This window comes from Nannospalax galili, unplaced genomic scaffold (genome assembly GCF_000622305.1).
Source record: "Nannospalax galili isolate Female #2095 unplaced genomic scaffold, S.galili_v1.0 scaffold199, whole genome shotgun sequence".
NCBI lineage: Eukaryota > Metazoa > Chordata > Mammalia > Rodentia > Spalacidae > Nannospalax > Nannospalax galili.
In genome coordinates this window covers 861711-919554 of record NW_008343559.1, presented here as the reverse complement: position 1 = coordinate 919554, position 57844 = coordinate 861711, and the positions used below count along the sequence as shown (strand labels likewise).

Sequence of the window (57844 nt, the reverse complement as noted above, 5' to 3'; positions counted from 1 at the left end):
AAGCATCTTTGCTCTGGAAATTGTTATTGAATATGTTAATGCTGTAATGAAATGCTTCTAATCATGTGGTTATTAAATAATTTAAAAAAAAAGACAAAAAAATATTTTTTATGTATTATTTTTATTTTATGTATATGGGTATATTGCCTGCATGTATGTAAGTGCACTTTAGTTGTGCAATACCTGTGGAGGTCAGAAGAGGGAGTTGGACCCCCTGTGACTGGAGTTACAGATGGTAGTTAGCTGCCATGTGGGTGCTGGGACCTGAACCTTGGTCCTCTGCAAGAGCAGCCAGTGCTCCTAACCACTGATCTGTCTCTCTAGCCCTGGATCTTTGTGAGATTCAGGTAAGCTTGATCTACACAGCAAGCTCCAGGTCAGCTGGGGCTACAGAAAGACTCTGTCTCAAAAAGTAGAGTACATCTATTTAGTGTTGAGTATGTACACATGCCACATTGCATATGTGAAGGTTAGAGGACAACTTATGGAGTCCTTTCTCTCCTTCCACCATGTGGGGACCAGGGATCAAACTCAGGTCATCATGCTGAGCAGTTTTGCCATCTTTGCTGGCCTGAAAAATGCCCTTAAAGCTTACTTCAACTTCTGATGAATAGAAAAAACACACAAGAGAAATAGAGGTAGAACTTTATACATTAAGCTAGAGAAAGAAAGAAAGAAAGAAAGAAAGAAAGAAAGAAAGAAAGAAAGAAAGAAAGAAAGAAAAAGAAAAAAAAGCAGTTTTAAAGACTTCCATCTGGGCTTGGAGAGATGGCTCAGGGGTTAAGAGCACCGGCTGCTTTTGCAGAGAGCCTGGGTTTGATTCCCAGCACTACGTGGCAGCTAACAATTGTCCTTAATTCCAGTTCCCTCTTCTGACCTCTTTGGGTGCACTTACATACATGCAGTCAATACACTCATACACATTAAAAAAAAAAAGATTTCAATCAATTACAGAATACTGTTGGTGGAATTTACACTAGCTGTAATACCTATCATGCAACAGTCCTGTCAGTCAGCTGGCTGAGGGTTCTTTTGCTCTACCTAGATAGACTATGAATCAGCAAGGAGAAACTCTTCAGATATTGGTCTCGAGCAGTTTTGATTCCCTCCAGTGTTTGTGATACTGGCTTAGGAGGTGAGTTCTTTTTCTCCATCAGATAAAGAATTTAAAAACAGGTAAACTGCTCAAGGAAAAGTGAGAGTGAAGTTTACTGGGTATCATAACAGACTTCTTAGATCAAGAAGCGCCCTGCCCCCCGCCGGCTGGGGAGACCATTGGCGCTAAGGAAATTTGGGTTTTTATTTGGGTTTAGGGTGTTCTACCAGTGATTCTCCCTCCCTTCTTCTTCACTAGTCTAAAAATGTCTATCTGCCCCTTCTGTAATGGGGTCTGGGTCTTTGTCTACCAGCACAGAAATTTGTTCATTGACTGGAGTAAAGGTTGGTACCCCAATCTCCTCTGCTCTTTGTGGTGAAACAAGTTTAGAGACTCATCAGGTATGAGGGGACAAAAAGCCATAAGGAGATGGAAACTTACTGCCTATAGCTGGGAACAAAATGACTTTAATCCCAGGACTTGGGAGGCAGAGGGCAGGTGAATCTCTCTGGTCAACATGGTGAGTTCCAGGCCAGCTGGGGCTACAAGGAAACTCTGTCTCAAAAAGACCAAAAAAAAAAAAAATCTATTTAAAAAATCCTCAACCTCTGTTATTATGTCCCCTACTTCTCCCATTCCAAGGGCTCATGTCTTACTTGGCTCAGCAAGCCAAGGCAGCAGGCAGGCAGAAGCACCAGTGTTATAGTCCTCATTTAGGACTGGGGATATTGGGACTGTCTGCACTACAAGTGTCACAGTCTCTGTGCAAGCCTTGGAGCATCCAGTACCCTTAGAAGCATCCAGTACCACAGTACTTCACACATGAGACCCTTGACTTTGAAGACTCCACAAGTTGTCCTGTGATCTCCACATGCATAGCACACATGCACCTACACACATCATGTACACATACACATATGCACGCGTGTGCACACACACACACATTTTTAAAAAAGGATATGCAAGCCTGACATAGTGGTCCATGTCTTTAATCCCAGCACTTGGGAGGCAGAGGGAGGTGGATCTCTGTGAGTTCAAGGCCAGCCTGGTCTATATAGAGAGTTCCAGGCCAGCTGATACTACAGAGAGACCCTGTCTCAAAAAGACCAAAAACAAAAACAAGATAACAACAAAAAACCAAACATGGACTGGACATGGTTCATGCCTTTAATCCCAGCACTTGAGAGGCAGAGGTAGGTGGATCTCTCTGAGATTGAGGCCTGGTCTACAAAGTGAGTTCCAGGCTAGCAATGAGACCCTGTCTCAAAAAGATCCCGCCCCCAAACAAACAAACAAACAACAAAAAACCAAACACAAACAAACAAAAACAAGGCTGGTGAGATGGATCAGCAGGTAACAACACTTGTTGCCAAGCCTGACAACCTGAGTTCAATCCACTGGAACCCACATAGTGGAATGAGAAAACCAACTCCACAAGGTTGAACTCCACACCACGTTCTATGGCACACACGCGCGCGCGCGCGCGCGCACACACACACACACACACAAATAATAATAATAATAATAATAATAATAATAATAATAATGTAAAAAAAACCAGAGCCTGGAATGGTGGCATACACCTTTAATTCTAGTACTCAGGAGGCAGAGGCAGGTGGATCTCTGAGTTTGAGGCCAGCCTAGTCTACATAGTGAGTTCCAGACCAACAAGGTCTACATAGAGATACCGTGTCTCAAAAAATAAAGCAAACCAGCCAACCAAACAAAAAACAAAAACAGGGCCAGACATGGTGATACACACCTTTAATTCCAGCACTCATGAGCAGAGGGAGGCAGATCTCTGTGGGTTCCAGGCCAGCCTGGTCTTCAAAATAAGACCCTGATTGAAAAAAAAAGGCTGGCAATATAGTTGGTAGAGTCCTTGCATAGCATGCATGAAGCACTGGGTTCAGTCCCCATCATGGAATAAACCACGTGGTGGTTGACAGACTCTGTGAATTGCAGGAGTGCCATAACCTTCATTAGGGAAACCATATAACTATAAATCCCTTAAAGTGGCCTACTGGCCCTAAATTGGCAGGCCGGTCTTGCTCAAGCCTTATCAACTGGTTACTCCTAGGATTGAAAGAGACTGTTTATGGAGCCAACCTGTCTCCTTTAGGGCCCTAAATTACTTGCCTTCCCTGCCTGAGAAAATAATCTTGGGAGAAGGACCTTCAGTCACCCAAGGACAGCAGACCCTGGCACTGAGCAAATTCCTACAGCGATGCTTAGTAAAATTCCTGTATAAACTCAAACCTTCCCTTCCTTAGTTGCAGATGCCTTATTCCCCCAGGGAGGGCTTCTGTCCTCTGCTGTGTTACCTTGAATAAAGAAACACATTCCTTGCCTGTTGCAGGTCTGGCTCTGGCTCTTATTTCTAAACTCTAGACTCCTTTTTTCTGCTCTCCTAAATCTAACAGTAGTACATACCTTTTAGTTTAGCATTTGGGAGGAAGAGCCAGGAGGATCAGAAGTTCAAGGTCATCTTCAAGGCCAGCCTGGGCTACATAAGACTTTGTCTCAAAAAACCCCCAAACAAAACCAAAACAAAACCAAAACAAACCCAAAAAGCAAAAAGCAAAGTCAAATCAAAATGGAGAGCATGGTGGCTCATGCTTGTAATCCAGCACTCAGGAGGGTAAGGCAGGAGAATTGCCTTAAATTTGAGGCCAAAACTGGCCTACATAGTGAGTTCTAGGTCAGCCCAGGGAATCTTGTGAGACCCTTTCACAAAACAAATTAAAACAAAAGTTTGGTGTTGTAGAGGCAGAGATGGGATCATCTGGTATGGTAAAAAGGAGACTTAGCTAAATTTTGCCAACAAATAGGCAGGGATTTCTTGGAACTTTGAACTGAGTTGCCTAACTTTAGCTTGAGCTGAAGAGAGACGGCAGTGATTGAAAGAGACTAAGCTACTCTCTGAACAGACAAAGAGACGAGCTTTTTTATTGATTTGCTGGGCTGGGATAAAGTCTGGTAGTTTTTTCTTCTTCTCCTCCCCCCTTCCCACCTCACATACTCTTCCTCCCTCTCCTCTCCCTCCTTCTTCTCTCCCTCCCCCTCTTCCCTCTTCTCCTTTGCAGCATTTGGGATTGAACCTAGGGCCTCGCATATGCTAGGCAAATGCTTTACTGCTGAGTTGTAACCCTAACCCTCTTTTTTCCTTTTATTTTTGAGACAGGATCTCATTAAGTTGACCAGGCTGGCCTTGAATTTAGGATCCTCCGGCTTCAGCTTCCTAGCAGCTGGAATTATAGGCTTGTACCTCAAAGCCTGGCAAGTTTGGTAACTTTCCACTAACCATGGGCACGGTTTTGAAAGATATTTTCCTTCATGTGCAAGGTATGGGCCAATTGAGTGATCAACTTGTTCCAGAAACTGCTGAGTTCTTCTTGGAGCTGATCTCATTGTCCTGTACAAATATCTTGGTACTGTGGTTGATCTGGGCCTTACAACAGGCTAAAGGACTTCAGGTTCTTGGGTTGCTACAGTGTGGAGTGGAAGAAAATACATACCAACTCCATCAGGCAATCAGCATGTTTAGATGCAGAGCTGAATGGAACTTGACCCAAAGGTGAAGTCATTGAAAAGGAAGGCACAAAAAGAAGGCAGAAATGTTAAGCTCTCTCATCCCATTCCAGTGACCCATGGATACCTGTAGGTCCAAGTGAAGAGGCACTGTTTTCAGCAAAAGCAGGTTTCACAACAAGGTGTGGTGGCACATACCTGTAACCCCAGTACTCTGGAGGCTGAAGCGGGAGAGTGCCTTCAGTCTGAGGCCAGCCCAAGTTACAGAATGAGATTCTGCCTGAATAGCAACAACAACAACAAAAACAAGGGTGTGTGTGTATGTGTGTGTGTAAGAATCTTTGCATATAGTCTCCATTTTCCTTAGGGATTCCTGCCTCACCCTCCCGAGTGCTAGGGAGGACTTCCTGGAACAAAGAGTGTATATATTTTAATATTTTAAATATAGATTGCCAGATCATAATCTAAAAGGTTATATCAATTGCACTCCTACTAGGAGTGTGAATGTATTGACACTATTATAAAAAATGAAATTTGATGTCTATGCATAGAAAAAAGTCAGAAAAATTGATAGAAGAATCAGAACTTGTTTGACTCATGAGAGAAGTTTATTATTACCTTTTCCAAAAGATTATATTCATATATATATATTTTTTTTTTGAGACACGGTTTCACTGTGTATGTAGCCCATGCTGATCTCAAACTGTACATTCTCCTGCCTCAGCCTCATGAGTGTAGGTATGCACCACCATCAATCGAGCTGAGGAGTTCCGAGATCAGTCTGAGGAAGCACTCAAAAAAAAAATTAAAAATGAAATTTCTTTCTTGGGAGGCTGGAAAGGTGGCTCAGCGGTTAATAACACTGGTTGTTCTTGCAGAAGACCCGGATTCGAATCCCAGCACCCCCACATGGCAGCTAACAACTGTCCATAACTCCAGTCCCAGGGGATCTGACAGCCTCTTCTGACCTCCGCAGGCATTGCATGACATGGGTACACTTACCTACATTCAGGCAATACACACATACACAGAAAATAAAAAAATAAAATTTAATTAAAAAAAGTTAAAAAATTTTTAAAAAGTTAAAAAAAAAAAAGAAAAGAAAATTCTTTCTTGGTTGATTTGCTTTGTTTTGGTTGCAACAGGTCTCCCTGGAGCTGGCCGGGAACTCACTATGTAGAATAGGCTGGCCATGATCTCACAGAGATTTGCCTGCCTCTGCCTCCCTGAATGCTGGGATTAAAGACATGTGCCACCACCCCCAGCTTCCATCACATCCAGCAAAAATGTATTATTTGATGAAGGTGATATTTGAAATATCATCCTATGTGTGGTGACACATATCTGTCATCTCAGCCCCAGGGAGGCTGAGGCAGGATGATCATGATTTTCAAGCCAACCCCTGCTACATACTGACACCTTGTCTCAAAACAGTAAAAAAGTAACAAATCAACAAATACATCAAAAAATAAAATTATTTATTCACTGCATCTGATTCCTACTGTGTTCCTGGGAAGAGGGCGGGTCATTCATTCAGGAAAAGACAAACCCTGGAGATAACAGTCAGATAAAGAATTGGTTAAACTGTAACAATCTGAAAACCTGACCATTTTTAAACGATCTTAGTGTCTAAGCTTCACCATGAGGATGTAAACCTGCTGTAAAGCTGAAAACATAGTCATTTGGGACCTATCTTATTTAACTTGAAGTTGATGACTAAAGTTTTTAATATGTGTTTTGAGCTCTAGTAATTGCGTGGTGTAATGGCCATCCAGTTAGTTACAGTTGAGTTCTGGGTGACATCCCTTGGGATGTCAGTCCTTCCTAGTTTAAGAAGTCACTAGGTGTGGCTGCTTCTGAAAGAGTGACCGGAGGGGAGTCACCTCGCCTTGTTGCATCGAGCATCCTCATGTTTATATTCAGATACTATCCACAAGGAAGTGGCGGGAGGGGAGGGCGAAGAACCAGCCTCAGAGGGTCAGAATGAAGCCGCATTTCGGAAAGGTCCAGGACCGCTTGGCAGTGGCGCTGCCGGCACACAGAGAGCGGTAGAGAGGCTGGCTGCTCCGGGCCCTGGGCGCAACCTCCAGCTTGCGTCAGGGCTTGCGACACACTGCTTTACGGCTCTCCTCGCCTTCCGACTTGTTTTACAGGTCCTTCTGTTAGGCAGCGAGCGCCGACCTTCTTCCCAGCAGCCCTTGTGTTCTTTCTCAATCTTCCGCCTTTTTGCAGCCGGGTCCGAGCTCTTGTGTGAGCCGCGCTCCGAGGCGCGTGAGTGGGTACGATTCTGGCGGGGTCGTGGAACGTGGGGCCCTTCGGATTCGCAGCTCTCCCTTCTCCAGGCGGGGGGGGGGGTGAGCTTGCCGGGCGGGGTGTGTGTGTGTGTGTGTGTGTGTGTGTGTGACTCAGGTTGAATCCAGGAGTTCCACGGATGCGGGAGGAGGTGCGGGGTCCTGGATCCCTGACAGTGCAGATGGGGGCACGCCGGCGCCGGCTGCCCGGTAACTGTTAACGGGAGTTGGAAGGAGTGGGTGGAGTTGGAAAGAAATGGAGGATTGAAGGAATTTGACATTTAGGGTAGCCGCATATTCGACCTTTCTGTCTTTTAAACAATCGAGGCATACTTTAATGTTCAATCAAATTCACCCATTTAAGGTGTGCAATTCATTGGTTTCTAGTATGTTCACGATGTTGACTACTAGCGTTATCGAATTTTACATTTTCATCACCCTAAATAAATCCTGAAGCCCTAGTTAGCCCCATTCCCAGTTCCCTACTCCTAGCATTACTCTTGTACTTAGTATCTGTGAACTTGGCCATTTCTACTCCAGTGTTTGTTTTTATTTGTGTCTATGGTCTATTTCAGCTGAATAAAATTGCATTGTGTGTATGTGCCATCCCATCATTATCCATCAAGATGCTAAGTTGATGGCCATCTAGACTCATTCCATTTCTTTGTTACTGTAAATAGACGGAACAGCTGTAAAGTATCTCGGTAGTTGGATGGAGAACCCTTTGGGTTTGTGCCTAGGACAGGTATAACTAGGCCACGTGATTGTCCTATTTTTAGTTCAAAATTTATTTTTATTTTATGTGTATGAGTGTATTGTCTCCATGTATGTGAGTGCACCCTTGTCATGCAATGCTGAGGAGGTGAGAAGAGGGCTTCGGATTCCCCTGGAACTGGAGTTAAGGACGGTATTAGTTTTTTGAGAAACCTCAACACTGATTTACGTAGTGGTTGCACCAGTTTACATTCCCACCAACAGTAAATAATAGTTCTTTTCCTCACATCCTTGCCATCATTTTTTTCTTTCCTTCCTTCCTTCCTTCCTTCCTTCCTTCCTTCCTTCCTTCCTTCCTTCCTTCCTTCCCTCCCTCGATGCCCGGGTACGGTTGCTAGGTACGGTTCTTTAAAAAAGAAAAAAATTCGGGGTTGGTTGGGGATTTAGCTCAGTGGCCTCCCGACTTTTTGAGACAGGGTCTCCCTGTAGCCCCAGCTGGCCTGAAACTCACTATGTAGACCAGGGTGGCCTTGAATTCACAGAGATCCATCTGCCTCTTGTCTCCCGAGTGTGTCTCCCGAGTGCTGGGATTAAAGGTGTGCAGCATTCCGCCCAGATAATTTATTTTTATGTGTTTAAGTGTTATGCCTTCATGTATGTAGGTGCATGGTGTCACTGAGTTGCACATTGCCCACGGAAGATAGACAAGGGCGTTGGATCCCCAGAACTGGAGTTATAGACAGTTGTGAGTGCTGGGATTTGAACCCAGGTCTTCTAGCATCTAGTGCTCTTAACCATTGAGCCATCTCTCCAGCCCCAGTCCCAGGAATTGAACTCAGGTCATCAGGCTTGATGGCAAGTGCCTTTACTCAGCCTTTGCTCTGGGCCACAAATGAATTTTAAGATAGATTGAATCTTGATGAAGATTGCATTTAATCTGTAGATTGCTTTTGGTAGGATAATCGTTTGTTTTCACAGTATTCTTCTAATTCATGAGAATTGGAGGGCTTTCTGTTTTCTAGTGTCTTCTTCAATTTCTCTTGAGTGTTGTAAAGTTTTCATTGTTTTACATCCTTAGCTAGGTTTATTCCAAGATGTTTTATTTCTTTATTCTGTGGAAATCGTGAATGGGATTGTTTCCTTGATTTCTTCTTAGTATGTTTGTCACTGGTGTATAGGAAGCCTAATGATTTTTTTTGTGTATTAATTTTGTATCCTGTGATTTTGTTGAAAGTGGCTATCAGCTCAAAGAGTTTTCTGGTGGAGCCTTAAGGGCCTATTATGTATAGAATCATGTCATATACAAATAAGGATACTTTGGTTTCTTTTCCTATTCGTATCTTTTTATTTGCTTATTTTACCTTGCTGCTCTAGCTAAGACTTAAAGTTCTGAAGTGAGTAAGAGGCGACAAGGGGGCACCCTTGTCTTGTTCTTGATTTTAGTGTAGATGCTTTGACTTTGCCCCCACTTAGTATAATGTTGGCTATAGGTTTGTCATATATCTAGACTGGTCTTGAATTCAGTGCTGGGCCATAGCATTTTAATATCCAATATTCCTTTATGCAGTCTAGGGCACACACAAAATTTTTTTTTTTCCTGATTCTAGAAGACAGGAGTCTCATCTAGGCCAGGCTGGCCCTGAATATGTAATGTAGCTGGGGCACCTTCCAAGTGCTGGGATTACAGGTTCGTGGTCCCATTGTGTTTTTAAAAATTTAATTAAAATAAGCGAGGTGTGGTGGCACACGCCTTTAATCCCAGCACTTGGGAGACAGAAGTATGCAGATCTCTGTGAGTTCCAGGCCAGCTTGGTCAGTGTTCTTAACCGCTGAGCCATCTCTCTAGCCCCTAAAATGAAAAAAATTTAAAGACAAGGACTCACTATGTAACCCAGGGTAACTCAACACATAAACATTTTAAAACTAAGGTTTAGGGGCTGGAGAGATGGTTAAGTGGTTAAGAGCGTAGGCTGCTCTTTCAGAGGACCAGGGTTTAAATCCCAGCAACCACATGGCAGCTAACAACCGTTCATAACTCCAGTTCAAGGGGACCTGACTCCCTCCTCTGGCCTCTGTGGGCATTGCATGACACGGGGCGCATTTACATACATGCAGGCATACGACTCATATGCATAAAATAAATATAAATAATTAAATATTAAAAAAAATAAGCCGGGGATGGTGGCGGTAGTTCCAGTACTTGGGAGGCAGAGGCAGGTGGATCTCTGTGAGTTCAAGGCCAGCCTGGCCTACATAGTGAGTTCCAGAACAACTGGGGCCTACAGGGAGACCCTGCTTCAAAAAGACAAATAAATAAATAAATAAATAAATAAATAAGTAAATAAATAAACAAACTAGGGTTTAAGTTTCCCAGCCCTCAGCAGCTATTATTTAACTCTGATTGAATCAGGCATTTCAGCGACTCCAGGTCTGTGTCTTTTAGTGAAGTCTGTGCTTTTTCCATTTGTTTGTTTTGTTTTGAGAAAGGGTCTCACTATGTTGCCCTGGCTGGCCTGGAACTCAACTATGTAGACCAGGCTGACCTTGAACTCCCAGATCCACCTTTGCCTCCTGAGTTCTGGGATTAAAGGCATGCAACACCACATCCAGCCAGTTTTAATAAATAGTATCTCCTGTGTAACATATTTTCATACATAAATTATAAAATATGCTTTGATGAAGCTACAGGACAGAAGAGACCAGAAATACCCATTATTTTCAAGGATTTGTGTAAACAATGGTGAATAAAATCTATTTCAGCTATAAAATGGAGCTGACTTCATTTCAACTTGATATACGGGGTTTATAATGATGCTAATTTGAATCTGAGACAACAGTGCTGTCCTCATACTTACACCCCAACACTCTCCCAGAGAAACAACTTCTTACAGTTTTTCACCAAAAATATGTAAGACACATAACCAAAGTAATTAGTAAAGTCAAAAATTTCTGTTTACCTACTTACACAAAGTCCAAAACCTAAATAGTCTGCATTTGCTTCTTGGAAATTACCTTCATTTTGTGCACTTTTTGGTATATTCTGATAGTAAAATATTTTGAAATATGACAACTGAAGAGTTTAGGCCAAGAAGACCCATGGGGAAGCTGTAATTGTTTTGAATTAGAACTGTAGCACTAGACTAGTTCAAAATAGGAAACGGGCTGGAGAGATGGCTCAGTGGTTAAGAGCATTTGCTGCTTTTGCAGAGGAGGTCAGTTCCCAGCATGCACATCGGGTAGCCTGCATCTGCCGGTTAACTCCAGTTCCAAGGGTTCCAACACCCTCTTTAGCCTCTTTGTGCACCTGGTGCACATACACATAAAGAATTTAAAAAATTTGAAAAATGAAACAGTTCTAGAGACTCAATTTAAGATATATGAACTGTAGTTGAAAACAAGACATTAAAGCTACAAAATAACAAATGCAAAACTGCTGAACCTCTTTCCAGGGAGAGACCTTCCCTTTGGCCAGAGGGGCCAAACTCAGACCACAGTTCTGCCAGCTGGTACCTTCTTTTTCTCTCACAGGACACCCCTCAGGAATGACAGTGGAAAATAAGAGTTATTGAAATTTACCATGTAGACCAGCTCCTGATCAGTCACATCTGGGATGATTAGGCATGTAGAGTTTACTGGATGACTGTAGTTCCAGAAACCTTCAAAGCACTAAAGCTCACAGAGTCTAAACTTCGTGGGAGCTTTTTAAAGTTATTTTTGAGTAAGCAGATGAAAGATAATTTATTGCCCAGTGGAGTCAACCACAGCCAGCTTGTCCACAGTCATGTTCAACTGTAATGGATGATTGGACGATTCAACTGGAAGATCTATGCCTAGGTTTTTTTTTTTTTTCTTTTCTATTTTTTTTTTTTTTTTTTTTTTTGAAACAGGGTCTCACTGTGTAGCTCTTGCTGGCCTGGAACTTAGCTATGTAGACCAGGCTGGCCTTTGGTCTTGATCTCCCACTGCCTCTCAATTACTGGGATTACAGGTATGTGTCACCATTCCTAGGTCCTGTGTCCCTTTGACAGTATACTTAGTTTTATGTACATCACATTTTTATGCTTTTTATTGGTTTTGTTCTTGAAAATGGTTTCCAGGCATGGAGCTGAAGTGTTGTTTAGCATTGCTAGATGCAGGAAGGCTGTGATGTACCTTATAGGGAAAAGAAGTTCTTTCAGATAGGCTCTGTAAATGAATTAAGTCTGTATTAATTAAATAAAGCATCTTTAAACAGAAGTACACATAAAATAAAGTAATAAATTGACCTGTTGAACAACCCTTTCTTTTGTCTTGGTGCTGGTGTAGTATTTGCTATTTCGGTCTTCTTGGTGACTGTTTTGAACCTAACTAGCAGCCAGGCATGGTAACTGTAATCCTAGCATTTGGAAGGATGAGCAATAATGGGGTGCACAGTGAGTTCTAGGCCACATAGTGAGGCTATGGAGCAAGACCCTCTCTCCAACAAATGACCTCCCCAGCCATTTTTTCCCCCCTGGCTTCCAGGACCAAATATGGGTTCCCTTCTGTGGCGTGGGCCTTAAATCCAAAGAGAAAATAGTTGGTTGCATCCATAGCAATTGTGCCACTCTTACCTGGCATGCTCTTGGTATTAACATGGAGGAGCTATAGATGAACAGGATCACTGGTGACAATTCTCCCTCAGCAGTTTACACAGTGCCTTTTGGCACTGAGTCCTAGTCAGCAGGGAGGGAGTTCTCTAGCTCAGTCTGATTTCTCTGTGTCCTACAACCAAAGTGTGTAGTATCTTCAGCAATATCGTCTTACTATCTAGTTCTTGCACATTCTGCAGCAACGGCAATAGCTTGTGTTGTATGTGGGGCCTCCCCGGACAGCAACTCATAGAGATGTAACCCATGCCTGGTACTGGGATTTTAATTCAAGAACCTTTGTCTTGTAGGTGTGCCTTTTCTCACTAATGAACTCTGCTTTCTGCATTTGAGCTCTTTTTGTTTGTTTGTTTGTTTGTTTGTTTGGACAGGGTCTGGCTAGGTGGTCCAGTTGCCCAGGCTGGCTTCAAGCTGTGGCAATCCTCTTGCTTCAGTCTCCCAAGTACTGTGACAACAGGTGCCAGCCACTATACCTGGCTGAATTGAAGCTCTTTTTTTGGGGAGGGGAGGGTCTTTTTGAGACAGGGTCTCTCCATAGCCCCAGCTGTCCTGGAACTCACTATGTAGACCAGGCTGGCCTTGAACTCACAGAGATCTGCCTGCTTCTGCCTCCTGAGTGCTGGGATTAAAGGCGTGTGCTACTGTGCCTGGCCCTGAATTGAAGCTCTTTAACTTAACGTTTTCACATGTGCAGGCACAGTTGTTTATAGAATTTTCTGTCATCTTGTTGGGTATCATCTGTGCCTTCTTTAAACATAGTACTCCCCAAAATTTCCCAATTGTGCCTGCCCCTTGTACCTTGTATGAACTGATTTTCCATTCTCACATTTTTAGACACACTTGCACATCTTTCAGCTGTTTTCTAAACCTGTGAAACACTCAGAGGTTAGCATTATGTCATCTATGCAATGAAATCTGGGCAAGGTCCATGAAGGTCCATTGTTGCCCATTCCAAGCCACTGCCAGTTGGTTTGCGGGTTCACCAGCCCAAAGAATAATAACAATAAGACAAAGTTAGCAGGGCCAGTATAGCATGCCAAGATCCACTGCTTGTATCAGTTATTTCCTCAAAAGAGCAACATTGGCTACCGCAACATGCATAGGAGACACTGTTTTACTTAGCTGGCTATAATTCACAGACATTCTCTACGAGCTTACCTGCCCTCATCCTGGGGTGTGGGGCTGGCTTGTACCTGTCCACATGGCCAGGGAAGCAAGAGCGCACTCTTTCCGGCATGTGTTCTGGCTCCTTAGCTCTGACAGGCTTTTGGCTAGCACTGCTGCTGGCCATTGGCCACACTTAGTTGCTGAAAGGGCCTCAGGTTGAGCAAACAATCTTTATACCAAGTATACTTTCTCTCTCTCTCTCTCTCTCTCTCTCTCTCTCTCTCTCTCTCTCTCTCTCTCTCTCTGTGTGTGTGTGTGTGTGCTAATTGGCCACCCCTGTGACACGCTCACCTTTTCACCTGCACTACCCTATCTCCATATTCATTTACGGATGCCCAATGCCTCTGATGCTCCTTTGGATTGCCAGGTACCAAGGCCCATTGGCCCAAATATCCATCCAAACTCAAATATTCTGTACATTTATTAGGGGACCAATAAATCTGCAATTGAATGTGGAAATTCAGTTGCCCTGTAGGGTCTTTTCCTGAAGGCAACCTTGCCTACTGCATTAGAGGCTGGGGCAGTTCCCATTTTGCAAAGTCTGCTTCCTCCATAGCAGTGGATGCAATGAGGATCACCTGCATCTCCTCTACCCCTTCAGTGAGTTGTCATTCAGACTTTAAAGCCTTCTAGAGGCCCACAAGCATAGCATCTTGCCCTATATCAGCCTTTCACCAGGAACTGCAGCTCAACACAAATTCCTTTGAGTCACCCCAACAGCCCCCTTTGCCCATCTTGATTGCTTTAGCACGTTAAAGCTGCTTCACATGCTGGTCTGTCATCCTGATCTGCCAGAGCTTCTCCTACCTTGTGATAAGGCCCATCAAAGCCACTAAGTCCTAAGGTGCCTGCTGACTTAACTCTCCTGTGAGCAAGGCCTATCTAGACTGCAGAACTCTCTAAGGAAGCACTCCTGCTCCCAGTTCTCCCAGCAGTGCCTGTCTCTCATCTGATATTCATGGGGACCTCAGCCAGTGAATCAAGTGTCCCAAATGGCTTGTGTGCTGGTGTGAGTAAGAAATGTCCCCCATAGGTTCAGGTATTTGAACATTTGGTCCCCAGATGGGGATGCTGTCTGGGGAGGTTTTGGGGATGTGCAGCCTTGCTGAAGGAAGTACCTCACTGGGGGCAGGTGTTGAGTGTATAGTCTTGCCCCACTTCAGTTCTCTCTGCTTTGTGCTATGGTTGAGCATGTGGTCTCTCAGCTTCCTGCCCCTGCTACCACGTCTGCTGCTTGCTACCGTGCCTCCCCACCATGATGGACTCTCATCCCTCTGGAACCATAAGCCAAAATAAACACTTTGTCTATGAATCACTTTGGGTCATGGTATTTTATCACAGCAACAATAAAGTAACTAATACAGTTTGTCTGAGCTAGTCTGTCAGAGACTGGCTTTTTTTTTTTTTTTTTTCGTCTTTTTGAGTCAGGTTCTCCCTGTAGCCCCAGCTGTCCTGGAACTCACTATGTAGACCAGGCTGGCCTTGAACTCACAGATATCCGCCTGCCTCTGCCTCCTGAGTGCTGAAATTAAAGGCGTGCACCACCATGCCTGGCTTTTTTTTTTTTTTTTAATTTTTAAAAATTTTACTTACTGTCTTCCTTTGTATTGACTCAGATTACACAGCCTTAGTTTCAAGGAGGGATGGATAGTTGCATTACTCAGTTCTCTCCCTCCATAGCACCCTGACTGATTCCCACTGCCCTCATGCCTCACAGCCTTGGAAGCGAGGGTGTAAGACATTCTTTCGTGTCTTACTTAAAGGTATTTCCCAGTTCAGGCAGTTCAGGAGCAGAACATCCCTTTATTTTTTTATTTTTTTTAATTTTTAAAAAAATTTTTGGTCTTTTTGAGACAGGGTCTCCCAGTAGCCCCAGCTGTCCTGGAACTCACTATGTAGACCAGGCTGGCCTTGAACTCACAGAGATCTGCCACCACGCCCAGCTTGAATATCCCTTTATTAAGGCCCCCATTTACATGTTAAATCATGGATTTCCCCTTTATGTTAAAGATTGGGCTGAGGGGTGCCTTTTTTCACGTCTACCTTGTTCTCCCTCTTTCCTGATTGTTCCCATGAATTCCAAATTTTTGGGTCTCGGGGGGCTTTAGCCCAAATCTAATGTGAAGGTAGCATCTTCATGCCCTTTGCACATTGGAATGCCTCCGTATGGGGCAGGTTCTTTCTGGGCAGATATCTGAGCCTCAGTCACATGTTTTACTCAAGGCAAAGGCCACACAGCAGCCACAACCTGCTTACAATCCTGTCCCATAAATACTTTCAGGGATCACAATATAATTAGCCCATCTGCAGTTTTGTACTTACGTGGTACACTCCACTCATCCACCTCCTATCACCTAGAAGAAGACATCCATATTGGGGTTCCCCCCACTTCATCAGCAGAGCAGCCTTTTTGTCTGTCTTATCACCATAGCAGGGGCAATGCGGCCACTCCCACAGTAAGAAGAGGTGCTGTTCCATACCATGTAGAAGGATGGCCCTATCAGCATGCCCTGATGTATGCTGCACCCTTAGATGACCCAGCTTCAGCTGTCTTATCACCCGGAGCAGGGGCAGTGCACCTGCTCCTCCCAAACACGTCTTTCGTTCTGTTCTGGTGGCAAGTGTTGTGTGACTTTTCCTGGGGAGATGTGAACTAATGTGTGTCTGCCAAGGATAGGCCATCAGTGACAAACCAAAGAAACAGTTCCACTCCAGTCTAGCTTCCTGAGCCAGTGAGTTTGACTGTGGTTACTTAGAGAAACACAGTGAAGGGTTTATTTACATGTTTACACATGGATCGCATGTAACTTTGGCTACATAGCCTGGGTGTATGCTTAGCTGTGTTGTCACTGTTACTGGTTTTTGGAGACAGGATCTCACTGTGTAGCCCATTGTGGCTCCAAATTCACCATCCTGTCTAAACATTCCCAGTGCTGAGACTGCATCTGACATTTGAAAGGTTTGAAGTCTTCAGAAGTCATACAAGGAATGGCTGCATGTCCTTCACCCAGATCCAGTGACCTTTGCTTTAGTTTTCTCTTTTTCTCAGTATAAGTTGAATAAATTGACAATAACTTGAAGAAAACATGACTGTTTCACAACTGTATCGTATCCTTGGTTTTGCTTTCTGTGACTTCAGTTATTTGTGGCTCTCCACATCTTAAATATTATTAAATATAATGAAAAGATAGTTTGAGAAAGAGAGAAGGGATCACATAACTTGTCTCCTATGGCTATATTTTATTTCAGTTTTAATTGTCAGTATCTTAATGTGTCTAAGCTATAAATAAATTATATTATAGGTATGCATGTATATATAGGAAAAGCTAGAGTTCAGTATTCTGTGGCTCGAGACGTTCATGCCCCTTCTGGAGTGAAGGCTATTTGAGCACCATCACCTGCCAGTCAGTGCTGCTCCCAGTGGCATCAGTTGGTTGGCACTTGTAACTTGCCATGAACAGGTGCAAAATAGGTGCCATGGCCAAAGGAAGCTCCCAGGTCAATGCAGAAGTTAGCATCTGGAACCCGGGTCAGCGTACACTGCTGTGGTAAGAGCTAAAGGAACAGCACACAGAGGGCTGTAGGGAGTGCTGGGCTACCCCGAACCTGGAGCTTGAAGCACGAGTGTTGGTGTTCTCAATTCTCCAGGAAGTGCAATTTCAGGAAGCAGGAGTGAGAGAAAGGAGATTAAGTCAGCTCAGAAGTACATTTCCTGGTTGACCACTCCTCTTTAACAGCTATGGCTGACTGTGAAATCTCCTGAAAGTGTTTCCCAGGAGGATGTATAAAGTACTGTCACAGGGTATTCCATCCAGTGGAAGGAAGAACAAGAATTTACTCCTACCTTTAGCTTCTTTTATTGGAGAAAGGGTTGCCATGGTACATTAACTCCCCCAGACTTTGAGGTAGTCATGGCGAAGGTTTCATATGCTCTTATACTACAAAGGCAAGAGGGCACCCAAGGGTGGGAAGTGGAGGCATGCGGTGTGTGCAGGATGTGAAGGGCGGCAGGACTGTGCCATGCACTGCAATCAGACCACGACAGCTGCGATGGAGAAAATGGCAAGGCCAGAAGCATTTGAGGTGCTGCAAGAGACATGCCTGGTATATTCGGGCTCTGCCTTTAACAAATGTGCACCTCTTGCCCCCCTAAACAGTCACGTGGAGAAAAGTATTCTGCAGTCTCTTAGTGGTGGGATCCAGTCAAATTTCACTTTTTGGTAGCTTTTGTCTTTTCTTTTTTTGAAGTTTTTACTAATTTTTTAAGGTTAATGCTCTAGCTCATTTCTGTTTCTGTGACAAAATACCCTGATAAAAGCAGCTTAGGGGAGAAAGCTCCCAGTTCCAGGTTACAGTCCTTCATTGTGGGGAAGTCAAGGCAATGGGAACTTGAAGCAGCTGGTCACATGACATTGACAGTCAAGACCAGAGAGAAGTGAGTTCGTGCATACTAACGCTCAGCTGGCTTCCTCTACACTTACATAGTCCAGGGCCCCAAACCAGGGAATGGTGCCCCCATCTTCAGGTTGGGTCTTCCTACAGACACCCACAGGCAAACCTGATACAGACAATCCCTAATTGAGACTCTTCCCAGGTTGTGCCCAGTTGACAAATCTAACCAGTTATCACAGTAACTCCCATAGTATTTGACTTGTTTAAAGTTTTATACAATGAAGATACTTATTTTGAGAGAAGTCTTAATATGTAACCCTCAATCTTACAGCAGTCTTCCAACATCTGTCTCTAAAGTACTGGGATTATGTAGGTGTGTGCCTTGTCTAGATAAAGTACTTTAATTTGGAGGAGGGATAGTGGTTGGTGGTCAAGGTAGCTTTCACCAAATTTTCAGATGCTCTTTTACATTTTCCAGCCTTCACTGCAATTAAGTTGGGGCTGTGTACAAGACAGGTTCATTCCAGTAATGCTGTGAATAGAAGTGAGCTGTACTCCTCTGGGCTGGAGCAGCTGTGCCCTTGAGGCCACATGTATGTTAGTTGACACAGTGATAGGATAGACAAGGCCACTACCCTGCATCAGACCTAGCATGACTAACATACAACTCGTATTTATTATTTTTAATTTTTTAATTTTATGTGTATGTGTGTATTGCCTGCATGTAGGTAAGTGTACCCGTGTTGTGCAGTGCCCGCGGAGGTCAGAAGAGGCTGTCAGATCCCCTGGGACTGGAGTTATGGACAGCTGTTAGCTGCCATGTGGGTGCTGGGATTTGAACCTGGGTCTTCTGCAAGAACAACCAGTGTTCTTAACCGCTGAGCCATTTCTCCAGCCCCCTAACATACAACTCTTATTGTGTTAAGCTGGCCTCCCTCTCTTTCCTTTATTATAGTGAATGTTCGTGCGTGTGTGTGTGTGTGTGTGTGTGTGTGTGTATTTACCATCTTACATCTTAACCGTTTGTAACCGTTCACTGGCATTAATTAATTTACAAAATTTGTGACTTTATCTGTAACATGACCTCATGGGTGCTCATTTTAGGCTTTGTGAGTACACTGTCCAACAACCTTTTTTAAAACAAGGTTTATTTATTTTATGTTGTATGCATGTAAGTGCACTATGTGTGTGTAATGCCTATGGAGGCCAGAGGAGGGCAACAGATCCTCTAGAACTGGAGTTATAGATGGTTGTAAGCTGCCATGTGGGTGCTAGGAAATGAACTTGGGTCCTCTGCAAGAGTAGCCAGTGCTCTTAACTGCTGATCCATGTCCTGGAGCTTGCCATGTAGACCAGGTTTGCCTCAACCTCACAATGATCCACCAGCCTCTGTTTCCCCAGTGCTGGGATTAAAGGTGTGTGCCATCATGTCTGGTCCTCCCCACCGCCCCCACCCCCTTTTAAACATGGGGACTCACTATGTAGCCCTGGCTAGTCTAGAGCCCAATATGTAGGCCAGGCTGCCCCTGAACTCAGAGATCCACCAGCCTCTATCTCTGAGTGCCAGGACTAAAGGTGGCATAAGCCTGCAATCCCAGTACTTGGGAGGCAGAGGCCAGAGTATCACCATAAGTTTAAGGCTGGCCTGATGTACATAGTGAATTTTAGGCCATCCAGGGCTAGAGTGAGACCCTGCCTCAAACAAACAGACAGACAAACAAACAAACAGCCTCTTAATCCCTTCAGCTTTATTAGGTGTATAGTGATGATTTTGTTGTTTTGAGATGTCTCTGTATTGCCTCTGCTGGACTCTTAGCTCCTGGGCCCCAGTGATCCTTCTGACCCAGCCTCCTAAGCAGTCAAGACTATAGGCATTTGCTGTATCACTACAGTGTAATGACTTGATATACATACACATTCTGAGACAGCGCAGGTCAGCTGTCATCTCTCACCTAATATAGCTACTCATGTAGGTGGTAGTAAGTGACTTTTCCCATAGCAGGAATTTTGTGGTACTGATATTTCTCAGTTATACATGTAACATGCTCAGTGTAAAAATTCACCTTTGCTAGCACCTCCACAGTAGCACAGATGTTAACTGGAAGCTGGAAACAGTCCTGGGTTGTCAGTGTCTTGGCAGACCACAGCTAACCACAGAGGGACTTTGTCCTTTATAGATAAGTGCTTGATCTGATTTATCACAGACGCTTACCTTGTACCTTTAGCATTATTTGAGATTTTTAAAAAAACGTTTGTTTTAAACAGAGTCAACATGTCTGGGGCTGAAGAAGCAATCCATGGAGGCTGTGACAGCCACCCTTCGGCTGGCGGCAAGTCTGTGCTGTGCTTTGGACAGGTAACTGGTCCCTTCATCCCCACAGCGTGAGGTTAAGTGCAGAAGGTTAGCATGGATACATACTGTTGTACGTGTGTGAGCTTCCCATTGTGCATCATTTCAGGGGCAGTACTGAGGACTGAACCCAGGGCTTCGTGCCTGCCAGGCAAGCACTCTGTCCCTAAGCTACATCCCTAGCATGGTGTAGTATTTTGTCTTTTTGTTTTGCTTCAAGGTCTTTATTAACTAAGTGTATTTGGAGACTTTGGCACCAAATAAAAACAAATGGTATGAACCAGCAAGTTGGCTCAGCAGGTAAAGGTGCCTGCCACCAAGCTGATGACCTGATGTGGTGAAGGGAGAGAACAGTTCTACAGGTTATCCTCTGATGTCCACATGTACATCGTGACATGTATGTGCTTGCACACAGATGCAAAATAAATAAATAAATTTGCAACACCTGTCGCAGTAATCATTTTAAAAAGAAAAGGGATTATATCTAGATGTAAATTTATGTATCCATGTGGAATGTTATCATATTCATCTGATGTATAGTTCAAAGTGAAATAGAGTGCATTTGAAAAGTCTGCTGCTTTCCCTGTCGATCCTGTGCTGCTGCCATGTCTGTTTTTGGAGACACTGGAGTTGCTGGGGTCACTGCCTCTGTAGAGATAGTCTGTGCATAGAAAGAAAAATATTGCTTTGTTGACCCCAAGTCAGTTAGAGCTTTGTTAGGCTTTACCTTATTAAAGCACGGCAAGGGCACAAATCCCAAGAGAACCATGTTTTCATTCCTGTGGGATGGAGTTGCTCAGCTGGAGAAGGTGCTGGATCTCTGGAGAACACAGAAGCAGACAAAACTTCTGGTCTCCTTACCTTTCCCCTATTCCCTTCCCTGCGTGAGTGTGATATACTCTGAGGTAGGAAGCATCGTTTTGAACTTAGCTCGAGAGGGCTGGAGCTACTGCTCAGGTGTAGAGCGTGCCTGGCCAGTGTGAGGCCTTGGCCCTAGCAGGTCAAAACCAAAACCTAATTTAGCTTGAGAAAAAAAAATTTTTTTTTTTGGTCTTTTTGAGACAGGGTCTCCTTGTAGCCCCAGCTGACCTAGAACTCACTATGTAGACCAGGCTGGCCTTGAACTCACAGAGGTCGGCCTGCCTCTGCCTTCTGAGTGCTGGGATTAAAGGCGTGCACCACCATGCCAGGCTAAGAAGAGAAAAATTTTTTAAAATTGGCAGCAACTGCTAATTCAGTGGTTCTGGAACTGGCTCTAGGACCCTTTCAGAGACCTTTTCAGAGTTCAGTAGGCCAAAAAGATTTCTACACTAAGGTATTGTTAGGTGCTTTTACTCATTCTCTTGTGACTGGTTGGTTTTCTCCCCAGGCTCAACATCAGATGGTACCATGCTCTTACAAGTGAAATATGCACCTCCAACATTTATTGTTTGAGGGTTTTTTTTTTTTTTTGAGACAGGGTCTCTTTGTAGCCCCAGCTGGCCTGGAACTCACTATGTAGACCAGGCTGGCTTCCACCTCACAGAGATCTGATGACCTCTTGTGGGCTGGGATTAAAGGCTATGCCACCATGCCCAGGAATTCTTTGATATGTTTGGATCAAATCCACTTTCTATTCCCTCCTCTCCAACTTTTCCCTTATCCTCCACCACTTTTCCCTCCCAACTTCATGGGCTCTCTCTCTTTTTAAAAAAATATTCTATTATTTTGATTTTTTATTTTATGTGTATGTGTGTATTGCTTGCATGTAGGTAAGTGCACCTATGTCGTGCAATGCCCGCGGAGGTCAGAAGAGGCTGTCAGATCCTCTGGGACTGGAATTACAGACAGTTGTTAGCTGCCATGTGGGTGCTGGGATTCGAACCCAGGTCTTCTGCAAGAATAGTCAATGTTCTTAACCACTGAGCCATCTCTCCAGCACCTCTCTCTCTTTTTTTTAAGCCCACCAAATCCACTTAGTGCTGCCAGTATGTGTAGGGCCTTCATTGTGTGTTGTTAACTTCTAATATTGGCAAGTTGACCCCACCTCAACTAAAAAGTTCTATGGTCTTCAGTATTTTTTTTTTTTAATTTTTATTTGTGTGTGTGTGTGTGTGTGCCCATGGAGGCCAAAAGAGGCCTGGAGCTGGAGTTATAGGCATTTGTGAGCCTCTTTGGGTACTGGCAAACAAACTCAGGTCCTCTGAAAGAACAGCAAGCACACTTAAATCCACTGAACCACCTTTCTAGTCTCTGTCCTCAATACTTTTTAACACAGTTAAAAAAATTTTTTTATTATAATTTTTTATTTTATGTGTATGAGTGTATTGTCTGAATATGTGTAAGTAAACTCATGTCATGCAGTGCCCGCAGAGGTCAGAAGAGGGTGTCGGATCCCATGGAACTGGAGTTATGGACAGTTTTTAGCTGCCATGTGGACACTGGGAATCGAACCTGGGTCCTCTACAAGAGCACTTAGAGCTGAACCAACTCTCCAACGCCTTTAATGCAGTTTGTAATGAGCATATAAAGATTATACTCATTTATGTGGTACCATGTGATGCTTTGATACACGTACCCTCGGTGTACTAATTTTTGCCCTGTGCTAAGGATAGAGCCTAGAGCCTCATGCTTGCTAGGTGAGTGCGCCACTGCTGCCCATCTACACTCCAGCCTACTTCATAAGAGTGGAAAGAGGTACTGAGTCTCAAAGTCAGAGGCAGACTCACTGATGGGGGACAGCATAAATGCTAATTTCATTTTCCCTTTTGGATTGTAGAACCAGTACACGGCAGAAGAGTACCAGGCTATCCAGAAGGCACTGAGGCAGAGGCTGGGCCCAGAGTACATTAGCAGCCGCATATCCGGAGGGGGCCAGAAGGTAGGCTGAGTCTAGACTAGAGATTGGACACCTGACCAGCAGGTGACATAGAAGATCCTGTCAACCCTTTTTGGATTTACATGGACTCCATGGATTCAGAAGGTCTTGTCCCTGTTACTGGATGCTTGCTAGTGCTTCTGGGCGGGGTGGCTTCCAGCCCTCCTTGTCATCTGAAGTGGCCAAGCCTTGTCTTGAGATCTGTGTAACTGCCATGTTGGGACTTTTGCATTGTTTTTTTGTTTCGTTTTGTTTTTTGGCCTTCCATAAAGTCAGCCCTGCATTTCTGAGCTCTTCTGAGGCTAGTTCCTTCTCAAAGACAGATTCTAATTGGCTTTTTACAAAAAGATCTTTAGAACATCTTCATTGAGAATTCCCATGGAATTGCACAGTTTTGCCGAAAAGCACATAAGTTATACACTAATTTTTATTCACATTTAAGTATGCCAAAGACATTTGAACAGCTTCTTAAACATTTTTTACTTTTCTAGGTGTCTTACATTGAAGGTCACCGGGTCATTAGTCTGGCCAATGAGATGTTCGGCTATAATGGCTGGGCACACTCCATCACCCAGCAGAATGTGGGTGAGTGTGCTTCCTGCTTATCCTGACTGCATAGCATCCTTGACTTTGTACCATTTTACTTGAGCTTAGAGAATTTGGTGGGTCAGGATCCAAGGTAGGTGGATTTGACTGCCAGCAGAAGGAAAATGGGTGAGGCACAGCGATCAGTATCTTTCCAACTGGTTCTCTTTCCCGTTCCTAGATTTTGTTGACCTCAACAATGGCAAGTTCTACGTGGGAGTCTGTGCATTTGTAAGGGTGCAGTTGAAGGTGAGGGTGATGGAGGACTGCTGCTGCCTGGGAGAGCTGTGTAGACAGTGAGCCAAGGAGGGAGTGTAGGCCTGGGGTGGCCTCAGCAAGGGAGCCTAGGATGGTGGGTTCAAACATTCTTACTCACGTGTCCCCCAGAGAAAGGGGTGTGTATGTGTGTTTTACTCAGTTCAAGTTGATCCATAAAGGTTTCACCACATAAATACATTATTGCAAAGGTATGTTTTTTGGCATTTGACAATCTAAAGTCTTTTTAAAAAAAAGTTATTTTAGAGCCAGATGTGGTGACACATGGCAGCCTGGTCAAGTTCCAGGCCAGGTGGGGTTACAGGGAGACCCTGACTCAAAAAACAAGCAGACAGACAAGACAGTTATTTTAGTGATGGCACACACCTTTAATCCCAGCACTCCTGAAGCAGAGGCAGGTGGATCTCTGTGAGATTGAGGCCAGCCTGTTCTTCATAGTTCTAGGCCAGCTGGGGCTACTGGGAGATACTGTCTCAAAAAGAAAGTTACTTTATTTTAATTGTGTGTGTGTCTGTGTGTACACATGTGCACATGCACATTTGAGTGTAGGTTCAGAGGCCAGAGGCATTAGATCCTTCTGGAGTTGGAATTATAGGTGGTTGTGAGCCATCCAATCTGGTTGTTGGGAACTGAACTTGGGTCCTCTGCAAGAACAGCAAGCGCTTTTAACCACTAAGCCATTTCTCCAACCCCTGTCAAAATCTTTTTTATCAGGTAACAATAGAGTCTAACAGGATTACATGCCATCATTTATTTAAAGAAAACAAACTGAACGAGTCATATCCTACCCTCCCACCTCCACTTTAAACCGTCTCATGGTATAGGTCAAGCTGCCGGAAGCTTAGTTCGTCTGCCTTGGCCTCCCAAGTACTGAGATGATGGGCAGGTGCCTCCACTGTCCACACTAGTTGTTTTAGTTTTATTCTTATTCGTGTGTTTATGTGTGCATGTGTGTAAAGGTCTCACTATAGAACCTTAGGCTGGGCTCAAACTAGAATCCTCATGCCTCTGCCTTCTGTCTTCAGTTTTCTGGAGTCTGCTACCGTGTCCTGCTAAGCCATGCTTTTATAGAAATCGAAATTTCACATTGCTCTGTTTAGATCTGAACTCATATTTCCACTGCTTTTATCCTAATGTGTTGACATATGATTGACAGCATCACCAACAACCTTCTTTACCACTTCTGTGTGCATCTGGGCAGACTGTATGGAAAAATGTTTTTTGCTAAATTTATATTTACCTTAAAGATTTCATCCAGGCATAGTGGTGCACACCTGTAGTCCCAGCACTCAGAAGGCTGAGGCAGGAGAATTGCTATAAGTTCAAGAATTGTTGTACTTGGGCTACATAGTAACAAGACCCTGTCTTAAATAAAATAAAATGTGGGGGTTGGAGAGACGGCTCAGCTGTTAGGAGCACTGACTGCTCTTGCAGAGGACCTAGGTTTGATTCCCAGCACCCACATGGTGGCTACGAACTGTCCTTAACTACAGTTCCAGGGGAATCCAAAGCCCTCTTCTGACCTCCGTGGCATTGCACAACACGGGTGCACTCACATACATGCAGGCAATACACTCGTACACATAATAGTAAAATAAATAAATAAATAAAATGTGCAAACTTTGGATTGAGTTATTATTCATGTACAGTTCAGTTTATGTTGAAGAGCAACATGCATTTTTAATAAAAATAAAAAACAGACTTCCATGGAAAAACAAGTTTTTGAGGGGTTGCTGGGCACAGAACCCAGGCCTTTGTACACGCTAAGCAAACACTGTGCTATTGAGCTATACAGTAGCTCTGAGAATTACCTACTTTTGTATGTGCATTCATCATTAATTCTATTCTGACTTCTTGTTTTTATGAGTTGTTCTGGAAATCCTTGTTCATACGTTAGTAGCTGCCATAGAAAATGTTTATCGTGGTATCACTCATTTCTCCGTGTACTTTTGGAGTTATTTCCCTAAAAAGCACAGAATACAATCACTAAGTATTTTGTATATGATTTCCTATCAGCTAATAATCATGTAAAAACCAAGAAATGAATACCACCTGATACTTATTTGTTTTAGTTTTTTGGAGACAGGGTCTCCCTAGGGCCCTACCTGGACTGGAACTCAGTATATAGACCAGGCTAGCCTTGATCTCACAGAGATCCACCTGCCTCTGCCTCCCAAGTGCTAGGATTAAAGAAGTCCACCACCGTGCCTGGCCATTTATTTTTATTTTATGTTTATCAGTGTTTTGCCTGCTTGTGTGTAAGTGCACCTCTGTTGTACACTTCCCATGGAGGCCAGAAGAGTGCGTTGGATGCTGAAGAACTGGAGTTATGGATGGTTGTTAGCTCCCATATGGGCACTGAGAACTGAACCTGGGTTTTCTTCAAGAGCAGCCAGTGCTCTTAACACCGAGCCATCTCTCCAGGCCTAAATAGTACTTGATATTTAAAAACAACCAAAAAGGCAGGGTGGGATGGTGTGGGTTTGCTGGAGAGGTGACTCAGTGGTTCAGAGCATTTGCAGCCACATGGGGTGGCTCAAAACTGCTTGTAACTCCAGTTCCAGGGACTCTGATACCCTCTTGTGGCCTTTTTGGGCACCCACACACACATAGCATATACTCACAGACATAGACACACACATACATAAAAATAAATCTTAAAAAAAGATTTGCATTGCCAGGTGCTGTGGTGCACACCTTTAATCCCAGCATTTGGGACTTAGAGGCATGCAGATCTTAGAGATCTAAGCTGCCCTGGTCTACATAGGGAGTTCTAGGCCAGCTGGGCTACAGAGGCACCCTGTCTCAAAACCCCCCACAAGATTTGCTATGTAATCACAGGCCATTAGATATAAAATTTCAAGCTTAGCCCTGTTTGGTGTGCTAGAGACTTTTTTTTATACCTCAGGGTGAGGTACCTTAAGAAATGCTGGAACAGCTTAGAAATTAGCTTCTTGTGAAGTCAGCTTGGGAAGGAGAAATGGTTTTGGCAACTTGACCACAGGTACAGTTTCCGGAAAGCAGTTCTAGAATTGCTGTCTTACATCAAGGCCGAGATTCCACATGCCCCAAGTTTCTTGTTTTTGTTTTTTTTTGAATGCTGCTGCTTAGGGAAGAGGCTGGGCAGGACAGACAGAACTGGTTGCAGCTTTTTGTGTTGGCGTGCCAACTCGTTTTCCACCCCCAGGATGGGTCCTATCATGAAGATGTGGGCTATGGAGTCAGCGAGGGCCTCAAGTCAAAGGCCTTATCCCTGGAGAAGGCCAGGAAGGAGGCTGTGACAGATGGGCTCAAACGGGCACTCAGGTAAGCAGGACTGGTGTCCACCGCCTTGTTTCGGCTCTGATTTCAGAGCAGGAGACACATTGACTTGGGTCAGACATCTAAGTAACATGGGACACTCTTGTCTCCTCTCCCCAGTCCCCTCTGCGTTCTCTTAGTTTCGTTTATGTTTCCCAGTAAATGGTTGAATGCACAGACTACAGTATTTTCAATTTTGTGTCCCCTCTCCCTCCCAGGTGTCTGAGGCTTTTCACATGGTTACTCTGTTAGTCATCTCTCAGTAACTATAGCAAATACCCAAATTCATCAGCTCACAGATTTCTTTTGGCTCAGGGCTTTAGTGGGTTTAGTCCAGGATTGATTGGCCTTAATGCTTTGGGCAAGGCAAGCAGCACATCATGGTGGGGAAGCAAGAGAAAGGAGTGACTACTTACTGTCTCATGGTCCCCAGGAGCACACCCTTAGGGGTGTAAACCTCCCACTGGGCCCCAGATTCTAGATGACATCACTTCCTTGCCAATACTCCAGGGCTCCAGCCTATGATAAGAAGATTTGTGAATGGCTTCTTAGTCTTCCTTGAGGGATCCAGTGCAGTGGCGGGACAGTGTTCAATCAGCACTGACTGGCTGTGGGTTAGGGCCGGTGTCCTCTGCTGCAGCTGAGAAGCAGCTTGTGTGAAGCTGTGACTGTCCTCTGTTTCCTGTTACGTGTTACAACTGTGAACCTGTTTCTTTTGTTTCCCTTAGGTGTTTTGGGAATGCACTTGGAAACTGTATTCTGGACAAAGACTATCTGAGGTCCCTAAATAAGCTTCCACGCCAGGTATGTTAGAAATGGAGGAGCAGAATGGGAGCACTTTGAGGATGCAGCATGGCATGCCCTTTCTCCAGTGTCATCGTTGCTGATTTCTTACTGGAAGGAACAGTGAGGACTCAGCTGTTCGCAGCGTCTGGAATGATTATTTCAGATTCTTTTGATTTTTTTTTTTTTTTTTTTGAGACAGGCCCTTCACTCAGTAGCCCTGGCTGGCTTAAAATGTGCTACGTGGACCAGGCTGGCCTTGAACTTAAAGATCCACCTGCCTCTGCCTCCCAAGTACTGGTCATTCACAGCTTTTGGCTCTCACACTCTTCCGCTCCTTCTTCTGCAGTGACCCCTGACCTTGGGAGGCAGAGGTTTGATAAGTGTCCTATTTAGGGATAAGCACTCTGCAGTTTCTTATTCTCTGCACGTTGACCAATTGTGGGTCTCTGGGTTAAGTCACCATCTGCTGTATGAGGAATCTGTGGTGAGATCTGAGAGATGTATTCATCTATGGTTTTATCAGTGAGTCATTAGGAGTCAGTTTAAAACCATGCCTATTTAGCAGAATAATAGTAGTAGGCTTTCCCCTGTGGCCTGTGACTTGTCTGGCCACAGGTTCCTAGACCTGATATCAGCAACAGAACTCCACACCTATTTTGTGTCTGCATGCCAGTATTCTGTGTATGTAGGCCATACATTTCTGTCTGTCCGCCAGTGGCTGTTTGGGTTGTTCACCTCTTGGCTGTTATGGATATTGCTGCTGTGAATATAGATGTGTAAATGCCCTTGAAATGCAGCTTTCACTTGTGATAGCCCCAGAAGTGCAGTTGCTGCATTATGTGTACTTCTGTTTTAGATTTTTTGAGAAATGTCCATGCTGATTTCCATAGTATGCCCCATTTTACAGTCCTCCTGACAGTGACGAGAGTCCTTATCACTCCATGTCCGTACAGTTTTCTTCCATACTACATAGAGCCATCCTAGTATGTGGACAGTGCTATTTTATTGTGGTTTTGGGTCATACATCCCTGTTGATTAGTGGTATTGAATGTGTTTTCATAAGCTTGTTGGATGTTTGGAGATCATCTTTGAAAGTATTCATGTCCTTTGCCATTTTTTAAAAAATTTTATTTAATTTTATGTGTATGTATGTATTGCCTGCATGTAGGTAAGTGCACCCATGTCATGCAGTGCCCATGGAAGACAGAAGAGGCTGTTGTCAGATCCCCTGGAACTGGAGTTACGGACAGCTGTCAGCTGCCATGTGGGTGCTGGGATTCGAACCTGGGTCTTCTGCAAGAACAGCCAGTGTTCTTAACCACTGAGCCATCTCTCCAGCCCCATCCTTTGCCATTTTTAATGGTGTTTTTATTATTATTTTTTATTTTATTTTATGGGTATGAGTGGTTTTTTTAAAAAAATACTTACAAAGAAAAGGCAAACAATTTTGTATAAGAAACTTTGTAACTTATCTGTAAAAGTTCCCCTACTGTCAAAAAGATATGCATGTATATAATTAGGACTTCATTCCTCCGTGTTTTCTTCCCTTATCTACTGTCACTGTCCTTCAGAACCCTGTTTTAGAAAACTGATGAAGTAACGTGTTGCATATGGCTTACTCTGGATACATCTAAGTCCTTCTGCACATCTAAACTTAGATGGAGTTGGTCAAATGAGGGAACATATGGGTTATGCCTTTTTTAAAGTAGGTTTTAGGAACTGTCAGCATGTTGCTGAGGTGTGGAGTTGTAACTCTGTGTGGACTATGGACAGTCAACAATATGTACTTAAAAGTTGCACTATTGTAAAGCGGGTGTTTTATCCAGGTACTCGTACGCTATTTTTTTGTACTGCTGGTATTGTACCAGAAACATTTTCTTTTATTGTTACTGGCTTTTTAAACTTTGTTTAGCCACTTAAAGAAAATCTGCTTATGGCACAATTTGCCTCAAATCCATTCCGAGTTGTATATTTGTTTTCCAATAAAAAAAATTACAATTTATCCAACTATGAAAAAAAATTTTTATTTATTACTTATTTTTTTTCCAGTTATTTATTTAATAGCCACATACTTAGAAGAAGCATTTCATTACAACAGCATTGACATATTCAATAACAATTTTCTGAGCTAAGATGCATCTTTTTCAAAATTGGCTGTAAATTTTTAGGTTTACAGTTGAATTGTTAGTTATACAATATTGTACTCTGTATAAACCCTATAAGACATAAAGGTAAATGAGGTTTTAACCTTTAAAAAAGATCTCCACTTCATTAGTTTCATATTAAACATTGTTGCCAAATCCAACATTGTGAAATGTTTTCTCTATTTTCTTTTCTAAGAGTTTAGAGTCATAACACTTAGGACTTTAGTCTGCATTGAGCTAGTTCTTGTGAATGATATGACACAAGGCAGATCTTGTTCTTTTGCATGGAGATACCTAGATTTCTCAGCATCATTTGATGACTGTTCTTTCGCATGTGAGTGTATGTGTTTGTGTGTGTGTGTGTGCGCGCACACACGTGCATGCGTGTGTGAAGGCCAGAGGTGAACGTCATCTGCAATCACTCCACTTTATATTTTGAGACAGGGTCTCACTGAACTTGGAGTCACCAGTTAGGCTAGACAGGCTGTCCAACAAGCCCCAGGGCTCCTCCCGCTTCCCCTCCCCCGGACTTGGATTACAGGCATTCGCTGCTACACCCAGCTTCTACATGGGTGCTGGGGATCAAACTCAGATCTTCATGCTTGTGCTGCAAGCACTTTACCAACTTTTCCATTTCTTTAGCCCCTTGCTACTCATTTCTAGTTTAATTCTGTTATGGTTAAAAATGATACTTCATATGATTTCAGTCTTGCTAAATTTGATAGGACTTTTTTATGGCCGAACAGAGACTATCTTCCAGAATATGCCGTGTGCACCCGAGGAGGATTTATATTCTGCTAATAGGTAGAATGCCCTACAGTAAAGTGTTGTTCAAATCTCTTTACTTATTGGTCCTCTGTGGTTATTTTATCTAGCTTATAAATAGGGTATTGAAGTCTCCTATTATATCACTGTCTTATTGCCATCATTGTTTTATATTTAGGAGCTGTGATGTAAGCTGCATAGATATTTATAATCATTAGATCTTCATGGTGGATTGACTTTTTTAAAAAGTGCTTTTATATAGTGAGCTTTTTTCCTGTGAGAGGTTTTGATGTGTGTTTCTCTAGTGTTTCTATAGCTGCCCTGCTCTTTATTGCTCGCTGTTTGCATGGAGTGCCTTTAACACCCTTTCTACCAGAGCCTCTGTGTGCCCTTAGACCTCAAGTGAGTCCTTTACAGGTAGAATAGAGGGTACTGTTTTTGCCCATCCATTTGATGTGTGTTTTTTAACTGAAGATTTTAAATCATTTACACTTAAAGTAATTGACAGTAATTACTATATCTAATAGTAATCATCTATTGCCATTTAAATAATTTCTGTATATCTTGCATGCCTTTAATCCCAGCACTTGGGAGGCAGAGGCAGGCGGATCTCTGTGAGTTCAAGGCCAGCCTGGTCTACATAGTGAGTTCCAGGGCAGCTGGGCCAACAGGGAGACCCTGTCTCAAAAAAACAAAACAAAACAAAACAAAAAACAACCAAGCAACTGACTTGGAAGTTGTGGACCATTTTTTCTCAACTTTTTAGGAAGAATGATGGGTCAAAGACTGTTGAGTGTTATTTTCCATGTGTGCACATGTGCAGGGAAGGGGAGGGCATGGAAGGGAGAAGCATGGAAGGGAGAAGCAGGTGCTCTTTTCTTCTCTCACTAGTTCCCTCCTGAAGTGGATTTAACTAACGCAAAGAGGCAAGATTTTGAACCATCTGTGGAACAGGCAAGATATAACAGCTGCCGGCAGGATGTAGCGTTGCGACCCCCAAAATCACAAGAGGCAACTTCCCCTTGTAGACCAAGCCACCCACACAAGGCGGACATGAGGCTACCGGGGGATGAGGACAGCCGCTCCGGGTACTGAACTCGGGTCCCTCCCTTTCCTCTTCGGCCGCTTCTCCTGTGGCTCAGTCACCTCGGCTTCTGCCTTAGAAACCAGCTGGGGGGGGGGGGGGGGTGTCAGTGTGCCCTCTCAGGCCCGTGCCTATTGTGGTTAACTTGGTTTGCAGTAGTCTGACCTCGGCTGTGGGCAGCGATGCTACTTACCAGCGGAAGCTCCGGCAGAAGCAGCTCCAGCAGCAGTTCCGGGAGCAGATGGAGAAACGTCTGCACATTCCCGTACTTGCTTCAGAAGTTGAGACTAAGAGCGAAGGTGTGTGCGGGAGGTGTGATGCGGCCCTGGCTCTCTAAGGCGTAATCTCTTAAGGCCCTCTAGGACAGATGAACCCACAGAGCTATGACGGGGAAATATGCCCCGCACCTTCCTAGTGCTGAAGACAAAGAGCTTAGGAAAAAAAGGGCTTGATCTTCTGCAATTTGAAGTTTCAAGTAAATAATTTTGTTTTGGTCATCTGCATTTGAAGCTGTTACTTCTTAGGTGACTTTTGAAAAATAAAGCAAAGCTGGGTTTGAAAACAGGAGCTTTTGGCAGATTCTTTATCCAGGAGCCAAGTTTATTTCAGAGTTCAGGTCCATGGAAGAAATGGGTAGATGTTTCAGACTTTTGGAAACAACTAGCTTTTGCCCACTTTTCTGTAAGTGAAGGTACAGGGGACATTCTTTTTTGAGGGGGTTATTAACCCCCTCAGTATTGACAGGAAAATTAATGTGTGAAAGAAAACAGAAAGAAAGAAACTCACTGTTCTGGGCCAATCCCAAGTAATGATTTATACTGAAAGTTTGGCTTCTGGCCCTGCTGGAAACTTGGGGCAGAGGTAGAATTCAGGCTCCACTGTCCTTGTCAGACCCTCAGAACCACTGGAAGGAAATGGGCCGCGGATGGAGCTCAACTGATAGAGCGCTCGCCTAGCATCCTGAGTCCCATCCCCAGCACCACATAAAGCCAATATGGTGGCACATTCCTGTTATTCTAGGAGGGTCAGATGTTCAAGAACATCCTTGGCTAGAGTTCAAGGCCTGCCTGGGCTACATGAGATATTTTTCATACATAAAGGGCAAACAAACTTGATTCTTCCCACTGTTGTGAGATGGAGACTGGAGTTGGAGTTAGGACTGGGAGTCAGGAACCTGATCACCCAGGGTACTGTGCACCACTGAGACTGTTCTCCCTAACAGGAGGGAAACAGACTTAATTCCAGGTTCCACAAGCTGTGTGGCCAATGACTTGTCTTTCTCTCATGTGTAAACCACAGCAGAGCATCCAGCCCATCCACAGCACAGCACACCCATAGCTGCTGCTTCAGAACGACCCAGGGAGAAAGCCATCCTTCCAGGTAAACGACTTAAGAATTAACCAGTGAAGATTTAAGAAATACTTGTCAGTTACTGTGTCCTATACATCCTGGCAGTCACAGAATTTTTTTTTTTTTTTCTTTGCAGCACTAGGGATCGAACCTAGGGCTTTGCAACCCTAGGCAAGTGCATGACCACTGAGCTATATCCCTGACCCACAGAATTCATCTTAAAGGAGGCATAAAAATATTTATTTTCATTTTCTTTCTTTTTTTGGTCTTTTTGAGACAGAGTTTCCCTGTAGCCTCAGCTGGCCTGCTGTGTAGACCAGGCTGGCCTCCATCTCACAGAGATCTGTCTGTCTCTACCTCCTAAGTGCTAGGACTAAAGGCAGATGCCACCATGCCCAGTGGATTTGTATTTCATTTATTGTGTTCGTGCCATAGCACCATGTGGGTCCTGGGCATCAAACTTAGGTCATTAGGCTTGGTGGCAAACACTTTTACCTGCTGAGCCATTTTGCTGGCCCTTACATGATTTTGTAGTGCCATAAACTTATAAAAATAGAGAGAAGGCCTGGCATGGTGGCCCACAGCTTTAAACCCAGTATTCGGGAGGCAGAGACAGGTAGATCTCTGTTAGTTTGAGGCCAGCCTGGTCTACATAGTGAATGCCAGGCCAGCTGGGGCTACAGGGAGACCCTGTCTCAAAAGACCAAAAAAGAAAAAGGAGAGAAGTTCCCAAACTGACTGTTGGGAGCTGGGGGCTTTGACATTTTTTTTAAAAAATTATTTTTTCTTATTTTATGTGTATTGCCTGCATGTAGGTAAGTGCACCCGTGTCGTGCAATGCCTGTGGAAGACAGAAGAGGCTGTCGGATCCCCTGGGATTGGAGTTACAGACAGTTGTTAGCTGCCATGTGGGTGCTGGGATTTGAACCCAGGTCTTCTGCAAGAACCACCAGTGTTCTCAACCACTGAGCCATCTCTCCAGCCCCGGGCTTTGGCTTTTAAAACATGAACAGTTCCTCTCTCATCCTAACTGAAGGGAAGATTCCAGGGTACAGAGGAGAGAAAACTGCAGATTTATCAGAGGGAGCTAACTCAAAACATGGAATCCTCCCATAAGAGCCAGACTGTGTGGTCTCAGTCTTTCTGTCTCAGCCTCTTTAGTGCTGGAACTCCAGGTGTGCACCATAACTGGCATGGCATGGACCCTCTTATGATCACTTTCCAAAGTGCTTTCTGTGAGAATGATTGTTTTCTCGGTCTCTGTAGAGAACATTGAGGACAACACTGAAACGTGGGACCTGACTCCAGACTTAGAGGAGATCATTAAGCCCTTGTCTAGTCCAGAACCCCCCCAGACCTCTGCCCCCCAAGCCTTCAACAACCAGCTGGTGATCCAGGACATTATCTTACCCAGCCTTAGCCATCAGAAGCCACAAGAAAAACCTGGACCCTGGCACCTCCAGACTTGGAACAGTAACCAGCATGCAACAGGTAGAAGAGACATACTGAGGAAAATTTCAGAGAGAATTCTGGGTTATTTCAGTGAATTTTTGTTGTTTGAGACAGGGTCTCCCTGTGGCCCCAGCTGGCCTGGAACTCACTACGTAGACAGGGCTGGCCTTGAATTCACAGAGCTGTACCTGCCTCTGCCTCCCTAGTTCTGGGATTAAAGGCATGCCCCATCATGACCAGCTTACTTCTGTAAAAATTTTTTTTTAAATTCTGTGAATTTTAAAGGAAGGATGCCAGTTCATTTTAAGAAGTTGGATAAACTGGACATAGTGAAATACCAGACCAGTTAGGGTTACATTATCAAGACCCTGTATTTAAAAAAGGGGGGAGTTGGGGGGGAGTGCTGGAGGAAAGAGAAGCTAGTAGAAGCACCCCAAGGCAGTTTGCATTGCAAGGTAGGTAGATGACAATGGCTTAAAGGCCAGAATGTTTCCTTTGGGCTCTTGACTTTAGTTCTAGCTCTTTTTAGCCCTAGAATGAGGTGTGTCCATTCTGGGGCCCAGAATAGCTATGAATATGGCCCAATACAGTCATAACATTCTGACTGCATTAAGAGCATTTCCTCATAAAGGTAGGTCCAATGTGTGATATCACAATAGTAGTCTTCATTTTGTGTGTAGTCTGAATTAGGATCACTAGCTAATACCATCTAGAAATTATCAACTTCTGCTTATTTATTTCTGTGTATATTTATGTGAAAGTATGCATGTATGTTTGTGTCTGGGTACCCTCAGAGGCCAGAGGAAGGCACTGGATCCCTTGAAGCTAGAGTTCTAGGTGTTTGTGGGCCACCTGAAGTGGGCACTGGAATTAGAACTCCTATCCCCGATTGAGCAAGACCTCGTAACTGCCGAGCCATCTGTCCAGCCCCAGCTACTGCTTATTTTAAAATCATGCTGTATTTAAGACATTTATCTTTCATAGGAAACTCTGACTCCCATAGGAAGAATCAGGACCTAAAGAAAAGGAAACTGGATCCGTCCTGAGGCTCAAGACATTGGATTCTGTCAAAGAGGGACTTTGGAATGCAGTTTGGTCACCAAAATTGTTCCCGAGACTTTTACACCTTGGCTCGTGCTGAACCTTACTAGAGGACTGAGGAACCCCACTGCAGAGGAATTCAGGCACTTTCCCAGCTTGCACCTTGTAATGGGAGGCCAACAGCTGGGGTGCCTTTTCCTTGACTCTTCCAAGTTTTTCACTGTTGCCTACTCCTAAGCTATTATATTAAGAGCTTTTTAGGAGTCCGCAGGCTGCCTGCCCTTGAGCAGCACAGCCCATCTTTGTCCTAAGTATCAGCTTGATCAGCTGCCTGCATTAAATTTATGTGTAACGTCACCCTTTGTGCTTCTTGCTGTTAATGTTGCCTACTAAGTGCTGTTCTTGAGAATGGGCCATGTAGTGCTTCTCTACAACAGCATCGCTTAGGCTGCAGTCTTCATCTCAAGTATTCCTCCTTTACCTGCAGATGCGCCTGCTCGAAGATAGTGGATAAACTCTAATTTAAGGCCCTCTCCATTTCAGCACTTACAATGTCCTATGGTAAGTAGTTTGTGTACACCCAGAAAAACAGCATAATTTTTCCATCAGTATCACAGAGGGAAGGTTCAGTTCGATGGGTGATCTCAGCAACTTCATCGGTTGTTTTCTTTTGTTTTAGGTTGAAAGTAGATACTTTTGGTCTTCTCTATGGCACACCCAAATTGTCAAGCCTTCCTATTTGTGTGCTTTGGTGCCATTAAGTAAATAGTGCTTGCACACTAGTACTGGTGCAGAATTGTGGAAGTGCTAATGGAGAAACCTCTTGGAGATAGGGCCTCTCTGGCCAGCCTGGGCAATGAAAACTCATGTCTGATAGAGGATCGTCCACTATTCAGAACATGTAGTTTCAAAGTTAAGAATCATGTACTCTGGCCAAAACCTTTGAAAGCAAAACCATGCTCCATGGGGAGCACTCTGCAACCTCTCATTACACTTGTCTTTCAAGACCAATGTGTTTTTTCCTAAATAAGGAAATGCTCCAAGACAAGGAACAGGCCTTTTTTAGGAAGCAAAGAGCTCTACTTTTTAGTAGGGAATGTAATAGCTGTTTTTTAGATTATGAGATATAACCCACTTTAACGTAAAGCTGCAGTTTTACTTTTTAGATGCATTTTGGGCTGTGTCTATTCTTCTTTGGTCTTTTTGAGACAGGGTCTACCTGTAGCCCCAGCTGTCCTGGAACTCACTATGTAGAGCAGGCTGGCCTTAAACTCAGAGATCCGCCTGCCTCTGCCTCCCGAGCGCTGGGATTAAAGGTGTGCGCCACCACGCCCAGCTGGTTTGGTCTTTTTGAGACAGTATCCTTATAACCCCAGCTGGCCTGGAACTATGTAGACCAGACTGGCCTGTCTCTGCCTCCCAAGTGCTGGCTGGGATTAAAGGTGTGTGCCACCACCCTTGGCCTCTGTACCCAATCGTTTAAAAAAAATTCTTTACATTTGTGTGTGGAAATGGTTCTCTTCTTCCAGCACATGGGTCCCAGGGATCAAATACAGATTATAAGGCTTGGTGGCCAAGTACCTTTACCTACTGGGCCATCTTGCCTGCCCCCATGTCTAATCTTGAAGCAGTGACCACAGACCTGTTTGTGGGAACCTGAGAACCCAAGTCAAGCGACTCTTACAGAAGCTGCAATCGACAGCAACTTGCTTTAACTTTTGTCTTGTAATAGCTATTGTTTTGCCCGTTGTTCCATGGGCAAGTTTATTTCTCTATTGATTTTATATAGCTGCCATTTTTGTCTGAAAGTATCACTTTCATTATTAACAGATTTTACTTTGGGGTAAAACTACTAAAGAAGTTCTTGGGAACAACAAACTCAGTTGTGTACTGTAGAACTCAAAACAGGGTCAATGGAAACAGACATTTTTGCTAGAAATGACACTCCGAAGCTCAACAAAAGCAAGTTTGGTTTATTTGGATGGTTCATTAAATAAGTCTACAAAGGTAACAAACTGAAGCACAAAGCGCAATCTTACAAGAAGCGCAACACCTGGAGTTAGTGCAAAATGTACAATTAACGGCTGCTGAGAAATCCCCAAGGTATGAATTCATTTTTTTTTTTTAAAACAGTGTACATTGTTAAATAATGTAAGGAAAACATTTATAATTGGGAAAGTTCTTTTTTTAATGTGGAAAAAGATAAAGTGTACTATTAACACAGAAATAACTTAAAACAGTTCAGTAGCACTAGCTCGTTCCTCTAGGCTTCAGTTACTTCATCCACAGGAGGGAAAAAACAACAGTAAATAAACCTTTGTGATGGATGAAAGACCTCAAAATTATTAACCAAAATAACAAAACAACAATGTGCTGCATTTGGTTCCCTCTTCCTCTGGTAGAAAGTATTCTCATTCATCCTAAGCAGTCCATTTCTCATTTACACTGCGCCTTAGTTGTTCTATCCGTACTCTGACTTCTCCCCAAAACAATGACTTTGTGACTGCTTTGATAGCAGGGCCAGAAACCCCTGCTCTATTTTCTACTTCTATTTCCCTAACCTTCAGCTCTCATTTGCATCTTTGGGCCTAGGCCAAGTTAATAAAGAAAATAGGCTCTGAAAGGGAGAACAGGACTCAGATAGCCAGGCTCTTCCTACTGTGGTGACTCCCGGGATATGTGACTGAGGTGGGCTGAGGGTTGGAAATAGGTCAGTTTCCCAACTACAGGCCTGCATCAAGGGAGAAAGCACCCAAGAAATGAAGAGTTCTTCTTTATCCATCTTTTCAGAATAGTCAGATCCCTCCCAAACATGGCCAATTAGGTTGGTGTTTCCAGAAAACTCTGAAAATAAAAGAATTGCCCATGACAAGTAGGCATAGCACTAAATAATACTGGTTGGTTGCAGTTGCTTGTGGGGAATATGGGTATGAAAATGAGAAGTTCTAGAAATACAGGTGGCACAATAAATTCTGGTTGTGCAACCGTCTGGATATCATAGAGGAAATGGGTAGGAAGTAAGCTTTTTCTTCCTACAATGCTTAGAAAGTTAGAAGTGGGTCTGTTTTCCACAGTACAGTACTTCAAGCTGTGAAATACAAGAGATGGGGGTGGCCCAAGCAGGTTTTCTTAGAGCAACTTTTCCATCTGTGACTTACCACCATCCTACTTCCAACTTCAAAACTACCCCACCCCCATCATTTTATGTTGAATTTCCTCTAGCTAAGCTTCTTTGTTCAAGCCCAGTAAAATGAGATCTATGCCAGTCACTGGCCAGGCATCACTTCTTCCCCACTTCTTCAATCTTTGCCTTTCATACAGCTCATACCTCCCCATGTCTTTTAAATTGCCCAGTTCTGTTTTAACACCTTTCCTCATTCTTCCTGACACAGAACTTCCGTTCAAGCCCAGTAAAATGAGATCTATGCCAGTCACTGGCCAGGCATCACTTGTCTTCAAGTTTGTTCCCCATTCTTCAATCTTTGTCTTTCATACAGCTCATACCTCCCCACGTCTTTTGAATTGCCCAGTTCTGTTTTAACACCTTTCCTCATTCTTCCTGACACTCAGTTGTAGGGGATTTGACACCTTCTGTCTTCCAAGGGCATGGCATGACATGGGCGCATATATATATATATATATATATATATATTACAATTTTACATTCACATTTATTTATCTAATACAATGGAAATACAAAGGAAAAAGTTAAAGTGTCTTAATAAGTAAAGGACAGAGCTAGCTTTTGTGTGAACCTTTTAAATCTTTCAAATTTTACTCTTAAAACTAATGTTGTCCAACAACATTTATATAATCACAGTGTTTTCACATCAAAACTGATGGCAAAGTTACATGTCCGCAGGGAACGTAATTTTTTCTTCCTAATTGCTAATGCTGCTAATATCTTTCACTTAAAGCACTAATAATGACCTATATAAGAAAGGGTTGCAACCCCAGTCCCCTGGTATTTTTCACTGGGTTGTAAAGGGAAAAAAAAATGGTGATGGGGATCAGAGTGGGAGAGAACCTTTTTGCCTTCAGGTGTGAACTCTTGAGGGAGTAAAGAATTTGGGGCATATTGTCACAATTAAGAGCTCTACTCAAACACAGACAGCTTGGTTTACATTGAGCTCTTAGAGCTTTCTGGTAACAAGGTTCTCTTTTAGCCCTAGGCCTCACTGGTGGGTAGAGAAAAAGGAAAGCAGTCACAGGCGGCCCCTCCATAAGTAAGTTGCTCCTTCTTGTCCCACCCCAATTAATGGAGAGGGAGGGAGGTTCTCCATTCTGAGGGCTCAAAATGGTATTAAAAACATTCCCTTCTGGCAAGAAATAACCAGTTAAATGCAGCACTAGTAGTTAGTATATAGGCTACTCCCCCACCCCCCACCCCTCAGCATTCCATCTCCTGCCCCCCAAATCTACTCAGTGGACATCGTCAGGTCTAAGTGGTCCGCAGGTTGGGACCTGGGGGATTGCTGATGGACTTCTGCAAATTGCTGATGTTGAAATTCTGCAAGGATGCAGTTCCTACAGGCTGGAACTGGCTAAGTGGCTGTGGTGCTGGACCACTTGTTCCACTCCACTGAGTGCCAAATGGGGCAGCTGGAAACCCATACTGCTGTGGGGGACACATGGACTTGGTGAAGTGACCTAGAGAGGTAGCAGATGCTGCAGAGATGGGGGCAGAGCCACCCAGGTTTGAGGTCATGGAAATGCACAGCTGTCCAGGAGCAGAGAACTTCCTTGCCATTCCAGGGCCCTAAAAAACAAGAGAATGACAGAATTTGGTGTGGGTAAAATACTAATGGGTGCAAAATAGCTGGTATTGCAGTATCATTCTAGAGCTGTAATGGTTCTAATCTCAGTGTTAGCAAAATATAACAAAACCTGTAATATTTAGTGGCTCTATGCTTAACGAGAAGAGGTAAAAATAACCATTCCAACAAAAATGTGTGCATGTGTACACATGCGTGCTAGGTGTAGGTATGCACCCACAAGTAGTGCAGGATATTGAAGGAAGAAAGGGTACTAAGACGATTTGTCTCATTTTCCCAATAATGTTACAATTCATGGGCTGCTGAAGAAGGTAGTGGTACTAGCTGAAGTAGTTTGCATCATTTCTGACTTAGCTGTGTGTTGGTGGTCTGATAGGTTAGGAAAAAGGGAAGACTTACCTCATAATTCATGTGTCCTTTGCTTCCTCTCCTGCCTGAAAGATTCATGGCATCTCGGGCCCAGTTGTCTACCAGCTTGTGCAGGTCATCTGTGAATGTGCCCTTCCTACTGGAAGTCATGGCAGGAGGCTGAGCCTGGGCGGCTTGGCTACTCACAGTTCCCCCAACAGTGTTTGTGCTGCTGGTCCCTAGAATTGTAAGCAACAATACTGACATTAAAAGGAGTCTGGATTATAATTCCAAGAGGGAAAATGTCACAGGATAATGGATGGCAAGGCACAGAATTGGAAGAGGAATTGGGAAGCCATGCAGGAAAGGAAGACTTCAAAGTTTTATTTAGCCATCTGCTTTGGCATAATAGGTAATGGTTTCTCTTCCATAGCTGTGGATAAGGCAACAATCCACAACTTGGGATGATGGCAGGCATGAAGGGCAGGGGGCCTCCTTCAAAGCATCTTAAAATACTGAGACTTTCCGCCAGTGCTCTATTCTCAGTACACTGATAAGGAAGTATGATATGGTCCACAAAGCTAGCTGCTATGGAAATCTGCAGAAAGCAGGGCAAAAGTAGCATTGTGCACTGGGTGAGTTAAAGGAGTAGGAGTGCAGAGATCAGTGCTTGGCTGTGAGGATGATGCGGTTCCCAGACTGTGGGTACTGTGCATTCTTTAATATAAAAAAGGAACAGGAGAAGTAGCATGCTCTGCTCAAAAATTTTTTTTCCAAGCTCCAGGAAGATAAAAGATTTTTCTTGAAGATTACTTTGGTTTCAATTGGTCCAAGAATTCTCATTCTTTCTCCCAACTCTTCTCAAAAGAGCAAGCACTCCTGGGTAGCAGCAACAGGAAAATGCAGCTGAGGCAGGGGTGCAGAGGGGAGAGGAAGCAGAGAGGTTATGATGAAGGGATTCTAATTCTATGGTCTGATGAAAAGGGAAGAAGGAGTCTGTGTCCTGCCTGATTTGGGCTCTGCTGGAGGGCACACTGGAGTTATTCGAAGAGGCAAGTTTTAAGGAAGAGGGAAAGAAGAGTCATGGTCTTATCTTGTTTTCTTATCTCCTATTTATTACCAGATTTCACATTTGCTACAGATTAAATAAAAGCTACTAAAGTTGTGAACCAGTAAGCCCTAACCACACCTGAGTAATGCTGGGACTAAATGCATGCGTTTTCCTGCTTTTAATGTCAAAGCAGCTTACCAGAGCACAGCAGCATACCCCAAGCAACCCTGCCTACTATTGCCCTCTATATCCGCTTGGTTGCAGGTGAAATTTGTCTGTGCCAGAGGGACATAGCTAACTCAGAGGTGAAGCTGCAGAGTGAGGGTGCTCACATGCTTCTCACCACGGTAAGATGTGGTCATGTGGTGCCTGCTAGAGCTGTAGGGGACTGTTACTGCACACAGTCTAAAGGGAGAGTAAATTCGCCTACAGTGCAAGAAACTCAAGTGGATAAGTATAAAAGCACAGGAAACAGCCTTCCTTGAATAGCAAACGTAGGACAAAGGTGCAGTGGGAAGGAAGCACAGGCCACGAGGAAGGGGCAGTCACAATAGTGAGGAAAACCCAGAAAGCAAGCATGTGACATGCATAAGGACTGGCATCCTGCTGGATGACAAGCAAGGTGATCAGAACAGAAGTGTTCACAGTAAGGAGGGCTGTCTGATGCCAAATGTGGGAAGCCAAGCCAGGGTGAGCACTGATTACCCACAGAGAGCACATGCTGGAAGTCACGCCTCTCTAGCCTGATGCTGTGAACCTCTTTAGACCCAAATGTCACTTTTTATTTTAATCTCCATTCCCTACACTAGATTCTGAAAATAGGGGAGAGTCACCCACTTAACCTTTTTATTCTGGCTTCTGTAAATAAGCTTCTTAGAAGGCATCCCTTTCTGACCAGAGTGTAACTTCTAGAAAAAGAAAACTTGACTATAAAGTAGACTTAAACTAACAGGCCTTCTGGAATGTTCTAACTGGCTTTTAAACCTTTTCAGTTCTGGAAAGTCTTACAAAGCACTATAGATTTTATTCCCCCAAATCCATGTTTTGGCTTTCTCCTATCTCCATGCTGCCAGACTAAGAAGTATCCATAACCCACTATGAGGCACTTATTGCCAAATATCCCAAGTACCGAGTTTTCTTGAATGCGTAGAATCTCATAACCTGTTAGGTACTGAATTACTTGTATTTCATTTTAATGAAAAGTCCCTAGTCTACAAAAGCCAAGCTCTATCAATCAAATAGCATTCCTTTTCACAGTCGTCTAGCAGGCAACCCCTCTATACACCTAGATCACTGTTGAATTCCCTGTGGTGACACAGCATATACTTGCTGAATCAAAAACTCTGTTTTACAGAGGCTAGGCACCCTGATTTCCCCATTCATATTCATGGGTGCCATGACTGTCACAGCTAGGCTCACATGAGAACACTGACTACGAAACCTTTTCAATCTGGAATTGCTAACTAGTAGTAGCAACTATACATGTTACAGAACACATTAGAAAAGGGTGCAGGGATAGATGGAAATTAGGAACCAGGGAATTATGAGGCATCAGAGTTTAAAGAACTCATGAATAACAGGCTTTGCAATCAGGACCAAAAGTAACAGAAAGAAAAGATAATTACTACAGAGCTGGTTGCAAGGACAGACTTTTTTCACCATCTTCCCTGAAGCACAAAGAGAGAGCAGTGTGTTAAATATCAGTGTAAAATATATATAGACTCTCAAACAGCACATAGAAGTCCAGCAAGAGAAAGCAGGAGGGGACACAGATGGATGGGACCTCGTAGCCTGGATGTAGATACAGTTCTACGGGCTATATCTAACAGGCTGTGAACATTAACAGGATTATCTGATGGATTGTGTAGCCTGAATGACAAATGGAGCTTTTAATATCCAATCTGATTCTAAAACACAATGCTGCATTAAGGTTCTAGATGAGGGTCGAACAGATCTCACTGCTTGAATTTCAAACAGCCAAGAAGTACTTCCATTGACCTTGTCCTACTTCCTGTTTCTCCTGCTGGGTTGTTATAAAGCACTCAAATTAGTACCATTGTTACAGCTTTAAGTTAAATTGGTTGTTATAATTTCCACATCTTAGACATATATACTAATCCCATCCCTTCCAGAAAAATCTTTAATAGGAGTATGTGGAAAACAAGCAACCTTTAAACATAAATAGAGCATTAAGCCAAGCCGTGCTTCTGAACTATTTTGAGAGCATAGAATAATGTATCCAAGTAAGGGTCCCTACCCTCCCAAGCACCTTTTTTTTTTTCCCCCCAGATGAAAAAAACAATCTCCTAGGATTTGTTCAGAGACTATATGACATATCCTGATGTACCTTCAACAGGTTTAGGCCTCCCTCTTTCATTCAGACACAAAAGGAAGTGGTATGATTTAGTGATTACCCATCACTTTCAAACAGGTAATAATACCACCTATACTTAAAGAGTATGTTGCAACTTACAGAATCAAAAATCAAATGGTGCTTGTGATACTTCACAAGAAAGAAACCTTGGCTTGCATCTTTCAGACCTTTCAGGTTGTATATCACAGGCCTGGGCACGTCACATTTTATCTCAAAATACCTATTTTATCTTTTGAAAAAAAAATGTGTATAAGTGTTTTGCCTGCTTTATGTGCATGTGTGTGTGCATATATGTATGTATCTATATACGTGTATATATGCCACATGCATGCCTGGTACCCTCAGAGGCCAGAAGAAGGTGTCAGATTCCCTGGAATTGGAGTTACAGATGGTTAAGAGTCACCATGTGGGTGCTGGGAACTGAACTCAGGTCCTCTGCAAGAGGGGCCAGTACTCAACCCCCAAGCCATCTCTCCAGCCCTCACCCATCCTATCTGATTATTAATGTCCTTTCAGCTTTCTAGCTGGACACATAAATTCAATGCTTATTCAAGTGTGCTAATGAGCATAGTTCAGGCTAGTCTAATGAGAAAATTATTGATGAGTGTACCTAAATCATGCATGCTTGAAAAACTATTAGATTGGGTAATATCTTCCAGCCAGTTTACTCAAGAGCTCAGCCCTGGACCACTGACATGTGAACATGGTAAAAGATGGCTGTAGGTAGAACCAATCTATGACTAGCTTAAGGAAAAAAGAATAGGGGAAAAAGGATTACAAATATGCCAATGAGGGAAATAGAGGTTAAAGCTAATACAGAAAGGTTCAAGAGAACAAAGGAGAGTGTAAATTCTTCCCACCATGAAGAGGCCTAAAGATCCCTGAGCCATATACTTAGAAACATTGATGGCCTTAGCACATGCATTTAAAAAGCACTTTAATAACCACACCAGAAGTTTGAGGCCTTAACTTTAGATTGTTATCCAAACTCTAACAAAGCGCCGCCCCCCAGCCCCATATACATTTATTGGCTACCCACTAAGTACTAGATAGCAGTTGGGGTTTCCCTGTGATTAGCCCCTGACTGCTAAGTAGCAACTGCTTTTTTTTTTTTTTTTTTTTTTTGACAATTATCTTAATTGAGTTATAAAATAGCCATAGGAAGTAGACACTACTTTCATTCTATACAGGGTAATCTGTTCCTGTGCCATATATGTATGTGTATGTGTGTGTGTGTGTGTGTGTGTGTTCCCATGTGTATGGGTACATGTAGAGGTCAGAGGACAACCACAGGTGTTCCTCTCTAGGAGCCATTCACATTTTTTTTTGAGATAGGGTCTCCCATTGACCTGGGGCTTGTCTAGGCAGCCCCAGGGATCCTCCTGTCTCTACTTTTCCAGCTTTGGGATTCCAAGTGCAAGCCACTTATGCCCAGTGTTTTACTTGAGTTCTAGGGATGGAACTTAGGTCCTTATACTTGCATGGCAAACACTTTACTGAGCTATTCCTATACCTTGTTTTTAAACAGAAGGTGAGGATATTCCAGCAGTCAGATTAAAATGACAATTTTACTTGCAGGTTTTTGGTCTTTAAAACAATAAATGCTTTGCTGAGATAACTGCACCAAACACCTTTTTTGACCTACTTTATCTCATGGGGTTGGTGGTAGTGGTGAAAGATCAATGAAAAGATTTCTAGCATCTTTTTAACTGGCACATATTTAGGCTCACTTGAAAAGAAAAAGACTCCAATTCATACTTAAATGAAAACCAGGGTAAGGTTTTACCTTCTGACAGGATCTAAGTGCAATCAGCAGTCAAAATGCTTTCTGTCACCTCTTTGTTTTTATTTTGAGGCAGGACCTTGCTGTGTAGCCCTGACTGGCCTGGATCTTGCTATGTAGTCTATGTTGACCTCAAACTTGCAATCCTTGTCTCAGCCTTCCCAGTATTGGGATTACAGGCTATCTTCTGTCACTCCTAATGTCAGGGCAGGGAGATAGCACTGAACATGACTATAAAGTATAGTCTTAATATAATCTCTAGCCTCACAAGGATCTAAAAGAAGCATTTCTACTTGGGAGTTATTTTGAAACCTATAAAAACTTAATGTTATTTCTGTATTATTGTAATTAACACAGGGACCCAAACTTCTGAGGGTAAGAGTAGTCAGCCAAGCCACTGAGTAGATGATGTATAGAGAGACAAATGAAAATGGACTGCATGACAAATCAGATCCAAAGCAGCAGAAAAACAAGGACAAGGAAGGAGTAAAGGTGTTACACACAAAGAGCCAAGCAGGGCGTACTCAGAAATCGGGTCCTCCTGCCACCAGGTTTGAATGTCACCTGCTCAGATGCACAGTTAAACTTCGCACAGCCTGTGAGAGGGGGAAACAGGGAAGAACAGAGAGGAGAAGAGACAGAACACAACTACAAGATGTTAGAACTTGAGGCTGGAGTGGTGAAACACACTAAGATGGCACACAGAAGAACAAGCTCCTCAGGGAAGTTCAGATATATGCATAAGACAGAAAATAACCAAGCCTCAAACTGCTCCATTTGCAGTGATGCAGCTTTCTCAGTTGGAACAATGCTAGCAACTTTGTGTTGTTTCTTACTAATGAAATATATTCACTGGGTGAAGAGCAAATTTAATTTCTAATTTCTTTGAAAGTGTGGAAGATGTGCTTTATTTAACTCCTTTCATTTTTTTGTCTTGGCCAGACTCTTCTTCTGGTTTTTTTTTTTGAAAGGTTCACTATTATAGCACAGGCTAGCCTTGAAGTCTCAATCCTCCCACCTCAGCCTCCTAAGTGCTAGAATTATAGGCATGTGCTGTCATGCCTGGCTTTCCTTTCAATTCTTATTCTAATGCTACTAAAAGCTCTCTGCAATGTTTTGAGCAACAATAAAACACAATTTGAAAGTAGAGTGTAGATCATAAATTAGAGTTTAGGGTGTTCCTCTCTTGGAGCCACTCCTACTTTCTGGAGTTCTTTCTTACTCTTCCTTAATAATGCTATGTTCACTATGCACTACAAAGTTAGATTTTAGGGCTAGTCATTTTAGTATACTACCATGCTTAGAAGTTTAAAAAGTACATGGGCTAAGAAAATACATTAGTTTTCAGAAACTGCTAGACACTCTAGCTACCTGCTCACAAAATCTCAGTCTAGTATTAAAGCCCATGTTCCAGATCCCAAATGAGTTATTAATATAGGCTGCAGGTTTAAGATTTGTGGCTGCCAAGGGGGCAGTCATGGGACCGGAATGGATAATCATGAAACTGAGTAAATAACCAGGGGACTCATGATTTCTTCGCACACAGTAGTGCCAAAAGCACAGGCAGCTTTGCTTTTATTCTCAGTCATTAGAACTACAGCTGAAATGTCTACAGAACAGTGAACAATAATAAAGTGGCTAGAATAAAACTGTTCAGCAAAATATAATGAGCAAGATAACATTATCTCCACAGTATGCCTTCTTGGGAGATCAGCTTGTTTCCAGAAAAACAAGGGGAGTATTGGCATTCTGGAGATAATTCCTTAGCAAGTGTTCTTGCATAAACTTTCTTAGGAGACAAGGCTCTCCAGACGTACATGCTCTGGTTCAGCTTAATTTACCAAGTATATATTTAAAGCCATAGGAACACCATTTCACAGTCCCGTCAAGATTTCATTACTATCCCTTGAAAAGACACTATTGTGGAGCTAGCTATGATTGCTTACACCTGTAATCCCAGCACTTGGGAGGCTGAGGCAAGAGGACTGCCAGGAGTTCAAGATTAGCCTGGGCTCCAGAGTTTATTCCAGGCCAGTTTGGTCTACAGAATAAAGTGCTGTCTCAACATAGAAACAAACACCCCCGCCTCCCCAAGAACAAGAAGCTATGAACATGGCTTGGAGCAAGGAGGGGAGTCCAATCATTACTCAGCTTCTCTGCTCAGCCCAATGACTGGTCACCATTTAATACTCTGCCTGTTTTCTAGTCAGTTAATAAGTTATCCATCAGGCTTTTGTCCCAAAGATGGCAATACTTCATCTTAATACTTCTGGAAGATTAAGATCTAGAAGATTAAGGTGGTCACTTTATTTCTTACCTTGACCTGGAGCAGAAAGGCTTGGTACTGAAATGGCACCATCACTGGTGAAGGCTGAATAGAGGTTGTCACTGGAGGGAGATGGCTTAAGAGGCTGTAACAGCTGATTGTGCCCAGTCTCTGGGGTGTTGCCTGGGGGATGGAGGGTCTGCTGGGGTTGTAAGACTGAAGTTCCACTCTGACCAGACAGGTTACCTGCTGAAAGATAAAGGGGCATAAAGAAACATGGGGAAGGAACTGGAAAAACATCTCAATTGGTAGAATGCTTACTTGGCATGCATGATGCCATAGGTTCAATCTCCAGCACCACCTAAACCAAGTATGGTGGTGTATGCCAATATTCCCAGCATTTGGAAGGTAGAGGCAGAATGATCAAGGAATTCAAGGTCATCCTTGACTCCCCAGTGAGTTTGAAGCCAGTCTGGAATCCATAAGACACTGTCTCAAAAAAAAAAAAAAACAAATGTCCCTCAGTGGAAGTTAATCCAGTAGGACCTAGCCTATCTAGAGTCCCTCCCTTTTAGAAGATCAGCTCTTCTTCACTCAGCAGTAATCAGCTGCCAATAACTGACTAAGATTGCGGCCTGCTGTCCATTTCCACAGATCTGTTGGTTTTTTGTCTGCCTAAGTTTGCATGGTCTTGTGCATGCTTAGCCCTCTTATTTATTTTTTATTTTATTTATTTATTTTTTGGTCTTTTTGAGACTGGGTCTCCCTGTGGCCCCAGCTGACCTGGACTTCACTATGTAGACCAGGTTGGCCTTGAACTCATACTGATCCGCCTGCCTCTGCACCACCAGGCCCAGGATTTAGCTCTTAAAAAAAAAATTGTTATTTTTAGTGAGTATATTGCCTGCATGTATATACGTGCACCTGTGTTATGCAATGCCTACAGAGATCAGAAGAGTGTGTCAGATCCCCTGGAACTGGAGTTATGGATGGTTAGCCACCATGTGCGTGCTGGGAACCTAGGTCCTCTACAAGAGCAGCTAGTGCTTTTAACTGCTGAGTGTCTCTCCAGCCCAAGTTTTAGCCTTCTTTAACTTTGAAACCAATTACCTATTACTACACAGTTATCAACAAAGGCAAAAACTCTCTATCCCCATTAAATGGACAAACATAGTCTATTATGAGAAGTTATGATTTAAATATCTTTGATCATAACCACCACCAAGTTCTTTAATATAGATACATGAAATAAAAGGCTTCATTAAGGATGTTACCACACACAGACACACTTAAGAATCTATGAGGGTTGGGGCTGGAGAGTTGGCTCAGCGGTTAAGAACACTGGTTGTTCTTGCAGAAGACCCAGGTTCAAATCCCAGCACCCACATGGAAGCTAACAACTGTCCATAAATAACACCAGTCCCAGGGGGATCCGACAGCCTCTTCTGTTCTCAGTGGGCACTGCATGACATGGGTGCACTTACCTACACACAGGCAATACATACATACACATAAAATAAAAATAATTAAAAAAAAAATAAAAGAATCTATGAGGGTTAACTAAGCCTAGTTACAATTATGGCCAACTCATTCATTTAAAGGAAAACAGAATCTATCTTAAGTTTATCAAGCAAAGAATAGTGTGTTTAATTCTAAATGCCCCAAGTCTAGTTAAATGTGATTTATATGAGTTAACAGGCAAAGTTAAATGTTTATCCTTAAGAACAACCATAAATGAAGACTACCAGTAGATAGTAACACAGATTATAATAAAAGGCCTACTTGTATAAAGTCTAAGAGTTTGTTCTAAACATACCAGGAATAGGAGAGTCAAAGCAAGAATATTAAAAAGCCAAACTCTTTTGAAATTTAACGAAGTAACAAAAATTCAATAGGTTACATACACAGTAGGAGAAAGAAACAGAAGATGGCTGACTTGGTCCAGGGCTTTTTACCTGAAAGCTGTGGGCTTTTATTGCCCAATGAACTGCTGCGACTAGATTTGCTGCCTTTGCTTTTAGTGGGTCGCCTTCTTCTCCCTGAAAGGGGAGCAGCTGGGGGAATGATGACAGCAGGGGGAACCTTGCCCAGCTTGGTATATAAAGATTCAATTTCATGCTTCTGGCGACTCTGCAGGTCCTGAATCTCTTTAAGATGTCTATAAAAGATAACCAAATATAAATCAAAATATAACGACCTTTGTTGAAGAATTAAAGCATATTCTTAAATCTGCATTCAAATATCCACTTAGCTATGAACCCTTTTCCCAAATCTACCATGAGATTCTAATTTGACAATTCAAATTGCTGGTCTCTATGACAGAAGTCACATTCTAATAAGCGACTCGCCTAGATGAGAGCATGTTAGAGGAAAAAAGATTCCTAACTTTCAAGGCCAAAGAGAGGATAGGTGAATTTGTTATTCTGGTTCAATTAGACAATTAACAAAACTGTAAATATAATCATGTATCTCAGTGCTGTTATTGGATTCATGCAATAGACAAGAGTGGTTAGTAGTAATAAAAAGTGCTATTAACAAAAATAATACAACAATATAAAATTGTTAAAGATATACCTAACTACAAATGCTGTGGATGCTACTGAGTACAAGAGAACTCAATGAATAATGAGTGGGCAATTTTAGTTTGTGCACATCATTTTTTGTTTAAAAGTAAAGCCAATGTCAGTGTCTTATAGCAAAAAGCTATTAATATTGGCACCAAGTTCTAGATACACTGTCATGATTTCATAGAAAGAAATATACTTACTTTTCTCGTAGCCGTCGCAGTTCTAATTTTAAGTCTTCATCTTCAATGTCTGATTCATTGTCACTACTCATGTAAGAGGAATTGAATGAATTACTAAGGCTTTGACTTAGATTTTGGATGGGAAGGCTCTTTGAACACAGGTGAGGGGGAGAGTGCGGACTACCTGAGCCATCATCTGCACCCCTATTTAGAAAGGCAGCCTCCAGGTCAGAAGATGGCCCATTCAGGTGGGAAGATTCTACCAGCTCAGGCTTCTCTTTCTTTGGTATCACGGCAGGAAGAATGGTTTGTTCTGAATCTCTCAAAGGGGTAGAGGTCACTGGTTCCTCTTTCTTGACCTCTGTGATCTTGTCCTCAGTTCTTGATACAGAGAAGCGACCCACTTTGTTTGCTGTAGTTGTCACCTGAAAACGTCCAACCTTGGTAGGCTGTGCTGTTTCTGACTTTGCTTCTGGGGCAGGTGTTTTGTGGGCGCTGACTGGCACATCTAAGGAGATGCTAGGGATTGTTATACCATTAGGTTCTGGCTTCACCAGTGTACTCTCTGGACTACTGCTTGATAGCACTGATGACTCTGATGTGCTAGACTCAAAATGAACAGACTTTGTATCATCTGACCTATTTTTATCCTCTTTCTGGGCATCATCCATTGTAACTGAAACCTGACAGAAAAAAAGAGAATGAAATAAGATTAAAACATGAGGTCCCCGGGGCTAGAGAGATGGCTCAGCAATTAAGAGCTCTGGCTGTTCTTGCAGAGGACCTGGACTTGAATCCCAGAATCCACATGGCAGCTAACAACTGTCAGTAACTTCAGTTCTAACGCCCTCTTCTGATCTCCGTGGGCACGGTATGACACGGGTGCACTTACACACATGTTGGCAATACACTCATACACATAAAATAAAAAACGAGATCCCCAATACTCAATTTCTAGTCTGGACATTAAAAGGAGTAATCAGGGCTGGTGATATAGCTCAGTTGGTAGAATGCCTGGCTAGCATGACTAATGCCCTGGGTTAGCTCCCAAGCACCCCATAAACTAGGCATGGTGATGTAGGCTTATGACCCCAGAACACTCAGGAGATGGAGTGAGGAGAATTAGTTCAAAGTCATTCCTATTGGATGATCTTATCTTTAAAAAAAAGGGTGGGAGGCAGTGACAGAATCAACTTATTTCTCCATCAGTACATTGCTGTGAAAATAAACCGAATACTTCTACACAGAACACATTAATAATTAAAATGCACATTCTGAGTGCTGACTAAATTATTATTTTTTATTTATTTTTATGTGTATGCGTGTATTGCCTGCATGAAGGTAAGTGTACCTGTCGTGCAATGCCTGCGGAGGACAGAAGAGGCTGTCAGTTCCCCTGGAACTGGAGTTACAGACAATTGTTAGCTGCCATATGGGTGCTGGGATTCGAACCCGTCTTCTGCAAGAACAGCCAGTATTCTTAACCACCAAGCCATCTCTCCAGCCCCTTATTTTTATCTTTCATGTTACATGACTCAAATCCATATTTTATTTATTTTAAAAATTTTATTATTTTTATGTGTATGTGTGTATTGCCTGCATGTAGGTAACGTGCACCGTGTCGTGCAATGCCCCACATTGGTCAGAAGAGTCCGTCGGATCCCCTGGGACTGGAGTTACGGACAGCTGTTAGCTGCCATGTGGGTACTGGGATTCAAACTTGGATCTTCTGCAAGAACAACCAGTGTTCTTAACTGCTGAGCCATCTCTCCATCCCCTCAAATTCATATTTTAATCAAATTATAAGTAATATGTTACAGGATCTTAAATGTTGCTTGTGGATAGGTTATATCCAATGACCATTAAATGTCAGAAACAATGGGACTAACAACTAAGATTCAGATTCTTGTCATGGTTTGTCCATGAATTACAGATATAAACTCAGCCCACTATATACTCTTAGACCCTCAGTTTATTGACCAAGATTATATATCATCTATAATCTCCAATTACAAGGAGTATAATAAAAATAATTTTAAAGTAGTTGTGAAAGTAATCTTAAAAATATGTGACAGCTGGGGCTACAGGGAGACCTTGCTTCAAAAAGATAAAAAAAAAAAAAAAAGTTCTAAGAGATAGAAAAGGTTCATTTGTTGGGCAATATGGGAAAATAAAATGTAGTATCACTTGATGCTGACTTCACTTGAGGAATAAATCCTAAGAAAATTATCCTAAAAATGAAAAATGCTTTTACACATAAAGATGTTTATTATTTCTTTAGTATATTGGAAAAAGTAGAAGTGGATGGGATAACAATAAAAGAAATGTTTAGGCAAAGCAACTGCCAGTTGGGGAAAAAAAGGCCTAGGAAATATGATTTAGAGACACAGTGGCCAGTTACAGAGACGGGGAGGTAGAAAAAAGTACAAATCTGTTGCTCTAAGTTTTCTTGGTAATTGGTAATGATGTTTTCTGAGAGGTAAATGATAAAGAGAGCTATCAATTGTTATATAAAATGTATCATTAGACTGACAATTATGCCCCAAATATGTAGGTTGATATATTTTTCTTTTTGGTGGTACTAGAGATTAAATCTAGGGCCTTGTACATGCAAGTTCTTGACCACTAAACTAAATCTCCAGATCTCTTTTTATCTTTTCTGCTTGTTTGTTTGTGAGACAGAGTCTCACAACATAGTACCAGCTGCCTGAGCTCACTAGGTAGACCATCCAAGGCTGGCCTTAATCTCACAGTAATCTGCCTGCCTCTACCTCCCAAGTGCTTGGATTAAAGGCTTACTTTTCAGTTTGAGAAAAGGATCTCACTACATTACTAGTTTGGACTTGAAGTCACTCTGTAGCTCTAGGCAGGCCTTGAATTTGTGATTCTCCTGGAATCAGCCTGTGCTACCAGGCTCGGCTAATAATTTTTTTTTTTTTTTTTTTTTTTTGGTCTTTTTGAGACAGGGTCTCCCTATAACCCCAGCTGTCCTGGAACTCACTATGTAGACCAGGCTGGCCTTGAACTCACAGAGATCCGCCTGCCTCTGCCTCCCGAGTGCTGGGATTAAAGGCGTGCACCACTACGCCTGGCCCAGGCTGATAATTTTATTATATACTCTGCTGCAAACAGAAAGGATCAAAGGGACTGGAAAGAGGGCTAACCAGTTAAGAGCACTGTCTGTTCTTGCAGAAGAACTGGGTTCAGTTCCCAGCACCCAGATGGTGGCTAACGACTGTCCCAAACTCCTGTTCCAGGGGATCTGCAGTCCTCTTTTGGCCCCAGAGTGCACTGCATGCACATGGTACACTTACATACATGTAGGCAAAATACTCATACCCATAAAAATTTTTTTAAAAGGGGAGGGTCAAAACAAAGAAAATGATCATATTACCTGAAATCGCCCCATCTTAAAAACACCAGCTCCTGAACTAGTTGCTAGGACAGGACCTTCAGTACCTTGAGAAACTGAAATACATAAGAGGAAGATTAAAAAAAAAAATTAACATTTCTAGTTTCTTTTCCATTTCATGAGAAATATAGTACATTAAAGACACTTTACCTACCCTTTGAGACAGTCTACTAACTCAGACTGGTCTCAAACTTGATCTTCCTGTCTCAACATCCCAAGTGCTGGGATTACTGGCACGTAAAGCAGGTAAACGCCGGTTTTTAAAATTTAATTTAATTATTATTATTATTGTGTATGTGGTGTGATGCCTGCATATAAGCCACAGTACATGTGTCAAGTCAGAGGACAACTTTTGGGAGTCATTTCTCTCCAATCATGTGGGTCCTGAGGATTGAATTTACGTTGTCAGGCTACTCATTGAGCCATCTCACTGGCCAAGATATGCCTTATTTTTTAAAAACAATTTTATCACATTCAATCTCTGTGTGTGTGTGTCTATGAATTCATACATGTGTGCCATGGCATGTGTGTAGAGGTCAGAGTAGGAGTTGGTTCTCTCCCTTCTACCATGTGAGTCCTAGAGACAACTTGGGTCATCAGGCTTGGCAGCAAAGTGCCTTTATATGCTGCATCATTTCACTAGCCCCAGCATCTGTTTTTAACTGAAAGTTAATTACATTTATTCTCTTTTCTTTTTGGTGTGTGTGTTTTATGTGTATATGTGCAAGTGTTTGTGGATGTGAGGGTTGTGAATGTGCAGGCTTGATGATGAGTGTCTTCTAGTCCTCTCCATTTTGTTGAGACAGTCTCTCACTGAATGTGGAGCTCACCATATCACCAGACTAGTTAATCTGTAGTCCCTAGGATCTCTCTCCTTTAATCCAGGACTGGGATTACAAGTGCTTTTTACATTGGTTGCTGGTGATACCAAATTGGGCCTTCATACTTGCACAGTAACCACTTCATCTACCAAGCCATCTCCCCAGCCCTACCATTTACTTTCTTAATGTAGCACTTAGGCAAAATCCTAGAACAGAAATAGTAGAGTTTTCTTTTTTTGTTTGTTTTTTTTTGAGACAGGGTCTCTCTATAGCCCCAGCTGGCCCGGAACTCACAGAGATTTGCCTGCTTCTGCTGAGATTAAAGGCGCAGGCCACTATGCCCAGCATTTTTTTTTTTTTTTTTTTTACACATTTTACTGATTGATTGGTTAATTATCTGACTGTGTGAGGTGGGTTGTGAGGTGCATGCCATGAATATGTGTAGGACAGAGGACAATTTGCATGAGTTGGTTCAGGGATTGAACTCAGGCTGTCAGGCTTGACAATGAGTGCCTTTGCCTGCTGAGCCATCATGATGACCTTCCTTTATATTTTAAAAGTTGTCTAAGAAGTAGTCTCATAGATTTGTGGCCTATGGAATGAAGTGCTGAATCATTACCATTTACAACTCTGACAGACATTACTAAACTGACTGCCAGAGGCTTTTCCAATGGTGGTGAGAAGTGTTGTTTGTAGTTTTACTCTGCATTTGTTATTGTTAAGAAAGCATTTTCATATCTAAGTTTATTGTTTTCCTTGTCATTTTCACACATCCTACAGAGTACATACACAAATAAATATATTTCCTTGTAATTTATTTTTTTGTACTTAATGTTATTCTTCTTTTCCTACCTCAATACATTTAGACTATTATTGCCTACCCTGAGTTGAGGATTAAACTTACTCATCTTCCTCTTTATCAGGGATTAGAAAACTGTGGTTAGTGGACCAAATTCACTGTATAAAGTTTTATAAATATATTTTATTGGAACACAGCCAAGCTTATTCCTTTATGCATTATCAGTTGCTGCTTGTTTGGAGTATAACAGACTTAAATAAGATGTGATAAACTTGTGACCTCAGAAGCCTTTTAAAAGAAATTTACAATTTGCTCCTAAAAAAAATGTTTCAGCCAGGCATGAATGGTGACACACACCTGTAATTCCAGCACTCAACTCAGCAGGTGGAAGCAGAAGAATCAGGAGTTCAAGGTTGTAGCTATACAGTGAGTTCCAGGCTACCTAGGCTACATATGACCCTTTCTTTAAAAAAACCCAAATGTTCCTAGACTCTGCTCTAGACAGCTGAGGCAAAAGGCAGAAATGTTCTTATGATTTATTTGTGGTTCAATAGGATTTTCTTTGTGTGTAATGTCTTATTTGTACAAAATAATGTTTTTGTGGTATTTTCATAGTACACTTTTTTTTTTTTTTTTTTTTTGGTGTTTTTGAGACAGGGTCTCCCTGTAGTCCCAGCTGTCCTGGAACTCTCTATGTAGACCAGGCTGGCCTTGAACTCACAGAGATCCACCTGCCTCTGCCTCCCGAGTGCTGGGATTAAAGGCATGCGCCACCACGCCTGGCCATAATACACTTTTTAAAAAAATTTATTATTTTTATTTTATGTGTATGAGTATATTGCCTGCATATGTGTAAGTGCACCCATGTCGTGCAATACCCATGGAAGTCAGAAGAGGGTGCCTGATCCCCTGAAACTGGAGTTATGGACAGTTGTTCGCCACGATGTGGGTGCTGGGAATCAACCTGGGCTCTCTGCAAGAGCAGCTAGTGCTCTTAAACAGCCGAGCCATCTCTCTAGCTCCCACAATTGTATACTTTTATAGTGATTTATTTCATCTTTAATTCTTTGGAATTTTTTTTAAGGTAGTGATTCCCATTCTTTTTCCAGATGAATATTCAGTTGTCCCAAATCATTTACCCAACTATTTCATCTTTTGGCTGGAGAGAAGGCTCAGTGGTTAAGAGCACTGGCTGCTCTTGCAAAAGACCCAGGTTCAAATCCCAGCACCAGTTCATAACTCCAGTTGTAGGGACTCCGACCCCCTCTGGCCTCCACAGGGACTGTGCAACATGGGTGTACTAGCATACATGCAATCAAAACATTCATATACATAAAATAAAAATAAATTAAAAATTCCATTTTTCCTAACTTAAATGCCATTTAAAAAATTTTTTTACATACTCCTCCCCCATTTTTGTTTTTCTGAGACAGAATCCAATACTGCACCCCCACACACTGGCTTGGACTACACATCAATACTCTTGCCTTAACTTCCCAAGTGCTGGGATTACAGGCATCTGATACCACATCAAACTTCTGCATTCCCTTTTATTTGGTTCCCCACCCAGTGTTACAAAATGAACTTAGGCCTTTGTGCCTGTTGGGTTCAAGAGTCCCTAGTCTTGACGGTAAATTTTTATTTATTTTTATAATATATA

At 42.8% G+C, this 57844-nt stretch overlaps 2 protein-coding genes across 18 annotated transcripts in view; one reads left to right on the top strand and one right to left on the bottom strand.

The window, feature by feature from the left end:
* The first annotated feature begins 6772 nt into the window (after positions 1-6772).
* Positions 6773-36166, top strand: Rad52 (RAD52 homolog, DNA repair protein). 6 transcript variants are annotated; one of them, XM_029566807.1, is made up of 12 exons: positions 6773-6906; positions 20085-20175; positions 22928-23029; positions 23518-23611; positions 23793-23860; positions 27075-27193; positions 27916-27991; positions 31774-31970; positions 32126-32265; positions 33266-33346; positions 34583-34807; positions 35753-36166. In XM_029566807.1, the coding sequence occupies exons 2-12, from the start codon at positions 20092-20094 to the stop codon at positions 35812-35814; spliced, it is 1248 nt and encodes a 415-aa protein (XP_029422667.1). In that variant the 5' UTR covers positions 6773-6906; positions 20085-20091; the 3' UTR covers positions 35815-36166. The 6 variants fall into 6 exon arrangements, with proteins under 6 accessions (XP_029422667.1, XP_008837964.1, XP_008837965.1 ...); XM_008839742.3 differs by having other exon boundaries at positions 32123-32265; positions 33269-33346; XM_008839743.3 differs by having other exon boundaries at positions 32123-32265; positions 35772-36166.
* A 3622-nt stretch (positions 36167-39788) lies between these two features.
* Positions 39789-57844, bottom strand: part of Wnk1 (WNK lysine deficient protein kinase 1) — a 154745-nt gene continuing 136689 nt past the window's right edge. For 7 of the 12 annotated variants that reach the window (XM_008839729.3, XM_029566775.1, XM_029566774.1 and 4 more), the window contains 6 exons: positions 54547-54620; positions 51174-51835; positions 50362-50564; positions 48458-48655; positions 40984-41171; positions 39789-40568 (listed from right to left, as the gene is read on the bottom strand). In XM_008839729.3, coding sequence (XP_008837951.1) covers positions 40251-40568; positions 40984-41171; positions 48458-48655; positions 50362-50564; positions 51174-51835; positions 54547-54620 — 1643 coding nt within the window. In that variant the 3' untranslated portion in view covers positions 39789-40250. The remainder of the gene's footprint in view (positions 40569-40983; positions 41172-48457; positions 48656-50361; positions 50565-51173; positions 51836-54546; positions 54621-57844) is intronic. The other 5 variants (XM_017799804.2, XM_008839730.3, XM_008839736.3 and 2 more) reach the window with 2 other exon arrangements.

Bases quoted from the DNA above. Each gene is read 5' to 3' on its own strand.
- Rad52 (XM_008839741.3), top strand. From the start codon at position 20,092: ATGTCTGGGGCTGAAGAAGCAATCCATGGAGGCTGTGACAGCCACCCT. The intron at 27,992-31,773 runs GTATGTTAGAAA...TTCTCTCACTAG, and splicing joins TAAATAAGCTTCCACGCCAG to TTCCCTCCTGAAGTGGATTT. The intron at 34,808-35,752 runs GTAGAAGAGACA...TATCTTTCATAG, and splicing joins CAGTAACCAGCATGCAACAG to GAAACTCTGACTCCCATAGG.